The sequence below is a fragment of the Oncorhynchus gorbuscha genome, unplaced genomic scaffold (assembly GCF_021184085.1).
Source record: "Oncorhynchus gorbuscha isolate QuinsamMale2020 ecotype Even-year unplaced genomic scaffold, OgorEven_v1.0 Un_scaffold_3330, whole genome shotgun sequence".
NCBI lineage: Eukaryota > Metazoa > Chordata > Actinopteri > Salmoniformes > Salmonidae > Oncorhynchus > Oncorhynchus gorbuscha.
This window is the reverse complement of record NW_025747597.1, coordinates 1-51,000: the sequence shown is the minus strand read 5'-3', so window position 1 is coordinate 51,000 and position 51,000 is coordinate 1. Positions and strand designations below refer to the sequence as shown.

General features: G+C 47.7%; 1 pseudogene; it reads right to left on the bottom strand.

Moving 5' to 3' along the window:
• Window positions 1–1,257: 1,257 nt before the first annotated feature.
• LOC124027527 lies at window positions 1,258–35,331 on the bottom strand (annotated as a pseudogene).
• Window positions 35,332–51,000: the final 15,669 nt, after the last annotated feature.

Genomic DNA, 51,000 nt, shown 5'->3' with positions numbered 1-51,000 from the left:
ACGGTTCAACCCAGCCCTGTGAGTTGAGACAGACGGTTCCACCCAGCCCTGTGAGTTGAGACAGACGGTTCCACCCAGCCCTGTGAGTTGAGACAGACGGTTCCACCCAGCCCTGTGAGTTGAGACAGACGGTTCCACCCAGCCCTGTGAGTTGAGACAGACGGTTCCACCCAGCCCTGTGAGTTGAGACAGACAGTTCCCACTCCAGCCCTGTGAGTTGAGACAGACGGTTCCACCCAGCCCTGTGAGTTGAGACAGGTTCAACCCAGCCCTGTGAGACAGATCGTCTAACCCAGCCCTGTGAGACAGACGGTTCAACCCAGCCCTGTGAGACAGACGGTTCAACCCAGCCCTGTGAGACAGACGGTTCCACCCAGCCCTGTGAGTTGAGACAGACGGTTCCACCCAGCCCTGTGAGACAGACGGTTCCACCCAGCCCTGTGAGACAGACGGTTCAACCCAGCCCTGTGAGTTGAGACAGACGGTTCAACCCAGCCCTGTGAGTTGAGACAGACGGTTCAACCCAGCCCTGAGAGACAGACGGTTCACCCAGCTGCCATCACCTCCAGGCTTGTTAAGGGAGACTGGTGTTGAAGGAAAGGGGGCTGTGTGTTGAGGTGAGACCGTTACACAGGGGTAAGAAGGAGCTGTCAGGGCTGGTGTGGTGGTATCTGTGGGGTTCAGGGAGAGAGGAGGCTGGGGTATCTAGCATCCCCCCCCCCCCTCAGGAGAAGCCTAGAGAGTTCGTGTGGTGGGGTTGAGGGAGAGGGAGAGGGAGGCTGGGGTAATCTGCCCCCCAGGAGAAGCCTAGAGAGTTCGGTGGTGGGGTTGAGGGAGAGAGGAGGCTGGGGTACTCCACCCCCCTCCCCTCAGGAGAAGCCTAGAGAGTTCGTGTCAGGGCTGTGTGGTGGGGTTGAGGGAGAGGGAGGCTGGGGTAATCCCCTCAGGAGAAGCCTAGAGAGTTCGTGTGTCAGGGCTGGTGTGGTGGGGTTGAGGGAGAGGGGAGGCAGGGTAATCCCCCCCTCAGGAGAAGTTTAGAGTTCGTGGTCAGGGCTGGTGTGGTGGGGGTTGAGGGAGAGGGGAGGCTGGTAATCCCCCCTCAGGAGAAGCCTAGAGAGTTCGTGTCAGGGCTGGTGTGGTGGGGCTGAGGGAGAGGGAGGCTGGGGTAATCCCCCCCCCTCAGGAGAAGCCTAGAGAGTTCGTGTCAGGGCTGGTGTGGTGGGGTTGAGGGAGAGGGGAGGTTGGGGTAATCCCCCCCTCAGGAGAAGCCTAGAGAGTTCGTGTCAGGGCTGGTATGGTGACGTAGTCTGGACATGGTGTTCATGTAGGTGTTCGAGGGCTTCAGGGAGGTGGTACAGCCCTGGGCCTGAGGGAAACGCTGGTGGTAACGGTCCAGACGCAGGTACTTCACCGTCACCAGCTTACCTGGGAGGGGGCAGTAGGTAGGGAGGGGGGGGGGGGGTAGAGTGTAGGGAGGTGAGGGGGGGCAGTAGGTAGGTAGGGGGGGGGGGCAGTAGGTAGGGAGGGGGGGGCAGTAGGTAGGGGAGGGGGGCAGTAGGTAGGAGGGGGTAGGTAGGGGAGGGGGGCAGTAGGTAGGGAGGGGGGCAGTAGGTAGGGAGGGGGCAGTAGGTAGGGGGGGGGGCAGTAGGTAGGGAGGGGGTCAGTAGGTAGGGGAGGGGGGGTCAGTAGGTAGGGGAGGGGGGCAGTAGGTAGGTAGGGAGGGGGGGGGGGCAATGGGTAGGGAGGAGGGGGTAAGGGTAGGGAGGGGGCAGTAGGTAGGAGGGGGGCAGTAGGTAGGGGGCAGTAGGTAGGGAGGGGGGCAGTAGGTAGGGAGGGGGGCAGTAGGTAGGAGGGGGGTCAGTAGGTAGAGGGGGTCAGTAGGTAGGGAGGGGGTCAGTAGGTAGGGAGGGGGTCAGTAGGAGGGAGGGGGCAGTAGGTAGGAGGCAGTAGGTAGGGGGGGGGTCAGTAGGTAGGGAGGGTAGGGAGGGGAGTGAGGCAGTAGGGAGGGGAGGGGGCAGTAGGGAGGGGAGGGGGCAGTAGGAGGAGGAGTCAGTAGGGAGGAGGGAGTCAGTAGGAGAGGAGTCAGTAGGGAGGGGGGAGTAGGTAGGGAGGGGAGGGAGGGGCAGTAGGTAGGGAGGGGCACGAGGTAGGGAGGGGGGGCAGTAGGGGGCAGTGAGGTAGGGAGGGGGGGCAGTAGGCAGGGAGGGGGAGTAGGTAGGGGAGGGGTAGGTAGGGAGAGGGGGGCAGTAGGTAGGGAGGGGGGGGGGGGGGTAGGGGGGAGGGGGAGTAGGGAGGGAGGGGGGGGCAGTAGGTAGGGGAGGGGAGGCAGGATAGGGAGGGGAGGGGGGGGCAGTAGGTAGGGAAGGAGGGGGTAGGGAGGGAGGGGAGGGAGGCAGTAGGTAGGGAGGGGAGTCAGTAGGGAGGGGAGGCAGTAGGTGAGGGAGGGGAGGCAGTAGGTAGGGAGGGGAGGCAGTAGGTAGGGAGGGGAGGCAGTAGGTAGGGGAGGGGAGGGGCAGTAGGGAGGGGAGGGGAGGGGCAGTAGGTAGGGGAGGGGAGGCAGTAGGTAGGGGGGGGGTCAGTAGGTAGGTAGGGGGGCGCAGTAGGTAGGTAGGGGGGCAGTAGGTAGGGAGGGGGGGGGGGGTAGGGAGGGGGCAGTAGGTAGGGAGGGGGCAGTAGGTAGGAGGGGGGCAGTAGGTAGGGAGGGGTAGGAGGGAGGGGGGCAGTAGGTAGGGAGGGGGGCAGTAGGTAGGGAGGGGGGCAGTAGGTAGGGAGGGGGCAGTAGTAGGGAGGGGGGCAGTAGGTAGGTAGGGGGAGTAGGGAGGGGGGGGGCAGTAGGTAGGGAGAGAGAGAGCGAGAGACAATGAAAACCAACCATGTGACTAAATCTCTTAAATCCTTCCTATTTTATCCGGTATCAATGATCACAGCCCCACATGAATAGTAGTACAAAATGCTATTGGCTCAAAGTTAGCAAACAAGGGCTATTGGCTTTGATCCAGGTGGTGAGATAAAATGGTCAACAATAAGGAAGTCAGCAGGTAACAACAAGGTTCATTAGAGGACGGAAGGACAACGAAGGACAATCAAAGACTAGTGTTGTTGTTGCTAAAGTCATTTAAAATATATTTTAAAAAGTGATTTTACCATCGAACCAGGAGCCATGTAGCGCCTTGAAGGCTTTCCCTGAGTGTTCTGCTGACAGACACTTCACATAGACACAGCCCTGGAGAGAGAGGAGAGAGAGGTTAACAAGCTCTTCTATCACAGGTTATAAACACAGCCCTGGAGAGAGAGGAGAGAGGAGGTTAACAAGCTCTACTATCACAGGTTATAGACACAGCCCTGGAGAGAGGAGAGACCAGAGGTTAACAAGCTCTACTATCACAGGTTATAGACACAGCCCTGGAGAGAGAGGAGAGAGAGAGGTTAACAAGCTCTACTATCACAGGTTATAGACACAGCCCTGGAGAGAGAGGTTAACAAGCTCTACTATCACAGGTTATAGACACAGCCCTGGAGAGAGAGGAGAGAGAGAGGTTAACAAGCTCTACTATCACAGGTTATAGACACAGCCCTGGAGAGAGAGGAGAGAGAGAGGTTAACAAGCTCTACTATCACAGGTTATAAACACAGCCCTGGAGAGAGAGAGGTTAACAAGCTCTTCTATCACAGGTTATAGACACAGCCCTGGAGAGAGAGCTGTTGAGAGAGAGGATATATAAACAAGCTCTTCTATCACAGGATATATAACACAGATGGCTGCCAGTTCTGTCTGTCGGGTGGCTATGCAACCAGATGGCTGTTGGTTCTACCTGGATATATAACCAGATGGCTGTTGGTTCTACCTGGATATATAACCAGATGGCTGTTGGTTCTACCTGGATATATAACCAGATGGCTGTTGGTTCTACCTGGATATATAACCAGATGGCTGTTGGTTCTACCTGGATATATAACCAGATGGCTGTTGGTTCTACCTGGATATATAACCAGATGGCTGTTGGTTCTACCTGGTCAGTGGATATATAACCAGATGGCTGTTGGTCCTACCTGGTCAGTGGATATATAACCAGATGGCTGTTGGTTCCACCTGGTCAGTGGATATATAACCAGATGGCTGTTGGTTCCACCTGGTCAGTGGATATATAACCAGATGGCTGTTGGTTCCACCTGGTCAGTGGATATATAACCAGATGGCTGTTGGTTCCACCTGGTCAGTGGATATATAACCAGATGGCTGTTGGTTCCACCTGGTCAGTGGATATATAACCAGATGGCTGTTGGTTCCACCTGGTCAGTGGATATATAACCAGATGGCTGTTGGTTCCACCTGGTCAGTGGATATATAACCAGATGGCTGTTGGTTCCACCTGGTCAGTGGATATATAACCAGATGGCTGTTGGTTCCACCTGGTCAGTGGATATATAACCAGATGGCTGTTGGTTCCACCTGGTCAGTGGATATATAACCAGATGGCTGTTGGTTCCACCTGGTCAGTGGATATATAACCAGATGGCTGTTGGTTCCACCTGGTCAGTGGATATATAACCAGATGGCTGTTGGTTCCACCTGGTCAGTGGATATATAACCAGATGGCTGTTGGTTCCACCTGGTCAGTGGATATATAACCAGATGGCTGTTGGTTCCACCTGGTCAGTGGATATATAACCAGATGGCTGTTGGTTCCACCTGGTCAGTGGATATATAACCAGATGGCTGTTGGTTCCACCTGGTCAGTGGATATATAACCAGATGGCTGTTGGTTCCACCTGGTCAGTGGATATATAACCAGATGGCTGTTGGTTCCACCTGGTCAGTGGATATATAACCATGTGTTCCACCTGGTCAGTGGATATATAACCAGATGGCTGTTGGTTCTACCTGGTCAGTGGATATATAACCAGATGGCTGTTGGTTCTACCTGGTCAGTGGATATATAACCAGATGGCTGTTGGTTCCACCTGGTCAGTGGATATATAACCAGATGGCTGTTGGTTCCACCTGGTCAGTGGATATATAACCAGATGGCTGTTGGTTCCACCTGGTCAGTGGATATATAACCAGATGGCTGTTGGTTCCACCTGGTCAGTGGATATATAACCAGATGGCTGTTGGTTCCACCTGGTCAGTGGATATATAACCAGATGGCTGTTGGTTCCACCTGGTCAGTGGATATATAACCAGATGGCTGTTGGTTCCACCTGGTCAGTGGATATATAACCAGATGGCTGTTGGTTCCACCTGGTCAGTGGATATATAACCAGATGGCTGTTGGTTCCACCTGGTCAGTGGATATATAACCAGATGGCTGTTGTTCCACCTGGTCAGTGGATATATAACCAGATGGCTGTTGGTTCTACCTGGTCAGTGGATATATAACCAGATGGCTGTTGGTTCCACCTGGTCAGTGGATACATAACCAGATGGCTGTTGGTTCCACCTGGTCAGTGGATATATAACCAGATGGCTGTTGGTTCCACCTGGTCAGTGGATATATAACCAGATGGCTGTTGGTTCCACCTGGTCAGTGGATATATAACCAGATGGCTGTTGGTTCCACCTGGTCAGTGGATATATAACCAGATGGCTGTTGGTTCCACCTGGTCAGTGGATATATAACCAGATGGCTGTTGGTTCCACCTGGTCAGTGGATATATTACCATGTGTTCCACCTGGTCAGTGGATATATTACCATGTGTTCCACCTGGTCAGTGGATATATAACCAGATGGCTGTTGGTTCCACCTGGTCAGTGGATATATAACCAGATGTCTGTTAAAGTGTTAAATCAAAATGTTTTATATTTGAGATTCTTCAAAGTAGGCACCCTCTGACAGCTTTGCACACTCTTGGCATTCTCTCAACCAGCTTCATGAGGTAGTCATCTGGAATGCATTTTCAATGAACAGGTGTGCCTGGTTTTCTTGGTGCGTTTGAGCCAATCAGTTGTGTTGTGATCAGTTAGGGGTGGTATACAGAAGACAGCACCTATTTGGTAAAAGAATAGGGAGCCGCTTGGAACACAGCCATTGCTTGATAGAACAGCTGTGACAGACACTCACCTCTCTGGAGTTCTTGTCGACAGCGATGTGGACGATGCCGTCGTTGTCACAACACTTCTCCAAGATGGCCTCGTGGATGGCCAGATGCCAGTTTTCACCAACCTCCCTGTTACACACACACACACACACACGTAAAGGGGTCAGATGTCATCTAGACGTCCGAACCCACCTCTAACCTGGTAGTCAAGAACACACAGGTAAGATAGGACAGTACATGTGGCACATACACGTGTCATTCCACTGGGATAGCCGTTCCATCACGGGACAATCTCACATGCAGACAGACACTTCCAGCCCAGGGAAAACACTTGATACAATATACATCCACATCTGAGAGAGCCCGCCCACGCCCAAGAGAGAGCCCGCCCACGTCCCCGTCCAAGAGAGAGCCCGCCCACGTCCAAGAGGGAGCCCGCCCACGTCCAAGAGGGAGCCCGCCCACGTCCAAGAGGGAGCCCGCCCACGTCCAAGAGAGAGCCCGCCCACGTCCAAGAGAGAGCCCGCCCACGTCCAAGAGAGAGCCCGCCCACGTCCAAGAGAGAGCCCGCCCACGTCCACGAGAGAGCCCGCCCACGCCCAAGAGAGAGCCCGCCCACGCCCAAGAGAGAGCCCGCCCACGCCCAAGAGAGAGCCCGCCCACGCCCAAGAGAGAGCCCGCCCACGCCCAAGAGAGAGCCCGCCCACGTCCAAGAGAGAGCCCGCCGTCGTCCAAGAGAGAGCCCGCCGTCGTCAACGTCCACACCTAAGAGACTCTGCCGACGTCCACACCTAAGAGAGTCTGCCGACGTCCACATCTAAGAGAGTCTGCCGACGTCCACATCTAAGAGAGTCTGCCGACGTCCACATCTAAGAGAGTCTGCCGACGTCCACGTCAACATCTAAGAAAGTCTGCCTACGTCCACGTCAACATCTAAGAGAGTCTGCCAACGTCCACGTCTAAGAGAGTCTGCCGACGTCCACATCTAAGAGAGTCTGCCGACGTCCACGTCAACATCTAAGAGAGTCTGCCGACGTCCACGTCAACATCTAAGAGAGAGTCTGCCAACGTCCACGTCAACATCTAAGAGAGAGTCTGCCAACGTCCACGTCAACATCTAAGAGAGAGTCTGCCAACGTCCACGTCAACATCTAAGAGAGTCTGCCAACGTCCACATCTAAGAGAGTCTGCCAACGTCCACATCTAAGAGAGTCTGCCAACGTCCACATCTAAGAGAGTCTGCCAACGTCCACATCTAAGAGAGTCTGCCAACGTCCACATCTAAGAGAGTCTGCCAACGTCCACATCTAAGAGAGTCTGCCAACGTCCACATCTAAGAGAGTCTGCCAACGTCCACATCTAAGAGAGTCTGCCAACGTCCACGTCAACATCTAAGAGAGTCTGCCAACGTCCACATCTAAGAGAGTCTGCCGACGTCCACATCTAAGAGAGTCTGCCGACGTCCACATCTAAGAGAGTCTGCCAACGTCCACATCTAAGAGAGTCTGCCAACGTCCACATCTAAGAGAGTCTGCCAACGTCCACATCTAAGAGAGTCTGCCGACGTCCACGTCAACATCTAAGAGAGTCTGCCGACGTCCACGTCAACATCTAAGAGAGTCTGCCGACGTCCACGTCAACATCTAAGAGAGTCTGCCAACGTCCACGTTAACATCTAAGAGAGTCTGCCAACGTCCACATCTAAGAGAGTCTGCCAACGTCCACGTCAACATCTAAGAGAGTCTGCCAACGTCCACGTCAACATCTAAGAGAGTCTGCCAACGTCCACATCTAAGAGAGTCTGCCAACGCCCACGTCAACATCTAAGAGAGTCTGCCAACGTCCACGTCAACATCTAGAGAGTCTGCCAACGTCCACATCTAGAGAGTCTGCCAACGTCCACGTCAACATCTAGAGAGTCTGCCAACGTCCACGTCAACATCTAAGAGAGTCTGCCAACGTCCACATCTAAGAGAGTCTGCCAACGTCCACGTCAACATCTAAGAGAGTCTGCCAACGTCCACGTCAACATCTAAGAGAGTCTGCCAACGTCCACATCTAAGAGAGTCTGCCAACGTCCACGTCAACATCTAAGAGAGTCTGCCAACGTCCACATCTAAGAGAGTCTGCCAACGTCCACATCTAAGAGAGTCTGCCAACGTCCACATCTAAGAGAGTCTGCCAACGTCCACATCTAAGAGTCTGCCAACGTCCACGTCAACATCTAAGAGAGTCTGCCAACGTCCACATCTAAGAGAGTCTGCCAACGTCCACGTCAACATCTAAGAGAGTCTGCTGATACCGACATGCAAAGAGAGTGTTTTAGTCCCCTGACAAGTACATGCTCATCCCTAACCCCGACAGAACCTTAAAGACTGATGGTGAACACATGGACTTAGTAACACCCTCTGGTACTCACATGACTGGATCAAACATGTTTCTGATCTTCAGACACGGTGTTAAACTGTTGGGAGGAGTTCCTCCTGTCCAGAGGGAACGCTGAGAGAAGAGAGACAGACAGGAAAGAGACGTTCGATGGAGAAAAAGACAGGAAATGTGTTAGATGGACAAGAGACAGACAAGAGACGCTAGATGGACAGTATAGCAGCAGGGAAGAAACATTTTCTTATTTCTGACATGAAACTACACGACCAAAAAGGACGTGGACATCGAACATCACATTTCGTAACCACGGGTATTAATAGGGAGTTGGTAGTGCCCTACGTAGGGAACAGGGTGCCATTTGGGAGCACACTAGGAATGGGGGACGGGTTAGTTACCTTTGCCCTGCCAGACTTTGGAGGGGATGAGTGAGATCTGGTCGCAGCTCAGAGAGGGCTGGAGCCACCTCCACACCAGGAAGTCGGCTCCGCCAATCCGCTGAGACTCTGTCCTGATACGGCTCTCATTGGCTGAGAGGAAGGTCACAGCCCGGTCCCAAACCTTCTTCAGCTTCTTTCTGGAATGGTAGAATAGAAACGAACAGTCATTATGACTAGCTTGTCTCTAAATGGTAGAATAGAAACAAACAGTCATTATGACTAGCTTGTCTCTAAATGGTAGAATAGAAACTAACATATCTTGAGACTCTAACCACATAGCCTAGTGGTTAGAGTGTAGAGGTGGCAGGGTAGCCTAGTGGTTAGAGTGTAGAGGCGGCAGGGTAGCCTAGTGGTTAGAGTGTAGAGGCGGCAGGGTAGCCTAGTGGTTAGAGTGTAGAGGCGGCAGGGTAGCCTAGTGGTTAGAGTGTAGAGGCGGCAGGGTAGCCTAGTGGTTAGAGTGTAGAGGCGGCAGGGTAGCCTAGTGGTTAGAGTGTAGAGGCGGCAGGGTAGCCTAGTGGTTAGAGTGTAGAGGCGGCAGGGTAGCCTAGTGGTTAGAGTGTAGAGGCGGCAGGGTAGCCTAGTGGTTAGAGTGTAGAGGCGGCAGGGTAGCCTAGTGGTTAGAGTGTAGAGGCGGCAAGGTAGGCTAGTGGTTAGAGTGTAGAGGTGGCAGGGTAGCCTAGTGGTTAGAGTGTAGAGGTGGCAGGGTAGCCTAGTGGTTAGAGTGTAGAGGTGGCAGGGTAGCCTAGTGGTTAGAGTGTAGAGGTGGCAGGGTAGCCTAGTGGTTAGAGTGGAGGGGCGGCAGGGTAGCCTAGTGGTTAGAGTGTAGAGGCGGCAGGGTAGCCTAGTGGTTAGAGTGTAGAGGTGGCAGGGTAGCCTAGTGGTTAGAGTGGAGGGGTGGCAGGGTAGCCTAGTGGTTAGAGTGTAGAGGTGGCAGGGTAACCTAGTGGTTAGAGTGGAGGGGTGGCAGGGTAGCCTAGTGGTTAGAGTGTAGAGGTGGCAGGGTAGCCTAGTGGTTAGAGTGTAGAGGTGGCAGGGTAGCCTAGTGGTTAGAGTGTAGAGGTGGCAGGGTAGCCTAGTGGATAGAGTGTAGAGGCGGCAGGGTAGCCTAGTGGTTAGAGTGTAGAGGTGGCAGGGTAGTCTAGTGGTTAGAGTGTAGAGGCGGCAGGGTAGCCTAGTGGTTAGAGTGTAGAGGTGGCAGGGTAGCCTAGTGGTTAGAGTGTAGAGGTGGCAGGGTAGCCTAGTGGTTAGAGTGGAGGGGTGGCAGGGTAGCCTAGTGGTTAGAGTGTAGAGGTGGCAGGGTAGCCTAGTGGTTAGAGTGGAGGGGTGGCAGGGTAGCCTAGTGGTTAGAGTGTAGAGGCGGCAGGGTAGCCTAGTGGTTAGAGTGTAGAGGTGGCAGGGTAGCCTAGTGGTTAGAGTGTAGAGGTGGCAGGGTAGCCTAGTGGTTAGAGTGTAGAGGTGGCAGGGTAGCCTAGTGGTTAGAGTGTAGAGGTGGCAGGGTAGCCTAGTGGTTAGAGTGGAGGGGTGGCAGGGTAGCCTAGTGGTTAGAGTGTAGAGGTGGCAGGGTAGCCTAGTGGTTAGAGTGTAGAGGTGGCAGGGTAGCCTAGTGGTTAGAGTGTAGAGGTGGCAGGGTAGCCTAGTGGTTAGAGTGTAGAGGTGGCAGGGTAGCCTAGTGGTTAGAGTGTAGAGGTGGCAGGGTAGCCTAGTGGTTAGAGTGTAGAGGTGGCAGGGTAGCCTAGTGGTTAGAGTGTAGAGGTGGCAGGGTAGCCTAGTGGTTAGAGTGTAGAGGTGGCAGGGTAGCCTAGTGGTTAGAGTGGAGAGGCGGCAGGGTAGCCTAGTGGTTAGAGTGTAGAGGCGGCAGGGTAGCCTAGTGGTTAGAGTGTAGAGGCGGCAGGGTAGCCTAGTGGTTAGAGTGTAGAGGCGGCAGGGTAGCCTAGTGGTTAGAGTGTAGAGGCGGCAGGGTAGCCTAGTGGTTAGAGTGTAGAGGCGGCAGGGTAGCCTAGTGGTTAGAGTGTAGAGGCGGCAGGGTAGCCTAGTGGTTAGAGTGTAGAGGCGGCAGGGTAGCCTAGTGGTTAGAGTGTAGAGGCGGCAGGGTAGCCTAGTGGTTAGAGTGTAGAGGGGGCAGGGTAGCCTAGTGGTTAGAGTGTAGAGGCGGCAGGGTAGCCTAGTGGTTAGAGTGTAGAGGTGGCAGGGTAGCCTAGTGGTTAGAGTGTAGAGGCGGCAGGGTAGCCTAGTGGTTAGAGTGTAGAGGCGGCAGGGTAGCCTAGTGGTTAGAGTGTAGAGGTGGCAGGGTAGCCTAGTGGTTAGAGTGGAGGGGTGGCAGGGTAGCCTAGTGGTTAGAGTGTAGAGGCGGCAGGGTAGCCTAGTGGTTAGAGTGTAGAGGGGGCAGGGTAGCCTAGTGGTTAGAGTGGAGGGGTGGCAGGGTAGCCTAGTGGTTAGAGTGTAGAGGCGGCAGGGTAGCCTAGTGGTTAGAGTGTAGAGGTGGCAGGGTAGCCTAGTGGTTAGAGTGGAGGGGCGGCAGGGTAGCCTAGTGGTTAGAGTGTAGAGGCGGCAGGGTAGCCTAGTGGTTAGAGTGTAGAGGCGGTAAGAGGCCACTTTGTAGTTCACATTTCATTGAGAAGGTTTATTTTTTTTGTGAAAGCATTTCCATCTACCAGAAGACTGTTGTCAGCATCATTGCTAACGGCTACACTTAGTGGTAGACAAAGGCGCACACAGACAAGGGCATTCCTGTGCCGTTGCCTCAAAATACACAAAATAAAATTTAAATAATAATAATCACTGAGTACGGTTACACACAATACAATTATCGCGCACAGCCAGGTTAATATAATAGTTATTATTGTGCATAGTCAGGTTAATATAATAGTTATTATTGTGCACAGTCAGGTTAATATAATAGTTATTATTGCGCACAGCCAGGTTAATATAATAGTTATTATTGTGCACAGTCAGGTTAATATAATAGTTATTATTGTGCATAGTCAGGTTAATATAATAGTTATTATTGTGCACAGTCAGGTTAATATAATAGTTATTATCGTGCATAGTCAGGTTAATATAATAGTTATTATTGTGCACAGTCAGGTTAATATAATAGTTATTATCGTGCATAGTCAGTCAGGTTAATATAATAGTTATTATTGTGCATAGCCATGTCCTGGGGCTGAACCAGGTAGTCTCTGACGTGAGGGATGGGCAGGTAGTAGGTTAGTACTGACCTGTCCTGGGGCTGAACCAGGTAGTCTCTGACGTGAGGGATGGGCAGGTAGTAGGTTAGTACTGACCTGTCCTGGGGTTGGACCAGGGAGTCTCTGACGTGAGGGATGGGCAGGTAGTAGGTTAGTACTCACCTGTCCTGGGGTTGGACCAAGGAGTCTCTGACGTGAGGGATGGGCAGGTAGTAGGTTAGTACTCACCTGTCCTGGGGTTGGACCAAGGAGTCTCTGACGTGAGGGATGGGCAGGTAGTAGGTTAGTACTGACCTGACCTGGGGTTGGACCAAGGAGTCTCTGACGTGAGGAATGGGCAGGTAGTAGGTTAGTACTGACCTGTCCTGGGGTTGGACCAAGGAGTCTCTGACGTGAGGGATGGGCAGGTAGGAGATTAGTACTCACCTGTCCTGGGGTTGGACCAGGGAGTCTCTGACGTGAGGGATGGGCAGGTAGGAGATTAGTACTCACCTGTCCTGGGGTTGGACCAGGGAGTCTCTGACGTGAGGGATGGGCAGGTAGGAGATTAGTACTCACCTGTCCTGGGGCTGAACCAGGGAGTCTCTGACGTGAGGGATGGGCAGGTAGGTTAGTACTCACCTGTCCTGGGGCTGAACCAGGGAGTCACTGACGTGAGGGATGGGCAGGGAGGAGGTTAGTACTCACCTGTCCTGGGGTTGGACCAGAGAGTCTCTGACGTGAGGGATGGGCAGGTAGGAGGTTAGTACTCACCTGTCCTGGGGTTGGACCAGGGAGTCTCTGACGTGAGGAATGGGCAGGTAGGGCTGGAGGTCATTGTTTTCCTGACACGATGCGTTGTGGATCTTCAGAACACCGATGATTCTCTCCACCATGTCATACATCTGCCTGGTCTCCTCTTCCTCTCTCCTCCAACGATACTTCATATAGTAGAATACACCCCACACCAGACCAATCACTAGAGAGAGAGAGAAGGTTAGATTAAATACTTCATATAGTAGAACACACCTCACACCAGACCAATCACTAGAGAAGGAGAGAAGGTTAGATTAGATACTTTCATATAGTAGAATACACCTCACACCAGACCAATCACTAGAGAGAGGTTAGATTAGATACTTCATATAGTAGAATACACCTCACACCAGACCAATCACTAGAGAGAGGTTAGATTAGATACTTCATATAGTAGAATACACCCCACACCAGACCAATCACTAGAGAGAGAGGTTAGATTAGATACTTCATATAGTAGAATACACCCCACACCAGACCAATCACTAGAGAGAGGTTAGATTAGATACTTCATATAGTAGAATACACCTCATACCAGACCAATCACTAGAGAGAGAGGTTAGATTAGATACTTCATATAGTAGAATACACCTCACACCAGACCAATCACTAGAGAGAGAGGTTAGATTAGATACTTCATATAGTAGAATACACCCCACACCAGACCAATCACTAGAGAGAGGTTAGATTAGATACTTCATATAGTAGAATACACCTCACACCAGACCAATCACTAGAGAGAGAGGTTAGATTAGATACTTCATATAGTAGAATACACCTCACACCAGACCAATCACTAGAGAGAGAGGTTAGATTAGATACTTCATATAGTAGAATACACCTCACACCAGACCAATCACTAGAGGTTAGATTAGATACTTCATATAGTAGAATACACCTCACACCAGACCAATCACTAGAGGTTAGATTAGATACTTCATATAGTAGAATACACCCCACACCAGACCAATCACTAGAGAGAGGTTAGATTAGATACTTCATATAGTAGAATACACCTCACACCAGACCAATCACTAGAGAGAGAAGGTTAGATTAGATACTTCATATAGTAGAATACACCTCACACCAGGCCAATCACTAGAGAGAGAGAAGGTTAGATTAGATACTTCATATAGTAGAATACACCCCACACCAGACCAATCACTAGAGAGAGAGGTTAGATTAGATACTTCATATAGTAGAATACACCTCACACCAGACCAATCACTAGAGAGAGGTTAGATTAGATACTTCATATAGTAGAATACACCCCACACCAGACCAATCACTAGAGGTTAGATTAGATACTTCATATAGTAGAATACACCTCACACCAGACCAATCACTAGAGGTTAGATTAGATACTTCATATAGTAGAATACACCTCACACCAGACCAATCACTAGAGAGAGAGAGAAGGTTAGATTAGATACTTCATATAGTAGAATACACCTCACACCAGACCAATCACTAGAGGTTAGATTAGATACTTCATATAGTAGAATACACCTCACACCAGACCAATCACTAGAGAGAGAGGTTAGATTAGATACTTCATATAGTAGAATACACCTCACACCAGACCAATCACTAGAGAGAGAGGTTAGATTAGATACTTCATATAGTAGAATACACCCCACACCAGACCAATCACTAGAGAGAGAGAGAGAGGTTAGATTAGATACTTCATATAGTAGAATACACCTCACACCAGACCAATCACTAGAGGTTAGATTAGATACTTCATATAGTAGAATACACCTCACACCAGACCAATCACTAGAGAGAGGTTAGATTAGATACTTCATATAGTAGAATACACCTCACACCAGACCAATCACTAGAGAGAGGTTAGATTAGATACTTCATATAGTAGAATACACCCCACACCAGACCAATCACTAGAGAGAGAGGTTAGATTAGATACTTCATATAGTAGAATACACCCCACACCAGACCAATCACTAGAGAGAGGTTAGATTAGATACTTCATATAGTAGAATACACCTCATACCAGACCAATCACTAGAGAGAGGTTAGATTAGATACTTCATATAGTAGAATACACCTCACACCAGACCAATCACTAGAGAGGTTAGATTAGATACTTCATATAGTAGAATACACCCCACACCAGACCAATCACTAGAGAGAGGTTAGATTAGATACTTCATATAGTAGAATACACCTCATACCAGACCAATCACTAGAGAGAGGTTAGATTAGATACTTCATATAGTAGAATACACCCCACACCAGACCAATCACTAGAGAGAGAGGTTAGATTAGATACTTCATATAGTAGAATACACCTCACACCAGACCAATCACTAGAGGTTAGATTAGATACTTCATATAGTAGAATACACCTCACACCAGACCAATCACTAGAGAGAGAGGTTAGATTAGATACTTCATATAGTAGAATACACCTCACACCAGACCAATCACTAGAGAGAGAAGGTTAGATTAGATACTTCATATAGTAGAATACACCTCACACCAGGCCAATCACTAGAGAGAGAGAGGTTAGATTAGATACTTCATATAGTAGAATACACCTCACACCAGACCAATCACTAGAGAGAGGTTAGATTAGATACTTCATATAGTAGAATACACCCCACACCAGACCAATCACTAGAGGTTAGATTAGATACTTCATATAGTAGAATACACCTCACACCAGACCAATCACTAGAGGTTAGATTAGATACTTCATATAGTAGAATACACCTCACACCAGACCAATCACTAGAGAGAGAGAGAAGGTTAGATTAGATACTTCATATAGTAGAATACACCTCACACCAGACCAATCACTAGAGAGAGAGGTTAGATTAGATACTTCATATAGTAGAATACACCTCACACCAGACCAATCACTAGAGAGAGAAGGTTAGATTAGATACTTCATATAGTAGAATACACCTCACACCAGGCCAATCACTAGAGAGAGAGAGGTTAGATTAGATACTTCATATAGTAGAATACACCTCACACCAGACCAATCACTAGAGAGAGGTTAGATTAGATACTTCATATAGTAGAATACACCCCACACCAGACCAATCACTAGAGGTTAGATTAGATACTTCATATAGTAGAATACACCTCACACCAGACCAATCACTAGAGGTTAGATTAGATACTTCATATAGTAGAATACACCTCACACCAGACCAATCACTAGAGAGAGAGGTTAGATTAGATACTTCATATAGTAGAATACACCTCACACCAGACCAATCACTAGAGAGAGGTTAGATTAGATACTTCATATAGTAGAATACACCTCATACCAGACCAATCACTAGAGAGAGAGGTTAGATTAGATACTTCATATAGTAGAATACACCTCACACCAGACCAATCACTAGAGAGAGAGGTTAGATTAGATACTTCATATAGTAGAATACACCCCACACCAGACCAATCACTAGAGAGAGGTTAGATTAGATACTTCATATAGTAGAATACACCTCATACCAGACCAATCACTAGAGAGAGGTTAGATTAGATACTTCATATAGTAGAATACACCCCACACCAGACCAATCACTAGAGAGAGAGGTTAGATTAGATACTTCATATAGTAGAATACACCTCACACCAGACCAATCACTAGAGGTTAGATTAGATACTTCATATAGTAGAATACACCTCACACCAGACCAATCACTAGAGAGAGAGGTTAGATTAGATACTTCATATAGTAGAATACACCTCACACCAGACCAATCACTAGAGAGAGAAGGTTAGATTAGATACTTCATATAGTAGAATACACCTCACACCAGGCCAATCACTAGAGAGAGAGGTTAGATTAGATACTTCATATAGTAGAATACACCTCACACCAGACCAATCACTAGAGGTTAGATTAGATACTTCATATAGTAGAATACACCTCACACCAGACCAATCACTAGAGGTTAGATTAGATACTTCATATAGTAGAATACACCTCACACCAGACCAATCACTAGAGAGAGAGGTTAGATTAGATACTTCATATAGTAGAATACACCTCACACCAGACCAATCACTAGAGAGAGGTTAGATTAGATACTTCATATAGTAGAATACACCCCACACCAGACCAATCACTAGAGAGAGAGAGAGAGGTTAGATTAGATACTTCATATAGTAGAATACACCTCACACCAGACCAATCACTAGAGGTTAGATTAGATACTTCATATAGTAGAATACACCTCACACCAGACCAATCACTAGAGAGAGAGGTTAGATTAGATACTTCATATAGTAGAATACACCTCACACCAGACCAATCACTAGAGAGAGAGGTTAGATTAGATACTTCATATAGTAGAATACACCTCACACCAGACCAATCACTAGAGGTTAGATTAGATACTTCATATAGTAGAATACACCTCACACCAGACCAATCACTAGAGGTTAGATTAGATACTTCATATAGTAGAATACACCTCACACCAGACCAATCACTAGAGAGAGAGGTTAGATTAGATACTTCATATAGTAGAATACACCCCACACCAGACCAATCACTAGAGAGAGAGAAGTTAGATTAGATACTTCATATAGTAGAATACACCTCACACCAGACCAATCACTAGAGAGAGAGAGAGAAGTTAGATTAGATACTTCATATAGTAGAATACACCTCACACCAGACCAATCACTAGAGAGAGAGAGAGAAGTTAGATTAGATACTTCATATAGTAGAATACACCTCACACCAGACCAATCACTAGAGAGAGAGAGAGAGAAGTTAGATTAGATACTTCATATAGTAGAATACACCTCACACCAGACCAATCACTAGAGAGAGAGAAGGTTAGATTAGATACTTCATATAGTAGAATACACCTCACACCAGACCAATCACTAGAGAGAGGTTAGATTAGATACTTCATATAGTAGAATACACCTCACACCAGACCAATCACTAGAGAGAGGTTAGATTAGATACTTCATATAGTAGAATACACCTCACACCAGACCAATCACTAGAGAGAGGTTAGATTAGATACTTCATATAGTAGAATACACCTCACACCAGACCAATCACTAGAGAGAGGTTAGATTAGATACTTCATATAGTAGAATACACCTCACACCAGACCAATCACTAGAGAGAGGTTAGATTAGATACTTCATATAGTAGAATACACCTCACACCAGACCAATCACTAGAGGTTAGATTAGATACTTCATATAGTAGAATACACCCCACACCAGACCAATCACTAGAGAGAGGTTAGATTAGATACTTCATATAGTAGAATACACCCCACACCAGACCAATCACTAGAGAGAGAGAGAGAAGTTAGATTAGATACTTCATATAGTAGAATACACCTCACACCAGACCAATCACTAGAGGTTAGATTAGATACTTCATATAGTAGAATACACCCCACACCAGACCAATCACTAGAGAGAGAGAGAGAAGTTAGATTAGATACTTCATATAGTAGAATACACCTCACACCAGACCAATCACTAGAGAGAGAGAGAGAAGTTAGATTAGATACTTCATATAGTAGAATACACCCCACACCAGACCAATCACTAGAGAGAGAGAGAGAAGTTAGATTAGATACTTCATATAGTAGAATACACCTCACACCAGACCAATCACTAGAGAGAGAGAGAGAAGTTAGATTAGATACTTCATATAGTAGAATACACCTCACACCAGACCAATCACTAGAGAGAGAGAGAGAAGTTAGATTAGATACTTCATATAGTAGAATACACCTCACACCAGACCAATCACTAGAGAGAGAGAGAGAAGTTAGATTAGATACTTCATATAGTAGAATACACCTCACACCAGACCAATCACTAGAGAGAGAGAGAGGTTAGATTAGATACTTCATATAGTAGAATACACCCCACACAGGAGAAGCACCCTGTGGATGACTGTAAAGAGGAGAGGAGACATGTCTAACCTGTTAGGATGAGCAGCACCCTGTGGATGACTGTAAAGAGGAGGCCTGTTAGGATGAGCAGCACCCTGTGGATGACTGTAAAGAGGAGGAGACATGTCTAACCTGTTAGGATGAGCAGCACCCTGTGGATGACTGTAAAGAGGAGGAGACATGTCTAACCTGTTAGGATGAGCAGCACCCTGTGGATGACTGTAAAGAGGAGAGGAGACATGTCTAACCTGTTAGGATGAGCAGCACCCTGTGGATGACTGTAAAGAGGAGGAGGTCTGTTAGGATGAGCAGCACCCTGTGGATGACTGTAGAGGAGAGGAGACATGTCTAACCTGTTAGGATGAGCAGCACCCTGTGGATGACTGTAAAGAGGAGGAGACATGTCTAACCTGTTAGGATGAGCAGCACCCTGTGGATGACTAAAGAGGAGGCGGCCTGTTAGGATGAGCAGCACCCTGTGGATGACTGTAAAGAGGAGAGGAGACATGTCTAACCTGTTAGGATGAGCAGCACCCTGTGGATGACTGTAAAGAGGAGGAGACATGTCTAACCTGTTAGGATGAGCAGCACCCTGTGGATGACTGTAAAGAGGAGGAGACATGTCTAACCTGTTAGGATGAGCAGCACCCTGTGGATGACTGTAAAGAGGAGGAGACATGTCTAACCTGTTAGGATGAGCAGCACCCTGTAGATGACTGTAAAGAGGAGGAGACATGTCTAACCTGTTAGGATGAGCAGCACCCTGTGGATGACTGTAAAGAGGAGAGGAGACATGTCTAACCTGTTAGGATGAGCAGCACCCTGTGGATGACTGTAAAAAAGGCTCTTCTGAAGCGGCAGGAGAAGGACATCTTGGGGTGGGTCGACTCCAGACGAGTCACCTCACTCACGTCCGCTACTGCCTCCTCTGGGGTATCCCCGATCAGCCTGGGAGAGGAGGAGGAGAGGGAGAGAAGGAGTGAGGGAGAGAAGGAGTGAGGGAGAGAAGGAGTGAGGGAGAGAAGGAGTGAGAGAGAGAAGGGGAGAGAAGAGAGAAGGGGGAGGGAGAGAGAAAGAGAGGAGGGAGAGAAGGAGTGAGGGGGAGGAGGGAGAGAGAAGAGAGGAGGAGGAGGGAGAGAGAAGAGAGGAGGGAGAGAGAAGAGGAGGGAGAGAAGGAGTGAGGGGGAGGAGGGAGAGAGAAGAGAGGAGGAGGAGGGAGAGAGAAGAGAGGAGGGAGAGAGAAGAGAGGAGGGGGAGAGAAGAGAGGAGGGGGAGAGAAGAGAGGAGGGGAGCGAAAGGAAGGGGGGAGGAGGGAGAGAGAGGAGGGAGATAGGAGAGGGGGGGGAGAGGGATGTTCCATTAGTATGAGAATACATCATAGGGGTTGATAACAGGGTTAGGCACCAAACACAAGAACACAGACAAACAGAAAGGGACCACCCAATCAGGGAGGGACCACACAATCAGAGAGGGGCCACCCAATCAGGGAGGGGCCACCCAATCAGGGAGGGGCCACCCAATCAGGGAGGGGCCACCCAATCAGGGAGGGGCCACCCAATCAGGGAGGGGCCACCCAATCAGGGAGGGGCCACCCAATCAGGGAGGGGCCACCCAATCAGGGAGGGGCCACCCAATCAGGGAGGGGCCACCCAATCAGGGAGGGGCCACCCAATCAGGGAGGGGCCACCCAATCAGGGAGGGGCCACCCAATCAGGGAGGGACCACCCAATCAGGGAGGGACCACCCAATCAGGGAGGGACCACCCAATCAGGGAGGGACCACCCAATCAGAGAGGGACCACCCAATCAGGGAGGGACCACCCAATCAGGGAGGGACCACCCAATCAGAGGGACCACCCAATCAGGGAGGGACCACCCAATCAGGGAGGGACCACCTGTCCGATATGAAATGCCTGTTTCTGTTTTCTGCCGCGTGTCCTAATGACCACGACCCAATATGCTCTCCTCTTCAGAGACTCTTAGAAGAGAAACCATGGTTACCGTATGCCAACGTCCTCCCCTGTCCTAATGACCACGACCCGATATGCTCTCCTCTTCAGAGAATCTTAGAAGAGAAACCATGGTTACCGTATGCCAACGTCCTCCCCTGTCCTAATGACCACGACCCGATATGCTCTCCTCTTCAGAGAATCTTACAACTTCCGGCGCCGACAGAGATGGCCGCCTCGCTTCGCGTTCCTAGGAAACTATGCAGTTTTTTTTTTTTTTTTTTACATGTTATTTCTTACATTAGTACCCCAGGTCATCTTAGGTTTCATTACATACAGTCGAGAAGAACTACTGAATATAAGATCAGCATCAACTCACCATCAGTACGACCAAGAATATGATTTTAGCGACGCGGATCCTGTGTTCTGCCTTACAAACAGGACAACGGAATGGATCCCAGCCGGCGACCCAAAAAAACGACTCCGTAAAAGAGGGAAACGAAGCGGTCTTCTGGTCAGACTCCAGAGACGGGCACATCGTGCACCACTCCCTAGCATTCTTCTCGCCAGTATCCAGTCTCTTGACAACAAGGTTGATGAAATCCGAGCAAGGGTAGCATTCCAGAGGGACATCAGAGACTAACTTTCTTTGCTTCACGGAAACATGGCTCACTGGAGAGACGCTATCGGAGGCGGTGCAGCCAGCGGATTTCTCCCCGCATCGCGCCGACAGAAACAAACATCTTTCTGGTAAGAAGAGTGGTGGGGGCGTATGCCTCATGACTAACGAGACGTGTTGTGATCAAAGAAACATACAGGAACTCAAATCCTTCTGTTCACCTGATTTAGAATTCCTCACAATCAAATGTCGACCGCATTATCTACCAAGAGAATTCTCTTCGATTATAATCACAGCCGTATATATTCCCCCCCAAGCAGACACATCGATGGCTCTGAACGAACTTTATTTGACTCTTTGCAAACTGGAATCCATTTATCCGGAGGCTGCATTCATTGTAGCTGGGGATTTTAACAAGGCTAATCTGAAAACAAGACTCCCTAAATTTTATCAGCATATCGATTGCGCAACCAGGGGTGGAAAAACCTTGGATCATTGTTACTCTAACTTCCGCGACGCATATAAGGCCCTGCCCCGCCCTCCTTTCGGAAAAGCTGACAAGGACTCCATTTTGAGGACAATACAGTGCCACTGACACGGCCTGCAACGAAAACATGCGGACTCTCTTTCACTGCAGCCAAGGTGAGTAAGACATTTAAACGTGTTAACCCTCGCAGGCTGCAGGCCCAGACGGCATCCCCAGCCGCGCCCTCAGAGCATGCGCAGACCAGCTGGCCGGTGTGTTTACGGACATATTCAATCAATCCCTATACCAGTCTGCTGTTCCCACATGCTTCAAGAGGGCCACCATTGTTCCTGTTCCCAAGAAAGCTAAGGTAACTGAGCTAAACGACTACCGCCACGTAGCACTCACTTCCGTCATCATGAAGTGCTTTGAGAGACTAGTCAAGGACCATATCACCTCCACCCTACCTGACACCCTAGACCCACTCCAATTTGCTTACCGCCCAAATAGGTCCACAGACGATGCAATCTCAACCACACTGCACACTGCCCTAACCCATCTGGACAAGAGGAATACCGATGTGAGAATGCTGTTCATCGACTACAGCTCGGCATTCAACACCATAGTACCCTCCAAGCTCGCCATCAAGCTCGAGAACCTGGGTCTCAACCCCGCTCTGTGCAACTGGGTACTGGACTTCCTGACGGGCCGCCCCCAGGTGGTGAGGGTAGGCAACAACATCTCCACCCCGCTGATCCTCAACACTGGGGCCCCACAAGGGTGCGTTCTGAGCCCTCTCCTGTACTCCCTGTTCACCCACGACTGCGTGGCCACCCACGCCTCCAACTCAATCATCAAGTTTGCGGACGACACAACAGTGGTAGGCTTGATTACCAACAACGACGAGACGGCCTACAGGGAGGAGGTGAGGGCCCTCGGAGTGTGGTGTCAGGAAAATAACCTCACACTCAACGTCAACAAAACTAAGGAGATGATTGTGGACTTCAGGAAACAGCAGAGGGAACACCCACCCTATCCACATCGATGGAACAGTAGTGGAGAGGGTAGTAAGTTAAGTTCCTCGGTATACACATCACAGACAAACTGAATTGGTCCACTCACACAGACAGCATCGTGAAGAAGGAGCAGCAGCGCCTCTTCAACCTCAGGAGGCTGAAGAAATTTGGCTTGTCACCAAAAGCACTCACAAACTTCTACAGATGCACAATCGAGAGCACCCTGGTGGGCTGTATTACCGCCTGGTGCGGCAACTGCTCTGCCCACAACCGTAAGGCTCTCCAGAGGGTAAGTGAGGTCTGCACAACGCATCACCGGGGGCAAATTACCTGCCCTCCAGGACACCTACACCACCCGATGTTACAGGAAGGCCATAAAGATCATCAAGGACAACAACCAACCGACCCACTGCCTGTTCACCCCGCTATCATCCAGAAGGCGAGGTCAGTACAGGTGCATCAAAGCTGGGACCGAGAGACTGAAAAACAGCTTCTATCTCAAGGCCATCAGACTGTTAAACAGCCACCACTAACATTGAGTGGCTGCTGCCAACACACAGACACTGACTCAACTCCAGCCACTTAAATAATGGGAATTGATGGGAAATGATGTAAAATATATCACTAGCCACTTTAAACAATGCTACCTAATATAATGTTACATACCCTACATTATTCATCTCATATGCATACGTATATACTGTACTCTATATCATCCTTATGTAATACATGTATCACTAGCCACTTTAACTATGCCACTTTGTTTACATACTCATCTCATATGTATATACTGCACTCAATACCATCTACTGTATCTTGCCTATGCTGCTCTGTACCATCACTCATTCATATATCTTTATGTACATATTCTTTATCCCCTTACACTGTGTATAAGACAGTAGTTTTGGAATTGTTAGTTAGATTACTTGTTGGTTATCACTGCATTGTCGGAACTAGAAGCACAAGCATTTCGCTACACTCGCATTAACATCTGCTAACCATGTGTATGTGACAAATTTGATTTGATTTCTTAGAAGAGAAACGATGGTTACCGTATGCCAACGTCCTCCCCTGTCCGTATGATCCACTCCAGAGCGAGGAGAACCCAGAAACGGTACTGTTCATTCTGCTGCAGGAGATAGTCAGAGGCTTCCTTCAGAGACAGGCTCCTGTTGGCCTGCTGCTGCTCCGGGGCGGTACAGTCATGTTGGCCTGATGGGGACAACATTAACGTGAGCTGCAGATAAACCACTTATTTACAAGAAGGGCGGAGACAGACAGATGGGGGCGGAGACAGACAGACGGGGGGCGGAGACAGACAGACGGGGCGGAGACAGACAGACGGGGGCGGAGACAGACAGACGGGGGGCGGAGACAGACAGACGGGGGGCGGAGACAGACAGACGGGGCGGAGACAGACAGACGGGGGGCGGAGACAGACGGGGGCAGAGAGACACGGGGGGCGGAGACAGACAGACGGGGGGCGGAGACAGACAGACGGGGGGCGGAGACAGACAGACGGGGGGGCGGAGACAGACAGACGGGGGGCGGAGACAGACAGACGGGGGGCGGAGACAGACAGACGGTGGGCGGAGACAGACAGACGGTGGGCGGAGACAGACAGACGGTGGGCGGAGACAGACAGACGGTGGGCGGAGACAGACAGACGGTGGGCGGAGACAGACAGACGGTGGGCGGAGACAGACAGACGGTGGGCGGAGACAGACAGACGGTGGGCGGAGACAGACAGACGGTGGGCGGAGACAGACAGACGGTGGGCGGAGACAGACAGACGGTGGGCGGAGACAGACAGACGGTGGGCGGAGACAGACAGACGGTGGGCGGAGACAGACAGACGGTGGGCGGAGACAGACAGGCGGTGGGCGGAGACAGACAGGCGAGGGGGGCGGAGACAGACAGGCGGGGGCGGAGACAGACAGACGGGGGCGGAGACAGACAGACGGGGGCGGAGACAGACAGACGGGGGGCGGAGACAGACAGACGGGGGCGGAGACAGACAGACGGGGGGCGGAGACAGACAGACGGGGGGCGGAGACAGACAGACGGGGGGCGGAGACAGACAGACGGGGGGCGGAGACAGACAGACGGGGGCGGAGACAGACAGACGGTGGGCGGAGACAGACAGACGGTGGGCGGAGACAGACAGACGGTGGGCGGAGACAGACAGACGGTGGGCGGAGACAGACAGACGGTGGGCGGAGACAGACAGACGGTGGGCGGAGACAGACAGACGGTGGGCGGAGACAGACAGACGGTGGGCGGAGACAGACAGACGGTGGGCGGAGACAGACAGACGGTGGGCGGAGACAGACAGACGGTGGGCGGAGACAGACAGACGGTGGGCGGAGACAGACAGACGGTGGGCGGAGACAGACAGACGGTGGGCGGAGACAGACGGTGGGCGGAGACAGACAGACGGTGGGCGGAGACAGACAGACGGTGGGCGGAGACAGACAGAAGGTGGGCGGAGACAGACAGACGGGGCGGAGACAGACGGGGGCGGAGACAGACGGGGGGCGGAGACAGGCGGGCGGGAGGAGACAGACAGACGGGGCAGACGGGGGGCGGAGACAGAGAGACGGGGGGCGGAGACAGACAGATGGGCAGGAGGAGACAGACAGGCGGGCGGGAGGAGACAGACAGGCAGACAGGCGGAGACAGACAGGCAGACAGGTGGGCGGAGACAGACAATGCAGGTGTAGAAGCACGGTGGCTAGGAAAAACTCCTAGAAAGGCCAGAACCTAGGAAGAGACCTAGAGAGGAACCAGGCTATGTGGGGTGGCCAGTCCTCTTCTGGCTGTACCAGATGGAGATTATAAACCTAGAGAGGAACCAGGCTCTGAGGGGTGGCCAGTCCTCTTCTGGCTGTACCAGATGGAGATTAGAAACCTAGAGAGGAACCAGGCTCTGAGAGGAGGCCCCTTCTGGCTGTACCAGGTGGAGATTATAAACCTAGAGAGGAACCAGGCTCTGAGAGGAGGCCAGTCCTCTTCTAGCTGTACCAGGTGGAGATTATAAACCTAGAGAGGAACCAGGCTCTGAGAGGAGGCCCCTTCTGGCTGTACCAGGTAGAGATTAGAAACCTAGAGAGGAACCAGGCTCTGAGAGGAGGCCAGTCCTCTTCTAGCTACCGAAAAGTTCTTAAAACGTACCAGCAATATGAGCCAGGTGGTCGTGAAGGTTGAGGAGGAGTTTCAGAATGGTGTCCTTCTCCGTCTTGTCCTGAAATCCAGAAAACATCAAGTCAATATTTTAGTTTCGGTATAACAGACATCTGTCATTACAACATGTAGAGCTAAAACATCTATTTATTCATTTAGATGTACCACAGATAACTAAATGTTCTCCAGGTAAATGCTCATGTGTGGCAGTATAAAATATATTGTTTCATGTAGATGACTATATATAATCTATATATCTTTCAGTCCTTTATGTTACAATACAATCCCTGCCCCTCGTAGGAGGGAGGGCCTGTTATCTTTTGGTAGGCCGTCATTATAAATACTTAACTGACTTGTCTAGTTAAATAAAACTGTTAAATTAAATACAAATAAACAATATCACTGTATTTGCTAGTCGGGCCTCAAACAAACGTTTTGGTCAACCAGTCTCTGTGGCAGGTAGATTAATAAATATAATCTACCAGCCACTCAGATTTTCTGCCAAAATTACTACAAAAAAAAAACCCAGGTAAGCTTTAAAGTTCATTAAATATATATTACTAATCAGACGGGCTTAATTTCATGAAATATTTTGTGACTTTACTAAAATATGATGTAACCTGCCCCTTTTTAAAGGGTGGGAGGTTACCGCGGTAACCTCGTGTTATGTTTGTTGCCAGGGAGACAGAGAGTCTGACGAGCAGAAACTCTTGAAACTCAATCTAAGCTTGTGAACAAAACAAAAATGTAAAAACAGACAAGAAATACGAGAACAAAAGTCTGACTTTTAAGTAAGACTTTAATTTTCAAGTCAATTTGACCCGAGTGCTACTGCAGCTTTATTTAGCAATAAATTACATATTTTACTATTTCTAATTGTTTGCACCGTGAAGTCCTGACCCACCTGCCAACGTGGCTGGTGGAAGAGACGTCTTCTTCCCCGCCAACGCCAAAACCTAATCGATAATGTCTCTCTGCAGACCGCAGTTACTACACGACGCACCCCACTACGCCTCACTTATTAAAACGCTGTTGCCCACTGCCATTGAGGCTACTATAGCTCCCCCTCTGGCCCACACTCCAGCACAGCAGGTGGCGCTAATGCACCAACGTTGGATGCCAACCACCGAAAAAGAAAAAACACAGAAGGAGGCTGCTAACGAGCTAGGCTAGGGGGACACAGGGAACACAGGGTCCTTCGACCCCAGCCGGCCGCTAGGCTAGGGGGACACCGGGAACACAGGGTCCTTCGACCCCAGCCGGCCGCTAGGCTAGGGGGACACCGGGAACACCAGCCGGCCGCTAGGCTAGGGGGACACCGGGAACACAGGGTCCTTCGACCCCAGCCAGCCGCTAGGCTAGGGGGACACCGGGAACACAGGGTCCTTCGACCCCAGCCAGCCGAGCACCGCTTTCCCACAGTTCTGTTTACTTTTATGGGTTGGAAATCAAAATAAATAAAAAGAGGCACTCGCACATCTGAGCAATCATTTTTTTCGGGTGTCCCCCTAGCAGCCTCAATGTCAGTGGGCGCAGCATGTAGTGGGAGGGAGCGCGGTGTAGTGGGAGGGGGGGACCGTGTAGTGGGAGGGAGCACGGTGTAGTGGGAGGGAGCACGGTGTAGTGGGAGGGAGCACGGTGTAGTGGGAGGGAGCACGGTGTAGTGGGAGGGAGCACGGTGTAGTGGGAGGGAGCACGGTGTAGTGGGAGGGAGCACGGTGTAGTGGGAGGGAGGGACCGTGTAGTGGGAGGGAGGGACCGTGTAGTGGGAGGGAGGGACCGTGTAGTGGGAGGGAGGGACCGTGTAGTGGGAGGGGGGACCGTGTAGTGGGAGGGGGGACCGTGTAGTGGGAGGGGGGACCGTGTAGTGGGAGGGGGGACCGTGTAGTGGGAGGGGGACCGTGTAGTGGGAGGGGGACCGTGTAGTGGGAGGGGGGACCGTGTAGTGGGGGGGGGGGACCGTGTAGTGGGAGGGGGGACCGTGTAGTGGGAGGGGGGACCGTGTAGTGGGAGGGGGACCGTGTAGTGGGAGGGGGACCGTGTAGTGGGAGGGGGACCGTGTAGTGGGATGGGGGGACCGTGTAGTGGGATGGGGGGACCGTGTAGTGGGATGGGGGGACCGTGTAGTGGGGAGTGAGGGGGACCGTGTAGTGGGGAGTGAGGGGGACCGTGTAGTGGGGAGTGAGGGGGACCGTGTAGTGGGGAGTGGGGGGACCGTGTAGTGGGGAGTGGGGGGACCGTGTAGTGGGGAGTGGGGGGACCGTGTAGTGGGGAGTGGGGGGACCGTGTAGTGGGGAGTGGGGGGACCGTGTAGTGGGGAGTGGGGGGGACCGTGTAGTGGGATGGGGGGACCGTGTAGTGGGATGGGGGGACCGTGAAGTGGGAGGGGGGACCGTGAAGTGGGAGGGGGGACCGTGAAGTGGGAGACCGTGAAGTGGGAGGGGGGACCGTGAAGTGGGAGGGGGACCGTGAAGTGGGAGGGGGACCGTGAAGTGGGAGGGGGGGACCGTGAAGTGCACCGTTTTGTAAGGGCCCAGAATGCAGTGGGCGGTCTGCAGATGTTCATGTTCGGCCCTGATTGCTAGACTGCGACACAAACTCGGCCTTTAGACTAGGGCCAAAATTATAAGAAAATATACTTACATAAGAACTGTCAAACTCGCTGCCAAACGGGTGGTTCTTAACTGAGGAAAGAACAAAAATACAGACATTATCATCCAACCACGCCCCTTTCATCCAACCACGCCCCCTTCATCAAACCACGCCCCTTTCATCCAACATTTGAAACACAGGGGACAATAATGACAGACAGTAAATGAATACATCACAGAAATATGGTCTTTCATAACCTGGCGTCGTTAACCTGGCGTAGGCCGTCATTGTAAATAAGAATTTGTTCTTAACTGGCTTGCCTAGTTAAATTAAGGTTAAATAAAACATAAAGAGTGAGGGTTGAGGAGAGAGAGAAGAGCAGACATCACAGTGAGGGTCGAGAGAGAGAAGAGCAGACATCACAGTGAGGGTTGAGGAGAGAGCAGACATCACAGTGAGGGTTGAGGAGAGAGAGAAGAGCAGACATCACAGTGAGGGTTGAGGACAGAGAGAAGAGCAGACATCACAGTGAGGGTTGAGGACAGAGAGAAGAGCAGACATCACAGTGAGGGTTGAGGAGAGAGAGAAGAGCAGACATCACAGTGAGGGTTGAGGAGAGAGAGAAGAGCAGACATCACAGTGAGGGTTGAGGAGAGAGAGAAGAGCAGACATCACAGTGAGGGTTGAGGAGAGAGAGAGAAGAGCAGACATCACAGTGAGGGTTGAGGAGAGAGAGGAGAGCAGACATCACAGTGAGGGTTGAGGAGAGAGAGAGAGAGAGAGAGAGAGAGAGAGAGAGAGAGAGAAGAGCAGACATCACAGTGAGGGTTGAGGACAGAGAGAAGAGCAGACATCACAGTGAGGGTTGAGGACAGAGAGAAGAGCAGACATCACAGTGAGGGTTGAGGAGAGAGAGAAGAGCAGACATCACAGTGAGGGTTGAGGAGAGAGAGAAGAGCAGACATCACAGTGAGGGTTGAGGGGGGAGCAGACTGTTGTGTCACACGTGAGTCACTGTCTGAACACGAGGCTGGATGCAGACCAACATTAGCAGGGCTGTGGTGAACTAGTGAGTGTGAGCATTGTACACACACACACACACACACACACACACACACACACACACACACACACACACACACACACACACACACACACACACACACACACACACACACACACACACACACACACACACACACACACACACACACACACACACACACACACACACGTATCATTGATTAAAGTAGCGGGTGTTACATTAACACAGTCTACGATTAACACATTAACAACGCTACAGACGGTAGCCAATGGGGTCTGTCCATAACGGCCCTCTATTCCCTACGTAGTGCACTACTTGGAGAACAGGGCCCTACATGACTCATACCAAATTCATATGATTCATGCATGAGTTCGACCCATTTAATTCCAAATGGGGTCAACTGAGAGCTCTGGGCGTCTGCAGTTCAAACACCATTTCGCAATGTGCATTGTTTTATATATATTTGCTGGGCAGTGCCCTTCACTCTGTGGATGATTTGCATGATTTACAATACAGTCATCAGCCGACTACCAGCAGCAGCCGGACTCGGTCTGCTGAAGTGAAGAGCTTCTAGTTATCAGCCTAGCTAGTGTCTCATCCGACAGGGACAGAGGGAGCTGGAGGAACCTAGCTAGTGTCTCATCCGACAGGGACAGAGGGAGCTGGAGGAACCTAGCTAGTGTCTCATCCGACAGGAACAGGAGCTGGAGGAACCTAGCTAGTGTCTCATCCGACAGGAACAGGAGCTGGAGGAACCTAGCTAGTGTCTCATCCGACAGGAACAGGAGCTGGAGGAACCTAGCTAGTGTCTAATCCAACAGGAACAGAAGGAGCTGGAGGAACCTAGCTAGTGTCTAATCCAACAGGGACAGAGGGAGCTGGAGGAACCTAGCTAGTGTCTCATCCAACAGGGACAGGAGCTGGAGGAACCTAGCTAGTGTCTAATCCAACAGGGACAGGAGCTGGAGGAACCTAGCTAGTGTCTAATCCAACAGGGACAGGAGCTGGAGGAACCTAGCTAGTGTCTAATCCAACAGGGACAGAGGGAGCTGGAGGAACCTAGCTAGTGTCTCATCCAACAGGGACAGAGGGAGCTGGAGGAACCTAGCTAGTGTCTAATCCAACAGGGACAGGAGCAGGAGGAACCTAGCTAGTGTCTCATCCAACAGGGACAGGAGCTGGAGGAACCTAGCTAGTGTCTAATCCAACAGGGAGCTGGAGGAACCTAGCTAGTGTCTCATCCGACAGGGACAGAGGGAGCTGGAGGAACCTAGCTAGTGTCTAATCCAACAGGGAGCTGGAGGAACCTAGCTAGTGTCTACCGCCTGCTGCACCTACTAACAGAGCAGTAAGTGTTGTTGGGGTGTGTGTGTCCTAGACAGGGGAAATCACTGGTCTCTCTGTACTTCCTGCTCTGCTCCCCATCTGCATCTCAAATGTACATTTTACAAACATTTGAGTCATTTAACAGACGCTCTTATCCAGAGAGACTTACAGTAGGGAGTCATTTAGCTGATTCTCTTATCCAGAGAGACTTACAGTAGGGAGTCATTTAGCAGACGCTCTTATACAGAGAGACTTACAGTAGGGAGTCATTTAGCTGATTCTCTTATCCAGAGAGACTTACAGTAGGGAGTCATTTAGCAGACGCTCTTATACAGAGAGACTTACAGTAGGGAGTCATTTAACTGATTCTCTTATCCAGAGAGACTTACAGTAGGGAGTCATTTAACTGATTCTCTTATCCAGAGAGACTTACAAGAGCAATTAGGGTTAAGTGACTTGCTCAAGGGCACCGACAGATTTTTACACCTAGTTGGCTTGGGGATTCGAACCAGCCCCCCCCCCCGTCTCCCCTCCCCCTGCCTGCCCCAGTCTCCCCTCCCCCCGGCCTGCCCCAGTCTCCCCGCCCCCGGCCTGCCCCAGTCTCCGCCCCCGGCCTGCCCCAGTCTCCGCCCCCGGCCTGCCCCAGTCTCCCCCCCCCCCAGTCTCCCCGCCCCAGTCCCCCCCCGCCCCAGTCTCCCCGCCCCCTCCCCGCCCCAGTCTCCCGCCCCCACCGGCCAGTCCCAGTCTCCCCTCCCCCTCTATACAGAGAGCTGGTAGTGAAAGGTTTAATTATAATGAATGAAAACCTGTAGGCACAAATTTGTCTAAAATACACAATGGTTGGGGGTACATATATATATGTACTGAGAAACTAACTGCACTGTAAAATGCTGCTGAATGGGATCATTGAATATTTCATATGTTTTGTGGCTAGGACAGCACTCACTGGTGTAGTTGTGAGGTTGCATAAGAGTGTAGCTGCAGTGTCCAGACAGGCATAGGGCATCTTACCCGCTGGTTTGGCTAATGCCAGTCATTTGCTTAGGTCTATAGGTTGAATAGCTCACTGTAAATACTACAGTATGTGTATTAAAAAGGCTTTAATCGAGTCATTTCTATGAGCATACTCTGAAACACACACAGTGGGGTTGAATGGGCCGACAGTGGGCCGACCCGACAGTGGGCGGACAGTGGGCCGACCCGACAGTGGGCCGACCCGACAGTGGGCCGGGCCGACAGTGGGCCGGGCCGACAGTGGGCCGACCCGACAGTGGGCCGACCCGACAGTGGGCCGACCCGACAGTGGGCCGATAGTTCGCTACGGAAGCCAACAGATGGAGGTAGCGGTCTATGCTGACGTGCTAAAATGTCTGCTGTGCCCTCCATAAAGAAGAAGTGTCCCTCTATGTAGAATGATGATGTAGGACTTCCTGTCTCTGAAGGTGTGAATGGCTAAGGGGGGGGGCGATGACACAACAACTGCTAGGCCCGCAGTACTTCTTTACATACCAAATGAGTCCTGTGAAATCATTGTTTTTTTTAGGCCTAAACGTTTAGGTTCCCTGCAGCGATTTTCTGCTAAGAGTCAAATAACTGATTTTGATGTAAGACAACGAGTGACTCTGTGCAGAATAAAAATAAAATAAAAAACATAATGTACTGTGTAGTGTTATCTATGGGAATTCATTTCTGGAGTGTATATCTTCTTATTGTTTCCTCGCTGAATTTAAAAAATGTATCAATTTCAAAATATGTGTGTAGCAATTAAAAACTTCAGTTAGATTGTTTTCACATTACAATGTCCACAAGGCAAAAAAAAGTCTGGCCATCCGACGTATAAAGCAGTATCTAGGCAGTTAGTCACTAATAATCCTATGTATAAAGCAGTATCTAGACAGCCAGGCACTAATAATCCTATGTATAAAGCAGTATCTAGACAGCCAGTCACTAATAATCCTATGTATAAAGCAGTATCTAGACAGCCAGTCACTAATAATCCTATGTATAAAGCAGTATCTAGACAGTCAGGCACTAATAATCCTATGTATAAAGCAGTATCTAGACAGCCAGTCACTAATAATCCTATGTATAAAGCAGTATCTAGACAGTTAGTCACTAATAATCCTATGTATAAAGCAGTATCTAGACAGCCAGTCACTAATAATCCTATGTATAAAGCAGTATCTAGACAGCCAGTCACTAATAATCCTATGTATAAAGCAGTATCTAGACAGTTAGTCACTAATAATGCTATGTATAAAGCAGTATCTAGACAGTTAGTCACTAATAATCCTATGTATAAAGCAGTATCTAGACAGCCAGTCACTAATAATCCTATGTATAAAGCAGTATCTAGACAGCCAGTCACTAATAATCCTATGTATAAAGCAGTATCTAGACAGTTAGTCACTAATAATGCTATGTATAAAGCAGTATCTAGACAGTTAGTCACTAATAATCCTATGTATAAAGCAGTATCTAGACAGCCAGTCACTAATAATGCTATGTATAAAGCAGTATCTAGACAGTTAGTCACTAATAATCCTATGTATAAAGCAGTATCTAGACAGCCAGTCACTAATAATCCTATGTATACAGCAGTATCTAGACAGTCAGTCAAAATACCTGGGCTGGTTATCAATCAGTTTTAAATATTGATATTATACTGCAATTTGGAAGCAAACTGAAGCTTTAAATAAATGCTACAATTGAACAGTAAACCTAACCACAGAATGATGGATTGAGAGACAAAAACACTACTAGCTAGCTTATGTTTAGGAAGTTACAGTTTACTAGGCTGGATACTCACCGACAACATCGACCTCAGAGGCTCCAGACCCCCTCATCCGGAGATACATGAGGCCGAGCAGGAGGAAGAACAGGCAGGCGGCCATGAGCAGGAACATGGACAGGTAGTGGGCACTGAACCCCCAACCACCGGTGGACGACCCCACCTCCTCCCGCTTGAATTGCTGGAGCAGCTCATCCTCCGGTACCGTGTGCTTCTGCTTGAGACTCGACTGGCTGTAGGCATGGTTGGGACCGCTATGATTTGAATGGTTGGGTCGGTAAGTAGCGGATAGACTGTTGTAGTTGGAGAAACGCGGTCTCAGGCCGATGCTGAATCGGCTGCTGCTGGTGGCGCCATCCCCGCTGTCGATGTGGTTTTTGTTGTAGGCGGAGGACGGGGAATTGTTGCCGCTGCTTTCCCCGGGGTTGCCGCGGTCGCTCTTCCCCATCACAGCCGACACGTAGATGGTCCCCCTGGGGCAATGGCGTCGCAGCAAGCTCCCGCTCAGGGACGATTCGCCGGGGCCTCGTTTCTTTCCCTCTTCCTCCTCCTCTTCCTCCTCCCCCCGGCCTCCCATCATGTCTAGTCGACTCCTACTAGCGCCAGGCGTGTCGTTTGGCCTGATTGCCATGCCGCCAGTCGTTTCCTGTCCGTTCTCTGACCCCGGGGCACTTCTGTAGGGAGACGGCTTGGAGGAGTGACTCCGTCTGGAGTAGTGTTGCTGTAAGCGCCGGTCTCGTTGACGGTCCTGCCCAGATGTTATCCCCCCTTCTTCCTCTTCCTCCGAATCTGAGTAATCACCGACTTTCTTACTACTGGCGCTCAGTGAGTAAGACGCCCTGTTCCCGTTCAGAGACCGACTGTCTCTCTCCGTCTCCCCTTGAAAATCGTCGTCTTCTTCGGGCTCTTCGTCGTAACCCTTCACTTCCGCGGCCCGCGAGACCTCGAGGCTCGATTTTCCCCGGTCCTCCCAACCGAGAGAACCGGGTCCGCTTCTCCTCCCCTCCAGCAGCCCGGCGGGAGAGGAGTTGTTACTGCTGGTACTCACAGCGACTCCCGGGCTCTTCCGAGTGGCGGTAGCAGTTCCGTTGTAGGCCTGATCTGTTGTTGTTGATACGCGGGACCTCGGTCTCTCCTACCGCCGTGGTTCGCTCCTCGTTTTTCCTCGGGTCCTCGGCGTCCGATTCGTCCGAACTAAAACCCAATACGAACTTCCCAGCTCCACCGGTTCGCTTTTCGTTCAGGACCGGTCGACCACCGGGGCTCCGGGGCGTGACGTCACGGCTAGCTGGCCTGGCTCCGCATCCCGAAGCTCCGCCGCCGTGTAGCTGCCGTTACCACCGCTACTACTGCTACTGCTGTTGTTGTTGTTGTTGATGATAGTGCCGCTGTTTCGGTTTTTCCCCGCTCTGGTTCCTCCTTTCTGTTGTTGTTCCTCGCGTAGTTTCTTTAGTTTTTTCAAATAAACCGGTCTCGTATTCTCGGAGACCGGGCCTGGAGTGAATCCAAAGCTCTTTAACTCAGAGAAAAGCTCATCGTCCGTTAGCTGCGCCGTCGCCATCTTTACTCGGAGGAAGGGAAGAAAAAAAAACTCAAAGCTGGAACGGAAGTGACGAACTAATAGTTTAAAAAAAAACTCAAAGCTGGAACGGAAGTGACGAACTAATAGTAAAAAAACCGTATCCTGAGTCAGTCAGCTGTCTACAGGCAGGGGGCAGGCGTCTCAATGACCTGCTATAAGAACAGTCCCGTATAAATAGTAGGTTATATCTAGTGTCTTGACAGAGTTGTAAAAATGCGTCGTTTTATAAACATATTGTTTTTATGTGAATATTGATTTTGGGAGTTTTACCTCGTATTGGAGAGGCTAAACGTTGATCCAATCAACATTTACATTTAAGTCATTTAGCAGACGCTCTTATCCAGAGCGACTTACAAATTGGTGCATTCACCTTATGACATCCAGTGGAACAGTCACTTTACAATAGTCAAATACATGGTTGGTGATTTTCCGCATCGAGCTACTGTAGATTCGATGTTTGTTTAGTCACGTACTCGGGGTCGCAGATGTAGTTTCAGTGTACAGTGAAATACTTAAGCGCCCGAGCTCCAACGGCGCATAATTCCTGTAATAGTCTATAGGAATCTATAGCCTATTATTTATTGTGTATTGTGAGTACTGTAGACTGTTTTTGCATATATCACCTAACGATATGGTAAAAGGCCTAGTACATTTTATTTATTTATTTTTGTATTTCACATTTTATTTAACCAGGTAGGCTAGCTGAGAACAAGGTCTCATTTACAACTGCGACCTGGCCAAGATAAAGCAAAGCAGTTCGACACGAACAACAACACAGAGTTACACATGGAATAAACAAACATACAGTCAATAATACAGTAGAAAAACTCTATATATAATGTGTGCATACATGCTGTTTGAGACTGTCTTGTCACCTTGCATACTGTAGGCATGTACTGTCGCCTTTAGACCAGATGAGAGTGTGATTATGTGTGGAATGGGGTTGTAGGAAAGGCAGTCTACATTCATTGGAAGTTCCCAAATAATAATTTCATGATTAATACAGGTTATAGGTCTACTGGTTTGAAACATTCTATTGTAGGAGTTTTTTTATGGAAAAAATGTATATATCTTTTTTATGTAACCTTCATAGGGAAGTCATTAATTAATGAAAAATATAATAAAAAATAATGGGGAAAAAAACATGTTATACTCAGTGTAGCCTATGGCATTTGTTCTTCCGTAATCTAGTGATATTGATTTGATATATTTAATCATGAATAACACCAATTGTCATTGACTAAACTCTGTTGGAATGCAATACAATAACACGTGTCTGGCATTTCTGCATTTCTCGCCCGTTTCCACTCGAACAGCTCAGTATTACCATCCTTTAGAATATGGGCACCAGGTGACATACCACAATCTGAAGTGTTTATCTTGGAGAGTTTATGGGCTTTATAAGACAAAGACCACACAGGGAGATGATTTGTCTTGAAGCCCCCACCGTCCCTCCACCCGTCCCTTTTCCTCTTCCTATTTTGGAGGCTTGAATTGAGTCAGTGCAACAAACACATTTTTGTTTTATGAGAATAGGTCCGCTAGCTACATCATGCAATTCTCATCACCATGTGAATATTTTGTAGGCTATAATTTATAATGATTGTTATGTAGTTTTTTTTTTGGTGGGATTCGTCAGAAAAACGGGTGTGTGGGTAAAAATAAAGTGAAAAAATTAAATCAGGGAAAGATTAGACCTTTACTCAGACCAATAAATAAATATTTATAGTGCCAGTTGTTTGTCAACATGTTACGCCATTCCCATCTCATTAATCAATAGGCAGGCATAGCCTAACCACCAACTCTTTACTTCCCATGTCCCACTGCGCCACCGTGTGGCCACATTACCTCCCTACAGCACCCGCTGTGTACAAGTAGTTTGCGACGTAGCGCAGGCGTCTCACTGTCAATGAAAGAGGCTCACTCACGGCATACCAGACTTGAGTACAGTGGGAAACCCAGCATACACAGACACCAATTTAACTACGAAGAGAGCCGAACGGAGATACATTTACAATTTAAAGGGTTCGATTTGAGAGGCTTGCAACTCAGGATGGCTACCGAGACAGCCTCTGTTCTTCTGTCCCCCATCAAAACGTGCTTTCTTCTACTTTTGGGTGGTTTGATGTCCAAAAGCTGCGCAGGAGCAGCAGGAAGTTTGTACATGTGGATTGATGCCAACCAAGCCAGAATCCTAATTGGTAAGTAGCGTTTATTTTTCAATGAATCCAATGTTACAGTGTCACTTGAATTAGCTTATTAAATAGAAAATATGTATTATAACTTTAACTTTAAAGGTTAAAGGGTTGAGTTACATACACTGTGACCCCTATTATATTGGACTGAGTTCAACTTTGTAGACACCCATGCGCTTCCGCGTGTGTTTTTAAATGCGCTTGTTGAAATGTCCGTGTGTGTTATTGTGCAGGTTTCGAGGAGAACATCTTGATCGTGTCAGAGGGAAAGATGGCTCCATTCACAACGGACTTCAGAAAGGCCCAGCAGAGGATGCCTGCGATACCTGTCAATATCCAGAAGGTCAACTTCACCTGGCAAGCTACTGAACAGGTAGGAGACGGTGATAGGGTCACGTTAGTCTATAGGCCTACTTTCATTTGAAAAGAGGAAAATGTGTGTATCTGATTCCATCTATTGTAATACTTTTAGTGGTCATCGATAGGCTTTGTCAAAGGCCATTGATCTGAGAACATGCGCGTAATTGTAGCCAGTGCGCAAAGCGGTGACTAGTGCGCAATGCGGTGACTAGTGCGCAATGCGGTGACTAGTGCGCAAAGCGGTGACTAGTGCGCAATGCGGTGACTAGTGCGCAATTCTATTATTATTATTATATTATTATTATTATTACAAAGCGGTGACTAGTGCGCAATGCGGTGACTAGTGCGCAAAGCGGTGACTAGTGCGCAATGCGGTGACTAGGGCGCAAAGCGGTGACTAGTGCGCAATGCGGTGACTAGTGCGCAAAGCGGTGACTAGTGCGCAATGCGGTGACTAGTGCGCAATTCTATATGGCGATAAGGCTGCAATTCATTTTGTTTTTAGAAAATAATGATAAAGGTTGTTTTTCTTATTATTTTGAATCGATAGGTTAATAGCCAATGTTTAGTATGCATTGATTAACCACATTATGCATTTAAAAAAGAACTTCAAATGAAGAATGTCTTTGAAATGATTGTCTCGATAAAGATCAATAAACTAGACAAGAGCCACTGACTATCCCCCACACTTAAAACCTTCATTCAAAAACGAGTCCACATTTCTTCTGAACTATTGTTTCTCACGCTTTCCCTACATCAAAGGCCCAATTCTGATCAAACAACCTCGCAATTTTGAGGTTTAAAGAGAAGCCTATGCGCGCGGTAGCAGTAGATGATTGATTTTAAAAGAGATTTAGTTTGAGCTCTCTGACCAGTTTCCTTTTTAAAATATTGTAATTCCCATCTCTTGCGGTATTTTACACGTCGGTGTCGTGGACCTGCCGCCACGGATCAAAGCGCCGGGGCGCCGCCAGGCCGCATCTAGGACATGTGCAAAACATCTGGTCCATCTGCGCTGTTGAAAACATTGGTCAAATTCTCAGACGCGTGCCAGACCCATCCCGCGTTCTTTATTGGAACTGAGAAGGAGAAGAAGGTTCCATTTGGAATCGCTTTTTTGCAATGAGGTGTCCTTGTTCATAAGCTTTGTTATGAGAACAGCTTTGGGAATAACAGTCAGTGCAGTGGCAACATTATATTATTTATCAACACACAAAAAAAGCCTTTCAAACAAGTCTTCTCTCTCCTATAAGTGATCTGGTAACCTACTGTTGAGGCCACTGGACAATATTGACATTTATGTATAACACACATAAAACGGTATCGATATGGTGTTCCTGGGGGAGCCCGGGAACGCACCAATTTGTAAGTCGCTCTGGATAAGAGCGTCTGCTAAATGACTTAAATGTAAAACGGTTATAAACTATTGATGGTAATCATGTAATGAGGATGTAAATGTACCCTCTTTTATGTTCAAAGACATTGAGCTTCATGAAGACTTCACAAGGAGCCTAGGCTATATTTATTTATTAATTCATTCATTCATTTATTTATATACAGTACCAGTCAAAAGGTTTGGACACACCTACTCATTCAAGGGTTTTTCTTTATTTTATTTTTTTTACTATTTTCTACATTGTAGAATAATAGTGAAGACATCAAAACTATGAAATAAGTAACCCAAAAGGTTTTAAATCAAAATATATGTTATATTTTAGATTCTACAAAGTAGCCACTCTTTGCCTTGATGTCAGCTTTGCACTCTTTGCATTCTCTCAACCAGCTTCACCTGGAATGCTTTTCCAACAGTTTTGAAGGAGTTCCCACATATACTGAGTACTTCACTATGCTGTCCAACTCATTCCAAACCATCTCAATTGAGTTGAGGTCGGGTGATTGTGGAGGCCAGGTCATCTGATGCAGCACTCCATCACTCTCCTTCTTGGTCAAAAAGCCCTTACATAGCCTGGAGGTGTGTTTTGGGTCATTGTCCTGTTGAAAAACAAATGATAGTCCCAGCGCAAACCAGATGGGATGGAGTATCACTGCAGAATGCTGTGATGGCCTTGCTGGTTAAGTGTGCCTTGAATTCTAAATAGATCAGACAGTGTCACCAGCAAAGCACCCCCACACCATCACACCTCCTCCTCCATGCTTCACGGTGGGAACCACTCATGCAGAGATCATCTGTTCATCGACTCTGCGTCTCACAAAGATACGGCGGTTGGAACCAACAATTTGAAATTTGGACTCATCAGACCAAAGGACAGTCTAATGTCCATTGCTTGTGTTTCTTGGCCCAACCAACTCTCTTCTTCTTATTGGTGTCCTTTAGTAGTGTTTTTGTTTTGCAGAAATTTGACCATGAAAGGCCTGATTCACACAGTCTCCTCTGAACAGTTGATGTTGAGATGTGTCTGTTACTTGAACTCTGTGAAGCATTTATTTTGGCTGCAATTTCTGAGGCTGGTAACTCTAATGAACTTATCCTCTGCAGCAGAGGTAACTCTGGGTCTTCCTTTCCTGTGGTCCTCATGAGAGCCAGATTCATTGTAGTGCTTGCTGGTTTTTGCGACTACACAAATTTTAGAAATTTTCCTAATTGACTGACCTTCATGTCTTAAAGTAATGATGGACTTTCGTTTCTCTTTGCTTATTTGAGCTATTCTTGCCATAATATGGACTTGGTCTTTTACCAAATAGGGCTATCTTCTACCTTGTCACAGCACAACTGATTGGCTCAAACGCATTAAGAAGGAAAGAAATTCCACAAATCAACTTTTAAGAAGGCACACCTGTTAATTAAAATAATTCCAGGTGACTACCTCATGAAGCTGGTTGAGAGAGTGCCAAGAGTGTGCAAAGCTGTCATCAAGGCAAAGGGTGGCTACTTTGAAGAATATAAAATATATGTTGATTTGTTTAACACTATTTTTGGTTACGACATGATTCCATAAGTGTTATTTCATAGTTTAGATGTCTTCACTATTATCCTATAATGTAGAAAATAGTTTTTTTAAGAAAGAAAAACCCTTGAATGAGTAGGTGTGTCCAAACTTTTGACTGGTACTGTACATATATTTTGGGGGTTACAAGAGCAACCCCCCCCCCCACACAGATAGGCCGGGCCCCCCAGATAGCATATGATCCAGTGGAGGCTGCAGATGGGAGGACGGCTCATAATAATGTCTGGAATGGAGCCTAAATGAATCAGGAATGTGCAGGGACGGCTATACCATAAAGGACCCTGTTTATGTCCTCTTCACATGTAGTGCAACAAGCCACTCATAGTCTGGAAAGTTCTCTACTTTTTGGTAGATTTAAACAAACAATATTGAAATCACCATTGTCACAACCATAAACTGTCAAATCCATCTGCCTTATAGAACATACATTTTGGATATAAAATATGTTACATTTAATTATGTTTGTGTTATACCACTTGAGTAAATAAAACTCACTTTTTGTTAACTCCGTAAAACATGAACTCTTTCAGAATGTTGTCTAACGTCCAGGTGGGAACTGTTTTGGTCCACCAGACACTCACTGGCGTACCAGACACTCACTGGCGTACCAGACACTCACTGGCGTACCAGACACTCACTGGCGTACCAGACACTCACTGGCGTACCAGACACTCACTGGCGTACCAGACACTCACTGGCGTACCAGACACTCACTGGCGTACCAGACACTCACTGGCGTACCAGACACTCACTGGCGTACCAGACACTCACTGGCGTACCAGACACTCACTGGCGTACCAGACACTCACTGGCGTACCAGACACCCACTGGCGTACCAGACACTCACTGGCGTACCAGACACTCACTGGCGTACCAGACACTCACTGGCGTACCAGACACCCACTGGCGTACCAGACACTCACTGGCGTACCAGACACTCACTGGCGTACCAGACACTCACTGGCGTACCAGACACTCACTGGCGTACCAGACACTCACTGGCGTACCAGACACCTGTGGATCACCCTGAAATCACAATCAAATCAAATGTTATTTGTCACGTGCGCCTAAACCAACAGGTGTAGGTAGACCTTAATAACCAACAGGTGTAGGTAGACCTTAATAACCAACAGGTGTAGGTAGACCTTAATAACCAACAGGTGTAGGTAGACCTTAATAACCAACAGGTGTAGGTAGACCTTAATAACCAACAGGTGTAGGTAGACCTTAATAACCAACAGGTGTAGGTAGACCTTAATAACCAACAGGTGTAGGTAGACCTTAATAACCAACAGGTGTAGGTAGACCTTAATAACCAACAGGTGTAGGTAGACCTTAATAACCAACAGGTGTAGGTAGACATTAATAACCAACAGGTGTAGGTAGACCTTAATAACCAACAGGTGTAGGTAGACCTTAATAACCAACAGGTGTAGGTAGACCTTAATAACCAACAGGTGTAGGTAGACCTTAATAACCAACAGGTGTAGGTAGACCTTAATAACCAACAGGTGTAGGTAGACCTTAATAACCAACAGGTGTAGGTAGACCTTAATAACCAACAGGTGTAGGTAGACCTTAATAACCAACAGGTGTAGGTAGACCTTAATAACCAACAGGTGTAGGTAGACATTAATAACCATCAGGTGTAGGTAGACCTTAATAACCAACAGGTGTAGGTAGACCTTAATAACCAACAGGTGTAGGTAGACCTTAATAACCAACAGGTGTAGGTAGACCTTAATAACCAACAGGTGTAGGTAGACCTTAATAACCAACAGGTGTAGGTAGACCTTAATAACCAACAGGTGTAGGTAGACCTTAATAACCAACAGGTGTAGGTAGACCTTACAGTGAAAATGCTTACTGATGAGCCCTTAACCAACAGGTGTAGGTAGACCTTAATAACCAAAGGTGTAGGTAGACCTTAATAACCAACAGGTGTAGGTAGACCTTACAGTGAAAATACTTACTGATGAGCCCTTAACCAACAGGTGTAGGTAGACCTTACAGTGAAAATGCTTACTGATGAGCCCTTAACCAACAGGTGTAGGTAGACCTTACAGTGAAAATGCTTACTGACGAGCCCTTAACCAACAGGTGTAGGTAGACCTTACAGTGAAAATGCTTATGATGAGCCCTTAACCAACAGGTGTAGGTAAACCTTACAGTGAAAATGCTTACTGATGAGCCCTTAACCAACAGGTGTATGTAGACCTTAATAACCAACAGGTGTAGGTAGACCTTAATAACCAACAGGTGTAGGTAGACCTTAATAACCAACAGGTGTAGGTAGACCTTAATAACCAACAGGTGTAGGTAGACCTTAATAACCAACAGGTGTAGGTAGACCTTAATAACCAACAGGTGTAGGTAGACCTTAATAACCAACAGGTGTAGGTAGACCTTAATAACCAACAGGTGTAGGTAGACCTTAATAACCAACAGGTGTAGGTAGACCTTAATAACCAACAGGTGTAGGTAGACCTTACAGTGAACATGCTTACTGATGAGCCCTTAACCAACAGGTGTAGGTAGACCTTACAGTGAACATGCTTACTGATGAGCCCTTAACCAACGGGTGTAGGTAGACCTTAATAACCAACAGGTGTAGGTAGACCTTAATAACCAACAGGTGTAGGTAGACCTTAATAACCAACAGGTGTAGGTAGACCTTAATAACCAACAGGTGTAGGTAGACCTTAATAACCAACAGGTGTAGGTAGACCTTAATAACCAACAGGTGTAGGTAGACCTTAATAACCAACAGGTATATGTAGACCTTAATAACCAACAGGTGTAGGTAGACCTTACAGTGAAAATGCTTACCGATGAGCTCTTAACCAACAGGTGTAGGTAGACCTTAATAACCAACAGGTATATGTAGACCTTAATAACCAACAGGTATATGTAGACCTTAATAACCAACAGGTATATGTAGACCTTAATAACCAACAGGTGTAGGTAGACCTTACAGTGAAAATGCTTACCGATGAGCTCTTAACCAACAGGTGTAGGTAGACCTTACAGTGAAAATGCTTACCGATGAGCTCTTAACCAACAGGTGTAGGTAGACCTTACAGTGAAAATGCTTACCGATGAGCTCTTAACCAACAGGTGTAGGTAGACCTTACAGTGAAAATGCTTACCGATGAGCTCTTAACCAACAGGTGTAGGTAGACCTTACAGTGAAAATGCTTACCGATGAGCTCTTAACCAACAGGTGTAGGTAGACCTTACAGTGAAAATGCTTACCGATGAGCTCTTAACCAACAGGTGTAGGTAGACCTTACAGTGAAAATGCTTACTGATGAGCCCTAAACCAACAGGTGTAGGTAGACCTTACAGTGAAAATGCTTACTGATGAGCCCTAAACCAACAGGTGTAGGTAATCTGCGCAGCTCGGTGATATTGTCAATATTGTGCATCATTCAGAAACATGCTATTTTCCATAAAATATATGTTTGAATTAACCCTAACCCTAACCCTAACCCTAACCATAACCTTACAGTGAAAATGCTTACTGATGAGCCCTAAACCAACAGGTGTAGGTAGACCTTACAGTGAAAATGCTTACTGAGGAGCCCTTAACCAACAGGTGTAGGTAGACCTTACAGTGAAAATGCTTACTGAGGAGCCCTAAACCAACAGGTGTAGGTAGACCTTACAGTGAAAATGCTTACTGAGGAGCCCTAAACCAACAGGTGTAGGTAGACCTTACAGTGAAAATGCTTACTGATGAGCCCTAAACCAACAGGTGTAGGTAGACCTTAATAACCAACAGGTGTAGGTAGACCTTAATAACCAACAGGTGTAGGTAGACCTTAATAACCAACAGGTGTAGGTAGACCTTAATAACCAACAGGTGTAGGTAGACCTTAATAACCAACAGGTGTAGGTAGACCTTAATAACCAACAGGTGTAGGTAGACCTTAATAACCAACAGGTGTAGGTAGACCTTAATAACCAACAGGTGTAGGTAGACCTTAATAACCAACAGGTGTAGGTAGACCTTAATAACCAACAGGTGTAGGTAGACATTAATAACCAACAGGTGTAGGTAGACCTTAATAACCAACAGGTGTAAGACCTTAATAACCAACAGGTGTAGGTAGACCTTAATAACCAACAGGTGTAGGTAGACCTTAATAACCAACAGGTGTAGGTAGACCTTAATAACCAACAGGTGTAGGTAGACCTTAATAACCAACAGGTGTAGGTAGACCTTAATAACCAACAGGTGTAGGTAGACCTTAATAACCAACAGGTGTAGGTAGACCTTAATAACCAACAGGTGTAGGTAGACATTAATAACCATCAGGTGTAGGTAGACCTTAATAACCAACAGGTGTAGGTAGACCTTAATAACCAACAGGTGTAGGTAGACCTTAATAACCAACAGGTGTAGGTAGACCTTAATAACCAACAGGTGTAGGTAGACCTTAATAACCAACAGGTGTAGGTAGACCTTAATAACCAACAGGTGTAGGTAGACCTTAATAACCAACAGGTGTAGGTAGACCTTACAGTGAAAATGCTTACTGATGAGCCCTTAACCAACAGGTGTAGGTAGACCTTAATAACCAAAAGGTGTAGGTAGACCTTAATAACCAACAGGTGTAGGTAGACCTTACAGTGAAAATACTTACTGATGAGCCCTTAACCAACAGGTGTAGGTAGACCTTACAGTGAAAATGCTTACTGATGAGCCCTTAACCAACAGGTGTAGGTAGACCTTACAGTGAAAATGCTTACTGACGAGCCCTTAACCAACAGGTGTAGGTAGACCTTACAGTGAAAATGCTTATGATGAGCCCTTAACCAACAGGTGTAGGTAAACCTTACAGTGAAAATGCTTACTGATGAGCCCTTAACCAACAGGTGTATGTAGACCTTAATAACCAACAGGTGTAGGTAGACCTTAATAACCAACAGGTGTAGGTAGACCTTAATAACCAACAGGTGTAGGTAGACCTTAATAACCAACAGGTGTAGGTAGACCTTAATAACCAACAGGTGTAGGTAGACCTTAATAACCAACAGGTGTAGGTAGACCTTAATAACCAACAGGTGTAGGTAGACCTTAATAACCAACAGGTGTAGGTAGACCTTAATAACCAACAGGTGTAGGTAGACCTTAATAACCAACAGGTGTAGGTAGACCTTACAGTGAACATGCTTACTGATGAGCCCTTAACCAACAGGTGTAGGTAGACCTTACAGTGAACATGCTTACTGATGAGCCCTTAACCAACGGGTGTAGGTAGACCTTAATAACCAACAGGTGTAGGTAGACCTTAATAACCAACAGGTGTAGGTAGACCTTAATAACCAACAGGTGTAGGTAGACCTTAATAACCAACAGGTGTAGGTAGACCTTAATAACCAACAGGTGTAGGTAGACCTTAATAACCAACAGGTGTAGGTAGACCTTAATAACCAACAGGTATATGTAGACCTTAATAACCAACAGGTGTAGGTAGACCTTACAGTGAAAATGCTTACCGATGAGCTCTTAACCAACAGGTGTAGGTAGACCTTAATAACCAACAGGTATATGTAGACCTTAATAACCAACAGGTATATGTAGACCTTAATAACCAACAGGTATATGTAGACCTTAATAACCAACAGGTGTAGGTAGACCTTACAGTGAAAATGCTTACCGATGAGCTCTTAACCAACAGGTGTAGGTAGACCTTACAGTGAAAATGCTTACCGATGAGCTCTTAACCAACAGGTGTAGGTAGACCTTACAGTGAAAATGCTTACCGATGAGCTCTTAACCAACAGGTGTAGGTAGACCTTACAGTGAAAATGCTTACCGATGAGCTCTTAACCAACAGGTGTAGGTAGACCTTACAGTGAAAATGCTTACCGATGAGCTCTTAACCAACAGGTGTAGGTAGACCTTACAGTGAAAATGCTTACCGATGAGCTCTTAACCAACAGGTGTAGGTAGACCTTACAGTGAAAATGCTTACTGATGAGCCCTAAACCAACAGGTGTAGGTAGACCTTACAGTGAAAATGCTTACTGATGAGCCCTAAACCAACAGGTGTAGGTAATCTGCGCAGCTCGGTGATATTGTCAATATTGTGCATCATTCAGAAACATGCTATTTTCCATAAAATATATGTTTGAATTAACCCTAACCCTAACCCTAACCCTAACCATAACCTTACAGTGAAAATGCTTACTGATGAGCCCTAAACCAACAGGTGTAGGTAGACCTTACAGTGAAAATGCTTACTGAGGAGCCCTTAACCAACAGGTGTAGGTAGACCTTACAGTGAAAATGCTTACTGAGGAGCCCTAAACCAACAGGTGTAGGTAGACCTTACAGTGAAAATGCTTACTGAGGAGCCCTAAACCAACAGGTGTAGGTAGACCTTACAGTGAAAATGCTTACTGATGAGCCCTAAACCAACAGGTGTAGGTAGACCTTACAGTGAAAATGCTTACTGAGGAGCCCTAAACCAACAGGTGTAGGTAGACCTTACAGTGAAAATGCTTACTGAGGAGCCCTAAACCAACAGGTGTAGGTAGACCTTACAGTGAAAATGCTTACTGATGAGCCCTAAACCAACAGGTGTAGGTAGACCTTACAGTGAAAATGCTTACTGAGGAGCCCTAAACCAACAGGTGTAGGTAGACCTTACAGTGAAAATGCTTACTGAGGAGCCCTAAACCAACAGGTGTAGGTAGACCTTACAGTGAAAATGCTTACTGATGAGCCCTTAACCAACAGGTGTAGGTAGACCTTACAGTGAAAATGCTTACTGATGAGCCCTAAACCAACAGGTGTAGGTAGACCTTACAGTGAAAATGCTTACTGATGAGCCCTAAACCAACAGGTGTAGGTAGACCTTACAGTGAAAATGCTTACTGAGGAGCCCTAAACCAACAGGTGTAGGTAGACCTTACAGTGAAAATGCTTACTGAGGAGCCCTAAACCAACAGGTGTAGGTAGACCTTACAGTGAAAATGCTTACTGAGGAGCCCTAAACCAACAGGTGTAGGTAGACCTTACAGTGAAAATGCTTACTGAGGAGCCCTAAACCAACAGGTGTAGGTAGACCTTACAGTGAAAATGCTTACTGAGGAGCCCTTAACCAACAGGTGTAGGTAGACCTTACAGTGAAAATGCTTACTGAGGAGCCCTAAACCAACAGGTGTAGGTAGACCTTACAGTGAAAATGCTTACTGATGAGCCCTAAACCAACAGGTGTAGGTAGACCTTACAGTGAAAATGCTTACTGATGAGCTCTTAACCAACAAAAAAATGAACATAAGAACACGATTGTTTAAGAGCCCATAAAACGACAACCATCTTTTATTCAAGACAGGGCACCCACAAGCACTGTGGGCCCATGCGAATGTCATCGATGTCTATTTATTTTAAATTTTTTTAAATTAATAAATAATTTTGACAGCAACCTTCCAAAAAAAAAAATTAATAAACCATTTTAATTTCCGTATGTACTAGGAAGCTAAGTGTATGTTTCTTGGGCTTCAGGAATGTGACTGAAACAATGAAAAAAGGAAAACCGATTGAAAGTAATAAGGGGATATCAGTGAACAAACGCCGTGATCGAAGCTACGAAGACGCCAGTGCAGAGTGAGTGAAGTTTACTCAGGTGTTCAAAAGCCCATATCAGACCGAGAGCCTAACGCCGCTTAGGCAAGCCGAGTTCTTCTACGAGTTTTAGTTTAGAAAACGATCTCTTCAGCGGCTGCAACAGGTATGAAAAACACAAAACAAACAGAAAACACCTTGGTTGTCGTAGCAACATCAGGGCAACTGGGCGGAAGGGAGTTGAAGTACAGCAGTTCTGGAACGCAAGCACTGAGACTCTCATTCTCCTTAATTGCTGGTCTCAACACGTTATGGAAATACATGAACCGTATAGGAAGCTCTGGGGACAGGTCATGTGGATACTGGACAAGACAATAAATTGGCAGATGCACACAGATTATCAGACAACAGTTCTTGAGGGACTGAACCACCACCAAAAAAAAAAAAAAAACGATTTGGTTTCATACCGATGAACCGATGTTTGAGTTGTGTGGTTGCAATATCAACAGTCTTATCTCTGGTACATCTTGGCATGCATCATTCAAGACTAACTTTTTAAATTGTGTACAGCCCAATGGACCTATAATACACAATGTTCTCTGGAAAGACTGTCTGGAGTGGCAATACTCAGTATAGAAAACAGTCGGGCCGCAACCTAGACCTATTTATTTATCTGTTATTTTACCAGGTAAGTTGACGGAAGGTTGCAAGTTCGAATCCCCGAGCTGACACGGTAAAAATCTGTCGTTCTGCCCCTGAACAAGGCAGTTAACCCCACTGTTCCTAGACCGTTAACCCACTGTTCCTAGACCGTTAACCCACTGTTCCTAGACCAGTTAACCCACTGTTCCTAGGCCAGTTAACCCACTGTTCCTAGACCGTTAACCCACTGTTCCTAGACCATTAACCCACTGTTCCTAGCCAGTTAACCCACTGTTCCTAGACCGTTAACCCACTGTTCCTAGACCAGATAACCCACTGTTCCTAGCCAGTTAACCCACTGTTCCTAGACCGTTAACCCACTGTTCCTAGACCATTAACCCACTGTTCCTAGCCAGTTAACCCACTGTTCCTAGACCGTTAACCCACTGTTCCTAGCCAGTTAACCCACTGTTCCTAGGCCAGTTAACCCACTGTTCCTAGACCGTTAACCCACTGTTCCTAGGCCGTTAACCCACTGTTCCTAGACCAGTTAACCCACTGTTCCTAGACCAGTTAACCCACTGTTCCTAGACCAGTTAACCCACTGTGCACTACTTTTACATCCATAGAAGATAGGAAGAGAGATAGGAAACACTGTCTGTCCATAATGACACACTATTCCCTATATAGTGCACTACTTTTACATCCATAGAAGATAGGAACAGAGATAGGAAACACTGTCTGTCCATAATGACACACTATTCCCTATATAGTGCACTACTTTTACATCCATAGAAGATAGGAACAGAGATAGGAAACACTGTCTGTCCACAATGACACACTATTCCCTATATAGTGCACTACTTTTACATCCATAGAAGATAGGAAGAGATAGGAAACACTGTCTGTCCACAATGACACACTATTCCCTATATAGTGCACTACTTTTACATCCATAGAAGATAGGAACAGAGATAGGAAACACTGTCTGTCCACAATGACACACTATTCCCTATATAGTGCACTACTTTTACATCCATAGAAGATAGGAAGAGAGATAGGAAACACTGTCTGTCCATAATGACACACTATTCCCTATATAGTGCACTACTTTTACATCCATAGAAGATAGGAAGAGATAGGAAACACTGTCTGTCCATAATGACACACTATTCCCTATATAGTGCACTACTTTTTACATCCATAGAAGATAGGAAGAGAGATAGGAAACACTGTCTGTCCATAATGACACACTATTCCCTATATAGTGCACTACTTTTACATCCATAGAAGATAGGAAGAGAGATAGGAAACACTGTCTGTCCATAATGACACACTATTCCCTATATAGTGCACTACTTTTACATCCATAGAAGATAGGAAGAGAGATAGGAAACACTGTCTGTCCATAATGACACACTATTCCCTATATAGTGCACTACTTTTACATCCATAGAAGATAGGAACAGAGATAGGAAACACTGTCTGTCCATAATGACACACTATTCCCTATATATTGCACTACATTACATTTACATTTAAGTCATTTAGCAGACGCTCTTATCCAGAGCGACTTACAAATTGGTGCATTCACCTTAACTTTTGACCAGAGCAAGGAATAGGGTCCCATTTGGGACACAACCCTTGTGTTGAGAGAGCATTGTTCCCCTGCCACATGAAGGGGCTGTCTCTGTCAGGAGGAATCCCAGGGGCCACGCGCTACATTGTTATTAGGTCACAGAGCCATGACCTCACCCCCTCCCTGGGTGGGAGGCCCCTGGACCACAGTGCCATTCCTTCTTCTAGAAAGATCACCCTTTCTCTGCCTCACCCTCTTCTCCTCCTCCTCGTCGCCTTCTCCTCATCTTCTCCTCATCCTCTTTACCCTCTTCTCCTCCTCTTCACCCTCTTCTTCTCCTCTTCACCCT